At 43.2% G+C, this 72,089-nt stretch overlaps 2 protein-coding genes across 2 annotated transcripts; both read right to left on the bottom strand.

Annotated features, from left to right (window-relative positions):
* Positions 1-25,733: 25,733 nt before the first annotated feature.
* LOC308460918 (metabotropic glutamate receptor 5-like) lies at positions 25,734-38,704 on the bottom strand (the record flags this gene model as incomplete). Its single annotated transcript, XM_080977452.1, has 5 exons — positions 25,734-25,840; positions 33,586-33,712; positions 34,735-34,962; positions 37,331-37,622; positions 38,517-38,704. 5 exons carry the CDS (start codon positions 38,702-38,704, stop codon positions 25,734-25,736), a joined length of 942 nt encoding a protein of 313 aa, XP_080833578.1.
* Positions 38,705-44,560: 5,856 nt separating this feature from the next.
* On the bottom strand, positions 44,561-54,654 carry LOC308460917 (vomeronasal type-2 receptor 26-like; the record flags this gene model as incomplete). Its single annotated transcript, XM_080977451.1, has 7 exons — positions 44,561-45,462; positions 48,166-48,292; positions 49,317-49,544; positions 50,509-51,030; positions 51,891-52,182; positions 53,318-53,433; positions 54,532-54,654. The coding sequence occupies 7 exons, from the start codon at positions 54,652-54,654 to the stop codon at positions 44,561-44,563; spliced, it is 2,310 nt and encodes a 769-aa protein (XP_080833577.1).
* Between the last annotated feature and the right edge of the window lie 17,435 nt (positions 54,655-72,089).

The raw sequence follows: 72,089 nt of genomic DNA, 5'->3' as shown, positions 1-72,089 counted from the left end.
CCTACTTTAAAGAATGCACTTCAAATTTTAGCTGACTACCAGCCAATGCACTAGTTAAAGAGACTTGTGTCTACTTTTAGATTTACAATCTAAATGATTTCTGAGGCATTTCTGTGTTTTAAGAACAGTATCTGAATGCTTGACTGATCTATACAGTGAAAGGGGGAAACTGACAGAGTTTGAAATGACATGGCCCTGCCTTCCCTTAGTCCCTGCACTTGGGTGTATCTAGCTCAGTGGGGCTTTATATTATTTCACTCACTTGCTTGTTTATTTCCCTCCCCCCATCATGCCTCTGGGAGGAAATAATGACTGTAAGTTTGATAATTATAGAAGAGATAATAACTGCTGCAGAGTTTTGGGGCTTGACATTGCATCAGTAGTTACCGGGTTGCGCTTAGAGGCCCCCCAAGCCCTTCCCCTGCAAATAACTTCACACAAACACATAATTTTAGTTTAAGTTATTAGGCAATAATGTAGGCCACAACTTTATTGATTACAGCAAAAGTGTGCGGTATTGGCTTAGGCATTGGGAACAGACTGCAACTGACTCCTGCCTCTCTGGCTGGTAGTCTGAAAGGGTAAACACCAAACGAGGGAGCAACATCGATGATGACCGACTGAAGTTCCTGTGGTCCTGGCATGGCCCTAGCCCCTCAAGCGGACTTCAGACAAGATCCAGGACCCCCAGATTCCTTTACCAGAATACCCTATTTCTGAAGGGGCAGGTGATGGCCGCACCTCCCCTCCCCACACATTGCTGATCCAATGCCTAACCGCCAAACCTTACAAAGTTGTGATGATTGCTAAAGAGGTAGGCGAAAACCAAGTGGCTACAGCCAATCTGCTAAGTGGAAAAATTCCTACCCAGCCCCTGTTCCAAAACAGGCGACCTAATCCAAAGCAAGGCCAAAGAGCACAACCTAAAATTAGGGAGGGTGTTCGGCAGCGCGAAGCAAGTGCCCCCAATTACATCGCGCTACTGCTTTTATACGCCCCAGGAATCATGCCATACATCCAGATTGGCCCAAACAGCCAGGCGTGATCCCAGGGCCCAACTGTTAAGGCTTGGACCATGCCCAACAAGAACTCACCCTGTGGGGGTGCCTTAGGAGCCCGAGCGCAACCAGGACCCATGTTAAGGAGGATCCCATTTACTGTATCAACGGCTGACATAACCATGTTTGTGAAATGTCAACATAACTTTCTGCTGCTCCACAGTGAGACTACCCACTGTGGTCACCACAGTGGTGGTGAACTCTGAATGATAAACTTAGACAGAAAGCACCCTTGCTTAGAACAGAAATGGCAATATTATGATGGGCATTCTCATACCCCAAATCCCATGTCCAGTCCAAAATCCCTCTCTACTTTACTGCTTGGATTGTTGCATGCTGACGTGACAGGAAGTGCATTTGTTTGTCCAAGTCCTTGTTCAGTTGACTGGTTACCACAACCAATGTACAAAATAGGATGTTCTTGCAGACTAGGTATTGCTTTAAAGTTAATGGGGAAAGCTGGTTGGTCAAAATAAACTAATATAAGCATTAGCACCCCAATCCCCTAAATATTTAGCTAGGTAAAGGTAAAGTGACCCCTGACCATTTGGTCCAGTCGTGACCAACTCTGGGGTTGCGGCGCTCATCTCGCTTTATTGGCCGAGGAAGCCGGTGTACAGTTTCCGGGTCATGTGGCCAGCATGACTTAAGCCACTTCTGGCGAACCAGAGCAGCGCATGGAAACGCCGTTTACCTTCCCGCCAGAGCGGTACCTATTTATCTACTTGCACTTTGACATGCTTTCGAACTGCTAGGCTGGCAGGAGCAGGGACCAAGCAATGGGAGCTCACCCCGTTGCGGGGATTCGAACCGCCAACTTTCTGATCGGCAAGTCCTAGGCTCTGTGGTTTAACCCACAGCGCCACCCGTGTCCCATTTAGCTAGAGCACATTAAATGCCCACAATGTCCTTGTTCATTTTTCCCCTGCTGAGATTATGCCACATTCTCCACAATGACCTGGAACTAGAATTATTTGTGAGATTGTGAGCAATGATTTTGCTTTGCGAAAGGAGAGAGAGAGGAGGGGAGGAGGAAAATATTAGAAGGAAATTCTGCAAAGTTAAATTATTTTCTGAGGGAGAAAAAAGGGGGCTTCTGAGAAATTTTGGCTCAGTGCCACTCAGTGGTCTGTACTCTTCACCTAGATTATGTTACAAAATTATAAACTAGACTGGTTTTGTGTAAATTAACCTATCAGACAAGTATTTTAATATCCTGCATTGCAGGGTGGAAATGCTGCACAGCTACTCTTGCTGCTCCAACTGGGTGGCTATGAGCTCCAGGTTGTATAAAGTAACTCCTGAATTTGTGTGTGAAGACCCCCTAACCACCCCCAAAATAAATCACAACAGACACAGAATATTTGTTTAGGTTTGGGGCATTAATTTGGCCACAACTTTATTGATTACAGTATGTGAATGGTTGCTTAGGCATTGGTTCGGACTACCTGAACCTGCACTCAGGCAGGAGCAGGACTGACAACTGGACACCACAAGAGCTCAGTAAGGGAAAACATACTGGAGGAGCACAGAGGTGGAGTTGCATCTCTTAGTTCACCCCAGATGCTCCCAGGGACTCTGGCATGGCCCTACCCCTGATAGGGGAACGGACAGAGTAAATTGAGCCCCTGGATTCCTTTAAAGGAATTCCCTAGCAGCAGCAATGGAGGGGCAGGCACAGCCAACCACATCCCCTCTTCCAAACAATGAACCAATGCCTAACCACCAACCTTACAAAGTTGTGACTATTTGCTACACGGTAGGCAAAAACCAAATGGCACCAGTCAATCAGCCAAGTGGCAAAATTCCCACCGGGCCCCCAGTCCAAAAGCAGACGACCCCTAGACAGGCATAGCAAGGTCAAAAACACTGCCCTAATTATAGGGAGGGAGGGCAGGGGATCCGCTGCACAATTCAAAAGAGAAAGCTCCGTGCATCGTGCAGCACCTTAAATAGTCCCTAAGACTCCAGTCAAAGCCCAAACAGCCAAATTTTCTACCTCAGCAACAGAGGTGCAGCCAATGGGGTGCAGTCGCCATCCAATCGGGCCCGCCCCAGCAACGAGGAGGCAGTTTAGGTGATCTGACCGCAACACGTGACTCTCCATGATGGAAGACACAATATGTAAACCAAGTATTTGCAACCAACTATAAATAAGCTTTCCTCTAACCTACATGTGAGGTAAAGCACATTTCCCCACAGTCAGATTGTCCTTTTAGATGCAGGCTGCTTTTGAACTTTTCAATTTTCAAATTTTTTTATTTTTGCTTCAGCACTTGTTGCTGTCTCATTCATTTATTCATAGGTTGTTGTTTGTTTTGTTTGTTTTACTCAGGCATTTAATTTCTGATTAGTTGGGTCAAGGTCAAGGTTTTCCCTTTTTGGAAATAGGCATGATATAATGGTTGCTGTAATATTGTTTTATTGTTTGATTATGTAAGCCATTCTGTGCACCTGACAGTTAAGGGGTGGGGGATATAGCAAACACACCATTTGGAAGGGATAAAGTTGGAATCACTTATGAAATATAATCAAAGCACATTTCAGGGAGGAGGGAGAAACAGTGGCTTACAGTGGGGGGAGGGTCTCTTGAGGTCAACATCAGGAAAGGATAATAAAAGATACAATCCAACCAAGGAGGATTTCACCTGCCTGGTGCCATGTATGTGGGACAGGATCATTTGCAATACATTTAAAACTATGGAATTTGCACACCATATGAGGGAACAGCACCAGCAGCACAAGCACCAGAATAAAAATCCTCCTCCTCATTGCAAAGCTTTACAGTTACCCTCATAGGACAGAATCATAACTCAAAATAGCCGTAACAGATTGCAGAACTGGATCCAAACTAACAAAATGAATTTTAATAGGGAGGTTCTGCACTTAGGCAGGAAGAACTAGATGCACAAATATAAGATGGAGGAAACCTGGCTTACTAGCAGTACATTGGAAAAGGATCTAGGGGTCTTGGTGGACAAGCTTAACATGAGTTAACATGTCAGGAGTCCAGGTCTCAGCCTGATAACACTGTAAGTGTAGCTAATTAAAAAGGAGGATTTATTGCAAAAACAAACAGATAGCTCGGGACAGCTCTAACAAAGCCTCTGGCACCATGATTCAAGATGACCCTTCTGAAGACTGCTTCTGGCTTGACCAGAAACAACTGAACTTTCACTTCTTACATCTTTTGTTTTGCTTCCTATCTTGCAACCCTCCCATTCGCCGAGACCTTGGACTGAGAGGGTCAGCTCCCGCCTCTTCCCCATTCTCTGAGAGGCTGTCTCTTAACTCTTTCCTGCACGTTTGTGCTTCCGGCGAACTTTGACTGTGTTCTAGCCTGCCCTCCATTCCTGTCTTATCAGCTTGCACGTCAAGGTCGGGAGGAGCCAGAATATGCAGCTGCCAGATTTCTTCTGTCTGACTAACATAAAAGCAGCCTCTCTGTTTCTGGCTGTTTTCTGCAGTTAACTGCAAACTTTCGCTAGGAGCTGGCTCATTCCTGACAAACAGTATGATGCAGCAGCAAAGAAAGACCTAATTCTATTCTAGGCTGCATCAACAAATGTATAGGGTCCATATCAAGGGAAGTAATAGTACCACTCTATTCTGCCTTGGTCTGATCACACCTGGAATACTGTATCCAATTCTGGACACCACAATTGAAGAAGGATGTTGACAAGGTGGAGCGTGTACAGAGTAGGGCAATCAAGGTGATCAAGGGTTTGGAAACCAAGCCTTAGGAGAAACAGTTGAATGGATTGTGTATGTTTAGCCATAATATGTTTAATATCCTTAAGGTATATAATTGCCATCTTCAAATATCTCAAGGGCTGTCACATGGAAGATGGAGCAAGCTTGTTTTCTGTTGCTCTGGAGGGTAGGACTCAAACCAATGGATTCAAGTAACAAGAAAGGAGATTCCGCGACTAAACATCGGGGGGGGGGATTCTGCCAGTCAGAGCTGTTAGACAGTGAAAGGGACTCCCTCAGGAAGTAGTTGTCTCATCTTCCTTGAAGGTTTTAAAGCAGAGGTTGGATGGCCATCTGTCATGTGTGTTTTAGCTGAGATTCCTGCAATGCAGGGGTTGGGACTGGATGACTCTTCCAACTGTACTATCACATATTCTATATTATTTAATTGAAATAAATCGAGCAGAGCAATACAATAAAAATAATAGGTATACAAGTACAAATACATAAAAGAAATATATCAGAAAGAGATCAAAATTAGATAAGTTGAGTACTTAAGAGCGTTAGGAAGACCCAATTTCATGTTGTACCATGGAGAGTGAAACCTGTGTCTATATTTCTTGTGTTTTGTACATGATAAAATCCCACCAAACCGCACAGAGTTTTTCACAATCTTCATAGCCTTTGGCAACATATTATTGAGGGGTGAATTTTTCAGCTAGTGCTAAACTACACATATTTCCATACTGGAGCAGGCTGCAAGTACTGCAAGGTTTTCCATATTTTGACAACTGAAGTTCTGGCAGTAAGCAACATCTATCCACTATAATGATTTCAATAGTTAGATTGTTACTTATTTCTCTTTTTTAGCTGCTCTTTTGAGTTGAGTTCAGGCTTGAAGACAATGACATAACATTTTGGGGAGAAGATACAACCCAAGATCCCTGCACTGGAGGCCAAGATGGAGGAAATCTCTACAGCCACGATGTATTTCCCTTTGCTGCTTAAGTAGGATGGAACAAAAGAAAGCCACACACTGCAAAACACCAACATGCTGAAAGTGATAAATTTGGCTTCATTAAAAGTGTCCGGCAGCTTCCGAGCAAAGAAGGCCACAACGAAGCTGACAAGAGCCAGCAACCCCATGTAACCAAGAACAAAGTAGAACATGTTGGCTGAACCTTCATTGCATTCCACAATGATTTCTTTAGGCAGAGAGTGCATGTTCAGATCTGGGAAAGGAGGATCAGTACAGAGCCATACTATACAAATACTTGCCTGAACAGAAGCACAACCAAGAACAATAGAGGTTGAAAATCTTGTCCCCACCCATTTCCTCATCTTGGATCCTGGTTTGGTGGCCATGAAAGCCAGAACCACAGTGAGGGTTTTAGCCAAAACAGAAGAAACAGCCACTGAGAAGATAATACCAAAGGCAGTTTGTCGTAGATTGCAGGTCAGTAACTGGGGGCGCCCAATGAATAGCAAGGAGCAGAGGAAGCAGAGCAGGAGGGAGATGAGCAGGGTGTAGGTGAGATTCCGGTTGTTGGCTTTGACAATGGGAGTGTTTTGATGTTTGATGAAGATTCCAAACACCAAAGCCGTAGTTGCAGAAAAAGCCAGAGCCAAAAGAGCCAAACTGATGCCTAAAGGTGCTTCATAAGATAGGAAGTTTTCTTTCTTGCTGATGCACTGGTTTCTCTCTTGGTTAGGATACCGATCTTTTTGGCACTGGAAGCAATCATCCATATCTTGCAGTATAAAGAAATCAAGATTACAGTTATAGTATTTTCAGTCTCACTGAGATACAAATTTTTATGGTCTAGGTTCAGGAAACTGTACTATAATTCAGTCTAATTTACAGTATACACAATAACAATGTTATCTTTTTCATGAAATTGTTAGAGTGTTAACATGTTTTGTCTTTAAGGTAAGCTATTTTTGGAGGATTCTTTCCAGTGGATAATTAAATGAGAATTAAATCTAAATAATAAGCTCCATAAATATTTGTTTGTGTTTACACATGCATAGAATTGAAAGTTGGTGTGCTTAGAGGAAAAAAGTCCCCATTCTAGCAATAAGAACTTTCAAGCTATCTGGATGAACAAATTTTCATTAAGCATTAATGTTTCACAGCTTACCAGTAGAAATGGTTGTAAAATAGGAAGTTTCATTTACCAATTTTCACAGCATTTCCTATCCCAGAAAGGAAGCGTAGTATCAACTGAAGGTGCTAATATAACCTAGTTAACACACCTAGGAATATGGTCAAAAAAATACTCTTGATTTGACAATTATTGAATTTTGGTGATCAAGTAAGTTGCTGTCCATGCAATCCATGAAATTTTCAGGTGTGAAGGTAAGCAGAAGATATGCTGGTTAGCAATTTATAATATTGTTTATGATAATACACTTGTACAATGGTACCTCGGTTTAAGAACAGCCCTGATTACGAACTATTCGGTTTACGAACTCCGCTAAACTGGAAGTAGTGTCCCGGTTTGCAAACTTTAGCTCGGTCTAAGAAGGGAAGCCAAATGGTGGAAGGGCACCGGCAGCGGGTGGCCTCATTAGGGAAAGCGCTCCTTGGATTAAGAACGGCTTCAGTTTAAGAACGGATTGTATTGTATTTGCATGGTAAATATAGTTCACAATGAAAAAATTGTATTGGGTAAAGAAGGAGGCAGTTAGTAATTGACTGTTGGTTGGTTATTCTGTTATTGCATCTTTTACTGAGAACGCAGGAATGTGGCGATTTCAGGGAGACACTGTCTGTAGGAGTTTTAAAGGACAGGAAAGCTATGGATTATTAGTTTATGCTCTACTATGAAGGAGTTTTTTGGGGGGGGAGAGAGAAAACCATCTTTTGGGTTCAAGGGACAGAATCACATTGCATTTATTAATATATATACAGTATATACAGTATATATACAGTATATATATGAATAATACTTGTTGTTCAACTGTTGACAACCTGACAAGTAAAGATTTATCTTCAAGTCTTTTGTAAGCCGTCTATTCTATCACAAATAGCTAAAAAACAAACAGGCTCTCAGTATATTTGATATACTATAGCATACAGTTCCCTACCTGTCTGGTTTGAAATCTTCCCTTCTGGACATGGAGTACAATCATAGCAGCAAAATGGTTCCCCCTCTTTCCTTTGTCTGCTGTAACCTGGATTGCAGTGGTCATTGCACAAGGCAAGGGGCACCACCTGCCCATAAAACAGAAGGTATTGCATGTATTCTATTCTCTTTGTGTTTGTTCTTTGCCTTTTCATCAACAGGCTGCTGCACTGAAATAAGGCACCCAAAGGGTTGTTTTTTTTTGTAATTAATTAGCACCACTAACTTTACAATGGTTGTGACAATTACCAATATTTGTGGATATTCAACCCAATAAAGATAATACAATCATAGAGTTTTAGGAGACTCTGAGGATCATGTATCCCAACCCCCCGCAATGCAGGAATATATAGCTGTCCTATAAAGGGATCAAACTTGTGACCTTGGCATTATCAGCACCTTGCTCTAAGTGGGATCATCTTAATAGATGGTCCTGGTTGTGGGCATGCCCTCAACCCAGTCCCTTCACCCTGGCGTGGGTGAAGCCATTACCCTCACGCCAGGGTGGCACCACGATTACCCAGGGCTATTGCCCAATCAATTTGAGTAAGGTGGTCATTGGGGGGAGTATAAAAGCAGCAGAGCAACATGTGGCAAGCACCTGCTTCGTGCTGCCGAACACACGCCCACCCTCCCTTTAATTTAGGTGTCGTCTGGCCTTGCTGTGTACTTCAGTTGGTTGCCCGTCTTGGGTAGGAATTTTTCCATTTGGCAAATTGGCACTGGCCACTTGGTTTCCCCCTACCTCTTAGCAATCGTCACAACTTTGTAAGGTTTGGAGGTTAGGCATTGGCTTATTGTTGAGTGGGGGAGGGGAGGCCGGCCATCGCCTGGCCCTCCATTGTCCAAGGGTATTCAGTTAAAGGAATCTGGGGTCTGGATCCTGCCCGAAGTCCACTTCAGTGGCTAGGGCCATGCCAGGCCTCTGGGAACACGGGGGGAGATGCAGGCGAGTTCCCCCAAAGCAGCTCCCCTTTGGATGGTTTACGAAAACGTCTTGCGTTTTTTGCAAGTTTGTTTCCTTTTTCTTAACAACTTAATACAGTTGCGACTTGACTTCGAGGAGCAACTCATAGAACACGGTGTGGTAGCCTTTTTTGAGGTTTTTGGCGATTTTTGAAGCTTTTCCAAAACTTTTCCGACACCGTGCTTCGCAAGACGAAAAATTCGCTAGACGAAAAAACTCGCGGAACAAATTAATTTCGTCTTGCGAGGCACCACTGTAAATGGTTCAGGGAAAGAAAATGTGCAAGGCAATGGACCTACTGATATGCGTTTCCCTTTTATAATATGTTTTTAAAGATGAGAAGTGGCAACTAGGTTCCTTTAAAGAAATGAATCACAGAAATGAAACTAAAGATTCCTACGAAGCACAATTTTGCATTGCATGAAGACTGTGCTTGTTGCATGTGAATGTTCTTATTCTAAAACATTTATATAATTATTGGATTTTTAATTCACATTACGCATTAAGAAAAAGAACTTATGAAGCATGGCAAAAACAAAAATTAATGCAGCTAAAAGGAACTCCTTCCATAGGGTGTAAATGATTATCAAACAAATCTGGTGAATGTCTACCTATAGACCTCAGAAGCTGCAATAGGGTCCTACCTGGTTAAAACTCAGGTGCCATGTAATGATCTTCTCATCAATGGAGAAATCACTGCCCAGTGGTGCTTGGGGATCCATCTTCCCAACTTTCACTCTTAAGAAGGACTTATTTGGGAAAGTCACCCAGTTGATAATATCAAATCCACCTTCTAGCTCACGTTTCTCATTAAAAAAGACTGTGTCCCCCGCACTGTTGTTAAACAAGATATTCCTCAGGAAAGGTTGAAGCTTCAGTGGAGGAAAGAGAATGGTTAATTTTGTAGAAATAGAGCACATAGCACAAAGCTTCTGTTTTCTCATGCTGGGATCAATTCACAGTATTTGTTGAAACTCCCCTTGAGTTTTAAGGGGAGACATGCCTGTCTAGATTCCATTTTTGTAACTAAAAAGCATTTTTTTGCATAGAAGTAGCTGCCTTCATTAAATGTAAGTAAACCTTTTTAGTTTTTTCAATTTTGTGTGGTTTATTCTGAGCAACATGTAGAAATTGAGGAAAGATCAGCAGAACACAAATAAACAGGGATAAATTGTGAAATTTCCTAATTCCTAGCTTCCAGGACGGTGCAAATTGCATAAGTGGTTTTACTCTGCTAAAAAAAGGGCTTCACAGCCTGTTTGGCCTCATATTTCTCCACACATATTGGACAGGAGGTTTAAACTTTAATTTTAAGTTCAACATTTCCATTCAACTTTTTTCAGCACCTGCTCAAAACTTTCAAACATTGCATTATTAGCAAGATATTTGACTTTAGTCTGTTAGCACTTTTAAGTTAATTGTGTTATTTTATACCAGATCTCATTGAAATTTGAACCATCTATTGATAGCATCAGAAATATATAACAAATATCCTTAGCTTTCCTGGGACTACATCTCCCAGCATGCTCTGAGGTTGCTCAGACTTCCGCGACGCTGGCCAATCTGAAGCCTTAGCAACCTCAGGCCATTGGTCGGTTTGAGGTGAGCCGGCGGTCAATAGCAACCCTTCCTAAGGCTCGCTGTTCCAATTGGGGCGAGGCGCAGGGCAGGGCACCTTGTTGATGTCTAGTTCCGATAAGGGAGGAGTAGAAGCAAAGGGGTGGGAAGAAGTGGGAGCAGAGAGCCTGTGAGGAGTGAGGATGATGAAGATGAGGAGGAGGACTCCTTTGTGCTGCTTGCTGGTGGCATATGAGTGCATGGTCATGGACACCTCGGGGTAGGGGCCCCTCCTGGCTGGGTGGCTGTGGCCCCTCTGCACTAGCTGAGACCCAGCGCCGGCAGGGTGCCCCCTAACCAGCCCAGCCCGCACTGTCTGAACTTGGTGAGGGGAGGTTTCTCAGTCGCTCTGTCCCCGAGGGAAGAAGGAAGGAGGGGAGGGGAGGCGTGTGTGTGTGCCCGTGCACAGTCTGGCCCACCACAAGTTCTGAGGGACAGTGAACTGGCCCCCAGCACAGGAAAAGTTTGCTGACCCATGCCTTATAATAATAAATACATACAACTTTCCAAAGAGCCAAATGAAAAAGCAACATTCTCTGTGGATGTGGAATGTGCTCTCCAAGATTTAGTTTTATGCTTGGGCTATTCATTAAAAAAAAATCAAAAAATCTGCATTCCATGCTAGACATTACCTGGAAATGCGGCTTTTGAGGTCTCAGATAGTTAGCAAGCACCATCTCTCCCTGTTTGGTTCTGGGTGCCAACACGGCTTGCAAAGCATGTGCCACAGCATAGACGGCATTGTAGATGCTGCAGCTTTGGCTGGTCATTTGCATTTCAAAAAAAGCCCCAGGAAGGCTCTCCAGCTTCTCCTCACCAGTGCAGGATTCCCCCTCCATCTCCACATCTAGAAACTGGCAACCAAATGCCTGTTGCCAGAAGAACCTGATAAAGCCATCGGCCTCAGAGTGGGGATTTAGATTCAGGAGGAAACGGTGGAACCCCTTCACCTCACTGGAATGAATGGCAAAGGAAAAGGCACCATGGAAGTTTTGTATATCCAGATCTTTGTGGTATACTTCCAATGACAAATCCCAGTCAGCGGTCATAACCCACACTTTGTTTATGGGACTCGCACTCAACATTATGCCTATTAGTAGCAGCCATTGCAAACTTGTCTTGGTGTTTTTGTCTGCATTGACAACAAATACATTGACTTTTGTTTTGCCTAGGGACTTGGCCATTCTCCGATATTCCGCCATCATCCCCAAATCACTAAGATCCTTGTGGATTACAAATCTCTCAGTGACAGCTATACAGATGCCATTCCGGGAAAGCTGGTGTGTCAACTTTTTCACAAACGTTTCTCCTTTATCGTCAGCTGTGACAAATATCCCAACCCACTTCCACTGGAAATAGAGAAGAAGCTGAACAATGCCAGTGTATTGATGTTCTTCACTGGGGGCCATTTGGTATAACGAAGAAATATGGTCTTTTTCACTCACCGCTGGAGTAAATGAAGAATAGGTGATCTAGCAAAGAACAGAGGGATTTTTAATCACCAGATATGATATTTATGTGTCTTTAAGTAATCAAACACATTTTTAATACATCATGCTTCAGCAGAGGGAGATATTGGGACCAGAACCATTCCATTAACGCAGATGAGAGGTCAGTTTTATTTAGGTAATCCTCATCTACTTTAGGTTTTCCATTTAAGTTGGCAATCTCAATAACTTTCTGAGTTTAAGGATTAGTTTTTGAATTTGCTTTTTCTCATCCTTGCTCCTCATTTTCCTACTTTTGCCATGTCTTATAGGCAGTAGTGGCTGTTGGGGTGGATCCTTTGTATTCTGAGCTTAATATATATTTCTTAATAAATTTATTTACTAATAAACATTAATATTTTATACTACGTTCGAATTTCCTTTAATACCAATACCCACCCAACTTTAACATCCCTCCCCATAAACCTTCCCTATCTCCAAACCACATTGACAGTGATGCAACCTAAGGGTTTTGTCATGGCAAGTGAGGGGGAACTGGTCTGGCTTTGCCACTGAGGATACTCTGGTGGATCCCAACCTGCTGTCATAAAGATTAAAATTTTGGTTTCTTCATACCATACACCTTCAGTGGCCTGCTAAGGGAGTGGATCTTAATTTCTTCTAGTCATGGCATACTGAAAGTTGAAAGAACAGGGTAGTTTTGTTTTTATAAATAAAACAAGAAATAGGCAAGAAATATTTGTTTTAGCCTTCCAAAAAACATTCTCCTTTCCTTCTTCCCCTCCCAATGCCCTGGGAATACACGCTAAGGCTAAATTATATACGACAGTTGTGGAGTCTTCATTCCAGCCACACTCTTCCTACCTGTAGAATCTTATAAAGCTCCAAGATGGAGGCCATGTGGCTTGAAGTTTCAGAGTCAAGGCCCCCAATGGCAGCTACCAGGTTCTTCTCAACACCACACTTGTAATTGGGGATGGTTTTCCTATGATGAGAGATGAGGTTCAAAGTATTCTGATAAGTCATCTTTGCATGAAAGTAGCTGTCATAGATCTGGAATCCCAAAGTGATGTTGGATAAAATGTTGGGGTTCTCGTTGACCTCATTCACAGCAAAGACTAAGGAAAGGACATGCTGGTAGTTCTTTGGCAATGCGCTGAAACAATACAGAGATTATGCATGTGGTGGGTTTTCCTGCTTCTGTCTTGCTTCTGCTGGACAGACCTCAGGGATATAGCTATTAAGCACAGTAGCTAGGTTCTCTCTCCACCATTGGAGGCACTATGCCTTTGAATTCCAGTTTCTGGAAATAGGAGCTGAGAAGACTGATGTGATGTTCAGGACTTGTTTGTGGGTTTCTCATGGCCACCCGTTGACTACTGTGAGTGTAGGGCTATATAGGCCTTTGGCCAGACCCAGCAGGGTCTTTCTTACATTTGCTAATTCTTATGACCTCTTTGTGGAGAACAGAATGAAATGTTAGACACAACTGCTGAAGGGCAGAGTAGGAAGAAAGTGCAGAAGAGAAAAATATAGCTGCATATCAAATGTGAATTTCAAAGGATGTCAATGTTTTGGTTTTCCTTTCAGGAAATCTGAATTAGGTGTGCTTTTCAATGTAAATTGAGCTAATGTTCTCCCCTATTCCTGCTTATGGACAGTCCAGGCGATGGTCCCATGTCATTGACTCTAGCTCAATCTACTGATGGTCTGCCTGTCCTCTCTACTACAAATCCTACTAGCCACCTGCCAACACTGAGGAGCCTGCTTTTTGATCATACTATCACACTTATTATCTAATTTTTATTATTTACGTACATAACCATGAGCCCCCCTCAAAAGAATAAAAATAATGTCCTTACAGATATTCATCATCAGCTGCTTCCTTTGGCTTCCCCTCGAACTCTATTGAAGTGAAGATAGGTTCAAAGAATTGTGAAGTGATGCCACCAATAAGAAAGTGCCCTGGCTGATAATACTGGTGTGGGGCGTGGAGGGGGTCTGTCACACAATGCAAAGCAGAACATGCCAAAAATAGAGGGAACACCATGAGTAGGACCCAGAAGGGTAAACTTAGCATTATTGAGATGAGGAGCTTCTCCTCTTAACCATAAATCACCTGCTTAAGTCTACAAATGCTTATCCTCACCCAATGTCAGCATAGCAGCTCTAGTCTCTGTGTATAAATGGTAGAATAGGTGTCATTGGCAATGGGGTGGTCTTTTTAACATTCTGCTGTTTCTCTGTGGCATATGGGCTTCAAAATACCATATGGATACTGCTAGAGAAAGAATGAACTGCTGTGTGTTAGGATAATAACATGGTACACTGTTCCAGGGGGATTGCTAGGTCTGTGGCACCATGTTGCAGCAGAAACACTGAACAAAATATGTTTTGCCCCCTTGAGAAGATATTATCTGTTGCACTGAAGATCAGGCAGAGCACCTGGTTTCAGGAAGATATGAATGAAAATTATAGTGGATTAGCCAGGCCATGGGAGAAAATGGAAAGGCTGGTGTTCCATTATGCTCCAGAGAAGGGAATGTTCCACAGTATAGAAAATGCCTTGCATGAAAAAGTGGTCAGGTCCAGCATCTTGACTAGCAAAGGAAGGAAGAAATAGTTCACTGAGAACTTGGCCAGTGTTAACATGTGGTTGCTTCTCTGTTTTGCAAGCATGACATCTATTAGCATTGAGTACTTTGTTGCTCATTGTCTGGTTGCCAGAAAAGGCCCTCTGTCTGTTGTCTGATGCTGTAAGCAGAACCAGGAACAGTGAATGAAGTAATCAACTTTATTGCTCAGTAATCAAGGAGTCACCACACAGCACACCTATCAGATAAGCACGTCAGTTGCAGAAGCTAAAATTCTGTCCTCTCTCCCCCTGATTTATATCACCCCCTTGCATTTTTTTCACTGTGTCTCATCTTTCTTAATCATTCTAGCCTTTTCCCGTCCCTTCTATCCTGCCCTGGGAGTGGAGCAGGGGAAGGAGCTGAATCAGGACTGTATTGCAGAGCAGGAGACACAAACCCTGCTCCTTCTCTATCAGCACCTGCTGCTACCTCAAGCCTCTCCCCTTCACCCTCACTCTCCGCTAGTGATTCCTCCCTATTCCACCAGTCTGAACCTGGTTCAAAGTCCCCTTCACCCTCAGGTGCCGCCTGGCTGCCACTACTCTTCCTCATCCAGCCAGACCATGACACTCGCTGCGTGCAGTCTCAGGACTTACCTCAGAGCATGGCCAGGTTCAGGACAAGGCCTCTTTCTTGCCTACATGAGGGATTAAGTTTCCAGATCAAAGTGATATGTGGGGGCAGCAGGTATAAAGGCGATGTTTATTAAAACACCGAAGGAAAAACCAGCTCTGGGCTGCGTATCTTAAATAAAATGAAAATGTGGTGCAGCGGAGAATGGGCAGTCCCAGAGCACCTCAGAGTAAAGTGTGTGGCATGATAGAGGCAATAGCACATCCCCTCTTTAAGAGAACCTTTTTGGACCCAGAAGCTATGACCCAGAAGCTACGAGCCATAAACTATGACCCAGTGACAGGGGTGCTAAGTGGGGCTGGGGGCTTCCCCTGAAAATTTTCAAGGAAGGGGCAGGGCTCCCTTAACATTTAATAGCAGCCATTGTGGCGCAGGCGTAAGGGCATGCTCACGTCACTCCACTTTGCCATCGCAATTGAGGGGGCACGGGTCACATGATGTCAACATTCTGTGACCCGTGCGTAAGCCATGGGGCATCTGCATGACATGTCAACACACCCCACAGTGTGTGCAAGTGACATCAGAACACTCCACGGCATGTGTGCATGGTCTGCTGACATCACACTGCCCAGGCAACCCCGATATTTGAGATGGTGGTGGGTGTCCAGCTCCAGGTATGCTTAGAGAAGACTGAATGTCTGGATCAATTTCAGTTTGGTTTCAGGCCTGGTCATGGCAAATATACTGACTTGCTTGCCCTGGCTGGTGATATTTTCGGGAGAGAGAAGGAAGGAGTGCAACCCACCACATTGTTCTTGGTTGTCTGTTTGTTCTGCAAATGTGCTCAGGCTAGTCTTTAAAACCCTAAACAACTGAGAGTGCATCTCCTTCTCTACAGACTCTCTTCAATTTTATCATCTCCTAAGAATCACCTTCTTGGTAGTTTCACTGACCTCAGACATATCAGAGTAGGTTGGTCTGGGAAAAAGCGTTGTCTCTTGTGGCCCTTGGAATTCCCAGTGGGGGCAGTGTGGCACCATAGCTACACAGCTTGACCTTTGACATTTGAGATATGTCTTTTCCCTCACTATTTTGGGATTTCTAACAACCTAGATTATTCCAGGATCCCACCATCCACAAGAAAAGAACACTCATTTGAGAATCATAACCCTGATCAGGTTGACCTCCTTATACATGCCCCAGGTAAATAAAGAAGGAAGGTGTGAGTACATCTCCCATTGCTGGAATTGCATTCTGCTGCTTCCATATATTTTCAAATGGACACACAGCAGCGTAATGCAGAAGCAATGAGTAGTAAGTGGAATTCCTTGGGCAATTCCGCATGTTCCAATGAATAAACATCTGCTACTAAAATGAAACCAAATTATTTTATTTTATTTTTTAAATCACTTTTAAAGGGCAAACTATATCCAGAGACCAAAATTGTGTCTACACTATATAAGGGAAAAAATATTCCATCCCCATTGATTCTGGAATAAAATATGATGTACATGCAGCCTAAGGCATCATTCTTTAGACAAAAGTGTAGAATATTCTGAGGAACACAAAAGCATTCATAAATCTGCCGTCACTGACAGAAACAAAACATCATACCTTCAGGCTATAATGGGACACACTGGAAACATTTGGTATTCCTACATAAATGGAAGCAACACCTGTTCCAGTCAACTGTGGAATTGGGTTTAGTCTGATAGATTGTTACTTATTTCTCTTTTTTAGCTGCTCTTTTGAGTTGAGCTCAGGCTTGAAGACAATGATATAACATTTTGGGGAGAAGATACAACCCAAGATTCCAGCACTGGAGGCCAAGATGGAGAAGATCTCCACAGCCACTATGTACTTCCCTTTGGTGCTTAAGTAGGTTGGAACAAAAGAAAGCCACACACTGCAAAACACCAACATGCTGAAAGTGATAAATTTGGCTTCATTAAAAGTGTCTGGCAGCTTCCGAGCAAAGAAAGCCACAACAAAGCTGACAAGAGCCAGCAATCCCATGTAACCAAGAACATAGTAGAACATGTTGGCTGAGCCTTCATTGCATTCCACTATGACTTCTTCAGGCAGAGAGTGCATGTCCAGATCTGGGAAAGGAGGGTCAGTACAGAGCCATACTATACAAATACCTGCCTGGATAGAAGCACAACCAAGAACAATAGAGATGGAAAATCTTTTCCCCACCCATTTCCTCATCTTGGATCCTGGTTTGGTGGCCATGAAAGCCAGAACCACAGTGAGGGTTTTAGCCAAAACAGAAGAAACAGCCACTGAGAAGATGATACCAAAGGCAGTTTGTCGTAGATTGCAGGTCAGTAACTGGGGGCGCCCAATGAATAGCAAGGAGCACAGGAAGCAGAGCAGGAGGGAGATGAGCAGGGTGTAGGTGAGATTCCGGTTGTTGGCTTTGACAATGGGAGTATTTTGATGTTTGATGAAGATTCCAAACACCAAAGCTGTAGTTGCAGAAAAAGCCAGAGCCAAAAGAGCCAAACTGATGCCTAAAGGTGCTTCATAAGATAGGAAGTTTTCCTTCTTGCTGATGCACTGGTTTCTCTCTTGGTTAGGATACCGATCTTCTTGGCACTGGAAGCAATCATCCATATCTTGCAGTATAAAGAAATCAGGATTACAGTTATAGCATTCTGAGTCTCACTGAGATACAAATATTTATGCTTTAGGATCAGGAAACTTTGAATTTTACTGCACTATAATTCAGTATAATTTACAGCATACACAATAGAGAAAAATATCTTTTTCAGGAAATTCTTAGAGTGTTAATATGTTTTGTCTTTAAGTTAAGCTATTTTTCGGTGGATACTTTCCAGTGGATAATTAAATCAGAAATAAATCTAAATAATAATTCTCAAAGAATTTTTGTTTACAAACACATACAATTGAAAATTTGGTTTATTTAGAGGGATAAAGTCCCTATGCTAGCACTAAGAACTTTCAAGCTATTTGGATTGAGAAATATTAGTTAAGCTTTAATGTTTCACAGCTTACCAGTAGAAATGGTTGTAAAACAGGAAGTTTCATTTACCAATATTCACAGCATTTCCTATCCCAGAAGGGAGGTTTAAAAGCAATGGAAGACTAACAGTGCTAATATAACCTAGTCAACACACCTTGAAATATGATAAAAAAAATACACTTGAATTGACAATTCTAGAGTTTTGGTGATTAAGTAAGTTGCTGTCCATGCAATCCATGCCTTTTACAGGTGTGGAGGTAAGCAGAAAGTATGTTGGTTGGCTGTTTATTATATTGTTTATGATAAAACACTTGTATCTCTAACACACTATTTTTATGGAAGACATTCTGAAATATATGGAATTACGTATTTTTAAAACAGCTAATGCCACTAGTTGGTGCCAATCATTACAGACCCAATTACGATACCCCAAACCAATGAGAGGTTGTTCTTTTTAATGAGGGTGTTTGTCAGCTTCTTCCTGCACAGCAACAACAACAGAACATTTCCCTTTCCGTGATCTCCATCTCTTCCTCTTGATATACCAATTTCCATCACAGATCTTACAAATGTTTGTATTTGTATTGTGTTTGCACTGTAAATTTATTTCACAAAGAATAAATGGTATAGAGGAAAGAAGGAGGAAGTTGGTGGTTGGCTGATTATTCTGTTAGTTGCATCTTTGACTGAGAACGTGGGAATGTGGTCAAGCAGACACTGTCTGGAGGAGTTTCAGAGGACAGGCAAGCTATGGATTATTAGCTCATGCTCTGCTATGAAGCAGCTTTGAAAACTAAAAAGGACTAAACTATCTCTCCGGTTCAAGGGACAGAAACACATTTCATTCATTAATATATATTTACCTGTCAAGTAAAGTTTTATCTTTAAGTCTGGTGTAAGGCATCTATTTTTTCTTAAATAGCTAACAACAAACCCTCTCTTGGGCTCAAGAGACAGAAACACAGTATAGATATCAATATCAATATCATTATATATGAATGAATAATACTTGTTCAACTGTCGCCAACCTGACAAATAATGATTCATCTTCATTTCTTGTGTAAGGCATCTATTCTACCACAATTAGCTAAAATTGGGACCATACAGTCCCTACAAGAATAAGAATAAGAATAAGAAGATGTTATTTATACCCCGCTCATCTGGCTGGGTTTCCCTAACCACTTTGGGCGGCTTTCAACAGAAGATTAAGAGAAATTGAACTATGCAAAATTGGCTAAACTGACATACAAACTGCGATATAAGGACAACTGTGACTTTAAAGAAGAATGGGAACTTTTTACAAATTACTTAAGAAGACAACAAAATGAATTGGAATCCTTGGAAGGTTTTGAATAAACATACACAAATTTATTCCGTGCACTGCGCTGGTTCGCCAGCTGGCGAACATGACCCAGAAGCTGTACGCCGGCTCCCTCGGCCAATAAAGCGAGATGAGCGCCGCAACCCCAGAGTCGGCCACGACTGGACCTAATGGTCAGGGGTCCCTTTACCTTTTTAACATGGTAGATAGATAATATAATGATTTATACAATTTTATAATATGCAGAGAATAACATGTGTTGAGAAATCAGAGAGAGGAGCTGAGAGAAGTGTTGGTGGGGCAGGGAGGGTTTGATGGGGTGGGGGAAAAGGGGAAAAATAATGAATATGATATGTTTTGATATTTTGTTATGTTGAAATTGTTAATAAAAAACTTTTAAAAAATACATTGAAACATCAGTCATTAAAAACTTCCCGAAACAGGGCTTCCTTCAGATGTCTTCTAAATGTCACATAGTTGTTTATTTCTTTGACATCTGATGGGAGGGCGTTCCACTACTGAGATCACCCTCTGCCTGCTTTCCTGTAACTTCGCTTCTCACAGTGAGGGAACCACCAGAAGACCCTCGGAGCTGGACCTCGGTGTCCAGGTTGAACAAAGGGGGTGGAGACGCTCCTTCAGCTATACTGGGCCGAGGCCATTTAGGGCTTTAAAGGTCAGCACCAACACTTTGAATTGTGCTTGTGTACCTGTCTGGTTTGAAATCTTCCCTTCTGGACATGGAGTACAATCATAGCAGCAAAATGGTTCCCCCTCTTTCCTTTGTCTGCTGCAACCTGGATGGCAGTGGTCATTACACAAGGCAAGGGGCACCACCTATCCATAAAGAAGAAGAAGAAGAAGAAGAAGAAGAAGAAGAAGAAGAAGAAGAAGAAGGGGAGGAGGAGGAGGAGGAGGAGGAGGAGGAGGAGGAGGAGTAGTTTGGATTTGATATCCCACTTTATCACTACCCGAAGGAGTCTCAAAGCGGCTAACATTCTCCTTTCCCTTCCTCCCCACAACAAACACTCTGTGAGGTGAGTGGGGCTGAGAGACTTCAAAGAAGTGTGACTAGCCCAAGGTCACCCAGCAGCAGCATGTGGAGGAGCCGAGACGCAAACCCAGTTGACCAGATTACGAGTCCACCGCTCTTAACCACTACACCACACACACTACGCCACAGAAGGTATTGCATGTATTTGATTATGTTTTTGTTTGTTCTTTGCCTTTTCATCAACAGGCTGCTGCATTGAAATAATGCACTCGGAGGGTTTTTATTATTATTAATTAGTACCACTATCTTTACAATGGTTGTTTCAATCACCAATATTTGTGCATATTCAAACCAATAATATATATATATAGAATCAAAGAATTGCAGCATTGGAGGCGACTCTGGGGATCATGTATTCCAACCCCCCGCAATGCAGGAATATACAGTTGTCCTATAAAGGGATCAAACCTGTGACCTTGGCATTACCAGCACCATGCTCTAACCAACTGAGCCACTCAGGTACTAAACGGTTCAGGCAAATAAAATGTGCAAGCCAATGGACCTACTGATATATATTTCCTTTTAAAATACATTTATACAGATGAGAAATGGCAACTTGGTTCCTTTTAAAAAATGAATCACAGAATAAAAATTAAAGTTTCCTAGGAAGCACAAGTTTGCATTGCATGCTGTCTGTGGTTGTCGCATCTGGATGTTTTCATTCCAAAACATTTATTGAATGATTGAGTTTTAGCTCTCATTCCACATTAAGAAAAATGACATCTCAAACATGGCAACAGCAGAAATACAGTGGGTAGGCAGAGTTGTATGGGAACCAAGGGAATGATATTAATTTACAATTCCCTGACTCCTAAAAAGTTCTTCCACGGAATTCCTACAAAGGCTCTAACCCTTTGCTGCTAGCCACACTACACCAACTACCTTCCACTGGTCAACAGAGCTTGGTTCAACTAGAGAGTCTAGGTATTTCGACCAGTGAATGAGGGCAGAGTTTTAAAACCTGGAAACCAAGATCACTACAGTGACATGTAAACAACCCATCCCTAACATACAAGGAATCAATGCAGCTAAAAGGAACTCATTCAGCAGGGTGTACATGATTATGAAACAAATCTGGTGAATGTCTATAGACCTCAGAAGCTGCAGTTGGGTCCTACCTGGTTAAAACTCTGGTGCCATGTGATGATCTTTTCATCAATGGAGAAATCACTGCCCAGTGGAGCTTGAGGATCCATTTCCCCAACTTTCACTCTTAAGAAGGACTTATTTGGGAAAGTCACCCAGTTGATAATATCAAATCCACCTTCTAGCTCACATTTCTCATTAAAAAAGACAGTGTCCCCCACACTGTTGTTAAACAAGATATTCCTCAGGAAAGGTTGAAGCTACAGAGGTTGAAAGAGAACGGTAAATTAGGTAAAAATAGAGAAGACACTACAAAGCTTCTGTTTTCTCATGCTGGGATCAATTCAGACCATTTGTTGAAGTTCCCCTTGAGTTTTAAGGGGAGACATACCTGCCCAGATTCCATTTTAGAAACTAATTTTGTATTTCATAATTAAGAAGCATTTTTTACCTAGAGGTAGTAGCTGCCTTATTGAATGTAAGTAAACCTTTTTAGTTTTTCAAATTTGCCTGGTTTATTCTTAGCAACAAGTAGAAACTGAGGAAAGATCAGCAGAACACAAATAAACATGGATAAAATGTGTAATTTCCGAATTGTGTGTTTTTTAGCACTTTTGAACTTAATTGTGGTATTTTCTATCAGATCTAATTGAAATTTGAACCATGTATTGATAGCATCAGAAATATATAAAAATTGACATAGTTTCTGAAAAGATGACTTTTTATTAGCAATAAAACCCTTTTTAGTTTCACAAATATGTGCAGTTTATTCTTAGCAACATATAGAAACAGGGGAAAGATCAGCAGTTCATGAATAAACAGGCACAAAATGTGTAATTTCCTAATTTCCAGTTTCCAGTAAACGGCAAAAGTGTATAATTGGTTTTACTCTGGTAAAAAAGGGGCTTCTCAGTCTGTATGGCCTCATATTTCCCCACACATGTTGGATAGGAGGTTTTAATTTTAATTTACAAATTTAATCCTCAATACATATCCATACAAACTAAGTTCAACATTTCCATTCAACTCTTTTCAGCACCTGCTAAAAACAATCAAGCACTGCAGTATTGGCAGGACAGTTGACTTAAATATGCCAGTATGCTTCCATAGAATTTAATATAACAAATACTCTTGAACTGTTCATTGAATTTCACCAAACCAATGCAAGTGTGTGTTCTTTGACAAACCATATTAGACATTACCTGGAAATGTGGCTTTTGAGGTCTCAGATAGTTACCAAGCACCATCTCTCCCTGTTTGGTTCTGGGTGCCAACATGGCATGCAAAGCATGTGCCACAGCATAGACGGCATTGTAGATGCTGTAGCTTTGGCTGGTCATTTGCATTTCAAAAAAAGCCCCAGGAAGGCTCTCCAGCTTCTCCTCACCATTGCAGGATTCCTCCTCCGTCTCCACATCTAGAAATTGGCAACCAAATGCCTGTTGCCAGAAGAACCTGATAAAGCCATCGGCCTCAGAGTGGGGATTTAGGTTCAGGAGGAAACGGTGGAACCCCTTGACCTCACTGGAATGAATGGCAAAGGATAAGGCACCATGGAAGTTTAGTACATCCAGATCTTTGTGGTATGGTTCTGAAGAGAAATCCCAGTCGGCGGTCATAACCCACACTTTGTTTATGGGACTCATACTCATCATTCTACCTATCAGTAGCAGCCATTGCAAACCTGTCTTGGTGTTTTTGTCTGCATTGACAACAAATACATTGACGTTTGTTTTGCTTAGGGACTCGACCATATTCTAACATTTCTCTATCAACCCATTATCACCAAAACCACTGTGGTTTACCACTCTCTCAGTGACAGCTACACATATGCCATTCCGGGAAAGCTGCTGTGTCAACTTTTTCACAAACGTTTCTCCTTTATCGTCAGCTGTGACAAATATCCCAACCCACTTCCACTGGAAATAGAGAAGAAGCTGAACAATGCCAGTGTATTGATGTGCTTCACTGGGGGCCATTTGGTACAACGAAGAAATATGGTCTTTTTCACTCACCGCTGGAGTAAATGAAGAATAGGTGATCTAGCAAAGAACAGAGGGTTTTTAAATCACCAGGTAGGATATCTGTGTGTCTTTAGGTTTTTTATTCAAGCTGAGTTCAATAACTTTCTGAATTTAAGGATTATTTTTTTAATTTGCTTTTCCGCATCCCTGCTCCTCATTTTCCTACTTCTGCCATGTCTTATAGGCAGTAGTGGCTGGTGGAGTGGGTCGGGGGAACTTATTTGGCCTCTTGGTCTCTGTGATGTACAGGGAGGGCAAAAAGGAAGGGAGAGAAGTTGGAACAGTGCAAATGCATTATGGTGAGTGCTGGATCGGATACATTAGAGGAATTTTCATCACACCACTGAGCTGCTCCTCCCGGCGCCACACACAGGAAAACCGGGTGGCAGCACTGCCATTGAACCGCGAGCTTTACTTTCGGGGTCAGCAGAGGATTTTAGGAGGGGGACTGGGGCCTGAAGGGGGTGCGCAAAACAGGCCACAGCCTTGGCAAGCTTTCACAGCTCCACTCACTTGAAATTTCAGCGTTCATTACATAGGAAAACGGCCAGGTAAACAGATATGTTCATGGAGGAGGGTCAAGATATTAACTGATATGCATCATAATCAGCTGGCAATTACTGACATGATTTTCTACAGATAACTAATTCATTACTGCAAATGGTTGAATTCTTTGTCACAGCATTTTCCTTGAGGCAGAGGCAGTGTATAGCATAATCAGCTGGTGATTACTGACATGATTTTCTACAGATAACTATGTTATATATAAAAAAGCAAGACTTATTTGTTTTAGCCCGCCCAAAACATTCTCCTTTCCTTCTCCCCCTCCCAATGCCCTGGGAATATACACTAAGGCTAAATCATATACAAGAGTTGTGGAGTCTTTATTCCAGCCACACTCTTCCTACCTGTAGAATCTTATAAAGCTCCAAGATGGAGGCCATGTGGCTTGACGTTTCAGAGTCAAGGCCCCCAATGGCAGCTACCAGCTTCTTCTCAACACCACACTTGTAGTTGAGGATGGTTTTCCTATGATGAGAGATGAGGTTGAAAGTATTCTGAAAAGTCATCTTTGCTTCACAGTAGCTGTCATAGATCTGGAACCCCAAAGTGATGTTGGATAAAATGTTGGGATTCTCGTTGACCTCATTCACAGCAAAGACTAAGGAAAGGACATGCTGGTAGTTCTTCGGCAGTATGCTGAAACAAGAGAGGGATTATGCATGTGGTGGGTCTTCCTGCTTCTGCTGGACAGACCTCATTTTTTGAAAGTGAATAAACACACAAAGGCATTATCCCACAAGATTTTAATTTAAGGACATGCAATGAAACTGAATGTTGAAAGATCCAGGGGAGACAAAAGAAAGTAAACACTTAGGTGAACTATGAAATTTATTCCCACAAGAGTCAGTGATGGCCAACAACTTATATGGCTTTAAATGAAGATTTGACATTTCTAATGAGGGATATAGCTATTAAGCACAGTGGCTATGTTCTCTCCCTGCCATTGGAGGCACCATGCCTTTGAAGCACAGTTTCAGGGAATACGAGCTGAGAAGACTGCTGTAATGCTCAGGACTTGCTTGTGGGTTTCTCATGGCCATCCGGTTAACTACTGTGAGATCACAGTGTAGGGCTATATAGGCCTTTGGCCAGACCCAGCAGGGCCTTTCTTACATTTGCTGGTTCTTATGATCTCTTTGTGGAGAACAGGATGAAATGTATGACACAACTGAAGGGCAGAGTAACTGAAGGGCAGAGTAGGAAGAAAGTGCAGAAGAGAAAAATATGGCTGCAGATGAAATATGAATTTCAAAGGATGTCAGTGTTTTGGTTTTAAAAACATTTCAGGAAATCTGAATTAGTTAAGTGTGCCTTTCAATGTAAATTGAGCTAATGTTCTCCCCTATTCCTACTTATGGACAGTCCAGGCGATGGTCCCATTTCATTGACTCTAGCTCAATCTACTGATGGTCTGCCTGTCCCCTCTACTACAAATCCAACTACCCACCTGCCACCACTGAGGAGACTGCTTTTTGATCATACTAGCACATTTATTATCTAATTTTTATTATGCACGTACATAACCAGAAGCTTTTATCCCCAAAAGAAGAAAAATCATGTTCTTACACATATTCATCAGCAGGTGTTTCCTTTGGCTTTTCCTTGAAGTCTATTGAAGTGAAGACAGGTGAGAAGAACTGTGAAGTGATTCCACCAATAACAAAGTGCCCCGGCTGATAATACTGGTGTTGGACGTGGAAGAGGTCAATGACACAATGCAAAGCAGAACGTATAAAAAATAGAGGGAACAGCATGAGTAGGGTCCAGAAAGGTAAACCTAACATCTTGAGATGTGGAGGTTCTCCTCTTAAAAATAAAGCACCTGTTTCAGTCTAAAATACTTATCATCACCCAATGTCACCACCTTCTGTCCTGTTGCCCTCCATCAGCTCTAATTTATGTTTATAAATAAAGGGTAGAATAGCTGTCATTGGCACTGGGGTGGTTTTTTATAAGCATTCTGCTGTTTCTCTGTGGCATATGGGCTTCAAAATACCATATGGATACTGCTTGAGAAAGAATAAATTGCTGTGTGTTAAGATGATAACATGGTTCACAGCCCCAGGGGGTTGCTAGGTCTGTGGTACCATGTGCAGCAGAAGCATTGAACAAAATATGATTAGCCGCCTTGCAAATATATTATCTGTTTCATTGCAGATTGGGCAGAGCACCTGGTTTCAGGAAGATCTGAATGGGTGTGAAAATAATAGTGGATTAGGCAGGCCATGGGAGAAAATGGAAAGGCTGGTGTTCCATTATGCTCCAGAGAAGGGAATGTTCCACTGTATAGAAAATGCCTTGCATGAAAAAGTAGTCAGGTCCAGAATCTTGACTAACAAAGGAAGGAAGTAATAGTTCACTGAGAACTTGGCCAATGTTAACATGTGGTTTTTTGCAAGTATGATGTCCATTCGCATTGAGCACTTCCTTGCTTACTTTCAGGCTGCCAGAAAAGGCGCTCTTTGTGTTGTCCGATACTGTAAACAGACCCAGGCACACTGATTGCAGTAATAATCTTTATTGCTCAATAATCAAGGAGTCAGCACATGGCACATCTATCAGATAAACATGTCAGTTGCAGAAGCTAAAGTTCTGTCCCCTCACCCCCTTATTTATACCTCTGTCCTTGAATTTTTTTCACTGTGACTCAGCTTTCTTAATCTTTCTAGCCTTTTCCCGTCCCTTCTTATCTTGCGCTGGGAGTGGAGCAGGGGAAGGAGCTGAATCAGGACTGTATTGCAGAGCAGGAGACATAGCCCTCACTCCTTCTCTATCAGCATCTGTGGCTACCTCAAGCTGCTCCCCTTCACCCTCACTCTCCGCTGGTGATTCCTCCCTGTCCCACCAGTCTGAACCTGGTTCAAAGTCCCCTTCACCCTCAGGTGCCTCCTGGCTGCCACTACTCTTCCTCATCCAGCCAGACCATGACACTCGCTGCGTGCAGTCTCAGGACTTACCTCAGAGCATGGCCAGGTTCAGGACAAGGCCTCTTTCTTGCCTACATGAGGGATTAAGTTTTCAGATCAAAGTGATATGTGGGGGCAGCAGGTATAAAGGGGATGTTTATTAAAACACCCAAGGAAAACCCAGATCAGAGCTGCATATCTTAAATAAAATGAAAATGTGGTGCAGGGGAGTGTGGGCAGTGCCAGAGCAACTCAGAGTAAAGTTTGTGACATGTTAGAGGCAATGGCACAGCCCCTCTTTAAGAGAACCTTTTTGGACCCAGAAGCCATGACCCAGAAGCTATGAGGCATAAGCTATGACCCAGAGACAGGAGTACCAAATGGGGGTTGGGGGCATTTCAAGGATGGGGCAGGGCTCTCTCAACATTTAATAGCAGCCATTGTGGTGTAGGCCAAAGGGGAAGCTCGCGTCACCCCACTTTGCCATCGCAATTGAGGGGGCACGGGCAGCATGATGTCAGCATGCTGTGACTCGTGCGGAAGCCATGGGGCGTCTGCATGACGTCAACACACCCCACAGTGTGTGCTAGTAACGTCAGAACACCCCACGGCATGTGTACATGGCCTGCTGACATCACACTGCCCAGCCAACCTTGATCTCAGGGGCAAGGCACAGTTCATGCCCAGTGACAAATAACCCCTTTGGGGCAAGATACTTGAGATGGTGGTGGGTGTCCAGCTCCAGGTACACTTAGAGGAGATTGAATGTCTGGATCAATTTCAGTTTGGTTTCAGGCCTGGTAAAGGCAACTATACTGACTTGCTTGCCCTGGCTGATGATATTTTCGGGAGAGAGAAGGAAGGAGTGCAACCCACCACATTGTTCTTGGTTGTCTGTTTGTTCTGCAAATGTGCTCAGGCTAGTCTTTAAAACCCTAAACAACTGAGAGTACATCTCCTCTACAGACTCTCTTCAATTTTATCATCTCCTAAAAATCACCCTCTTGGTAGTTTCACTGCTCTCAGACATATCAGGGTAGGGTGGTCTGGGAAAAAGCATTCTCTGTTGCGGTCCACAAAGGGGGCAGTGTGGCACCATAGCTACACAGCTTGACCTTGACCTTTGGCATTTGAGATACCGTATTTTTCGCTCTATAACACGCACCAGACCATAACACGCACGTAGTTTTTAGAGGAGGAAAACAAGAAAAAAAATATTCTAAATGAAACAGTGGGTGTATGATTTTTGTGGTTCATGCTGTGGCCGCAGACATGTGATCTGACAGTGAGTTTGGAGTAGCCCAATGCAAAAATCCTGAGGATCCATGTGGATCCATGCTTTGTAACCACGTTTTTGCACCATTGCAGCCCCAGGCAACAGTGGGTGCGTGATTTTTTTGGTACAGACTGTAGCCATGGACATGTAATGTGATCTGATGGTGAATTTGGGGTGACCCAATGCAAAAATCCTGAGGATCCATGTGGATCCGTGCTTTGTCACCACGTTTTAAATGGGGAGGGAAGGAAAGCAAAAGCCCCCACCCCACCCACCCACCCAAGCCAGACAGGATATACGAAGTATGATTTCTTTTTTATTTACGGTATTTCTTTTTTGGCCACCTCTGTCACTGCAACCTTTGCTCTGTGCTTGCACACTTTTGGGCAATAGGGCATGTAACACACTTTTTTTCATCTGCCAAGATGTAGAAAATCAATTTTAATGTCCCTATATAAAATGCCTAGTGAAGCAGAAGGGTATTACATCAGCCACTGTATTAAGGCTAAACGTCTGAAGAACAGCTCTCTATGGGGGGGGGGGGGGAGACTAAATTCCATTTTCAATCAATTGTTATTGTGGCAGCAATTATCAGTGTATAGCGCACAATGAGGAAAAGAACTTTAAAAAATATATATAAAAAACATTCTCACGTTATACTTCTTCAAAGAAGAGTATTAGGCTTTTAATGAAGGGGAGAGGAGAGATGCTGTAATCCTCCTGGCTCAGGAGATTCTGATTTACCAGCCGCGTGTAGAAAGTATAGATTAAGATATTTGATATACAGCATATAAATCCAGAGATTTCCATGTCTCACTCTGCAATCCAGCCTGCTGTTACTTACGAGCAGGGAAGCAGGGTTTCTCTTCCAAACAAGCATACTGTCTCCCTCCAGCAGTACATTGCTTGGAGAAGCTATAATTTGGAGGGGGCCTGGGGGCAGGGCTCTCTGCTTTTGGAAAAGAAATGAGAAACCTACCATTGTAAAGCAAAAGTTCCCCCCCCACCCACCCAAGCCAGCCCTCTCTCTGTCTCTCTCTCCCACCTGCATGCTTTTGCTTTTCGGCTGCCTGCGAGTCCCTAGAGCACGGAGAGGAGGAAGTGGTGGGCTGGAGCCTGCACGCAGTGTGACTAGGAAAGAATTAGAAGGGAGGACTCGATCCTTTCCTTAACCCTCTGCTTGCCAGGAGGGCAGGGGATTCCCTGCTCTTTGTTGAGTTTGAGCAAACGCAGCAACAGAAGCCGGTGGGCAGTAAGACCCTGAGGCAGAATGCAGGAAAGCTTCCGCCTTCCCCCTTCCCTCCGCCCGCCCGATCTTATTTTTGCTTGATTTTTGCCTATTTTGCCCCTGCGCTCCGGCAAGTGAGCTCCAGGGACCACACATTCGCTCAATAACACGCACAGACATTTCACCTTACTTTTTAGGAGAAAAAATCTGCGTGTTATAGAGCGAAATTTACGGTATGTCTTTTCCCACACTATTTGTGGAATTGATATCAACCTAGATTAGTCCAGGATCCCACCATCCACAAGAAAAGAACACACATTTGAAAACCATAACCCTGATCAGGTTGACCTCCTTATACATGTGAATAAAGAAGCAAGGTGTGAGTATATCTCCCATTGTTGGAATCGCTTTCTCCTGCTTCCATATATTTTCAAATGGACAGACAACAGAGTAATGCAGAAGCAATGAGTAGTAAGTGTTTATTTTCAGAACTAAACCAGCTGTTTTATTACTAATATCTGCTTAAGAGTTGAGAATGTACTGTCATGCACTGCAGCTTCCTTGGGCCGCATGTTCCAAAGAATAACCATCTGCTACTAAAATGAAACCAAATTATTTTATTTTTTAAATCACCTTTAAAGGGCAAACTATATCCAGAGATCAAAATTGTGTCTACACTATATAGGAAAAAAGAATTCCATCCCCATTGATTCTGGAATAAAATATGATGTACATGCAGCCTAAGGTATCATTCTTTAGACAAAAGTGTAGAATATTCTGAGGAACACAAAAGCATTTATAAATCTGCCGTCACTGACAGAAGCAAAACATCATACCTTCAGGCTATAATGGGACACATTGGAAACATTTGGTATTCCTACATAAATGGAAGCAACGCCTGTTCCAGTCAACTGTGCTTACTTTGGAATTGGGTTTAGTCTGATAGATTGTTACTTATTTCTCTTTTTTAGCTGCTCTTTTGAGTTGAGCTCAGGCTTGAAGACAATGATATAACATTTTGGGGAGAAGATACAACCCAAGATTCCAGCACTGGAGGCCAAGATGGAGAAGATCTCCACAGCCACTACGTACTTCCCTTTGGTGCTTAAGTAGGATGGAACAAAAGAAAGCCACACACTGCAAAACACCAGCATGCTGAAAGTAATAAATTTGGCTTCATTAAAAGTGTCCGGCAGCTTCCGAGCAAAGAAAGCCACAATGAAGCTGACAAGAGCCAGCAATCCCACGTAACCAAGAACATAGTAGAACATGTTGGCTGAACCTTCATTGCATTCCACTATGACTTCTTCAGGCAGAGAGTGCATGTTCAGATCTGGGAAAGGAGGGTCAGTACAGAGCCATACTATACAAATACTTGCCTGGACAGAAGCACAACCAAGAACAATAGAGGTTGAAAATCTTGTCCCCACCCATTTCCTCATCTTGGATCCTGGTTTGGTGGCCATGAAAGCCAGAACCACAGTAAGGGTTTTAGCCAAAACAGAAGAAACAGCCACTGAGAAGATGATACCAAAGGCAGTTTGTCGTAGATTGCAGGTCAGTAACTGGGGGCGCCCAATGAATAGCAAGGAGCAGAGGAAGCAGAGCAGGAGGGAGATGAGCAGGGTGTAAGTGAGATTCCGGTTGTTGGCTTTGACAATGGGAGTGTTTTGATGTTTGATGAAGATTCCAAACACCAAAGCTGTAGTTGCAGAAAAAGCCAGAGCCAAAAGAGCCAAACTGATGCCTAAAGGTGCTTCATAAGATAAGAAATTTTCTTTCTTGGTGATGCACTGGTTTCTCTCTTGGTTAGGATACCAATCTTCTTGGCACTGGAAGCAGTCATTCATATCTTGAAGCATAAAGAAATCAGGATTACAGTTCTAGCATTTCCAGTCTCACTGAGATACAAATATTTATGCTTCAGGATCAGGAAACTTTGAATTTTACTGCACTATAATTCAATATAATTTACAGCATACACGATAGAGAAAAATAACTTTTTCAGGAAATTCTTAGAGCGTTAATATGTTTTGTCTTTAAGTTAAGTTATTTTTCGGTGGATACTTTCCAGTGGATAATTAAATCGGAAATAAATCTAAATAATAATTCTCAGAGAATTTTTCTTTACTAACTCATACAAATTTTTGGTGTGTTTAGAGGGATAAACTCCCTCTGCTAGCACTAAGAACTTTCAAGCTATTTGGATTGAGAAATATTAATTAAGCTTTAATGTTTCACAGCTTTCCAGTAGAAATGGTTGTAAAATAGGAAGTTTCCTTTACCAATATTCACAGCATTTCCTATCCCAGAAGGGAGACTCAACATCAATGGAAGACTAACAGTGCTAATATAACCTAGTTAACACACCTAGGAATATGGTCTAAAATACTCTTGAATTGACAATTCTAGAGTTTTGGTGATTAAGTAAGTTGCTATCCATGCAATTCATGCATTTTACAGGTGTGGAGGTAAGCAGAAACTATGTTGGCTGGCTGTTTATGATATTGTTTGTCAGCTTCTTCCGGGACAGCAACAACAACAGAACATTACCCTTTCCGTGATCTCCATCTCTTCCTCTTGATATAGCAATTTCCATCACTGATGTTACAAATGTTAGTATTTTTATTGTATTTGCATTGTAAATATATTTCACAAAGAATAAATGGTATTGAGGAAAGAAGGAAGAAATTTTTAGTTGGCGGCTGGCTGATTATTCTGTTAATTGCATGTTTGACTGAGAACGTGGGAGTGTGGTGACTTCAAGCAAACACTGTCTGGAGGAGTTTCAGAGGACAGGCAAGCTATGGATTATTAGCTCACGCTCTCCTATGAAGCAGCTTTAAAAACAAAAAAGGACTAAACCATCTCTTGGGTTCAAGGGACAGAAACACATTGCATTCATTAATATATATTTACCTGTCAAGTAAAGTTTTATCTTCAAGTCTGGTGTAAGGCGTCTATTTTTTCTCAGATAGCTAACAACAAACCCTCTCTTGGGTTCAAGGGACAGAAACACAGTATAGCTATCAATATCAATATCAATATCAATATATATGAATGAATAATACTTGTTGTTCAACTGTTGCCAACCTGACAAGTAATGATGCATCTTCATGTCTCGTGTAAGGCATCTATCCTACCACAAATAGCTAAAAAAGTTGATATACTGTACCATACAGTCCCTACAAGAATAGGAATAAGAATAAGAAGATTGTATTTATACTGCACTCATCTGGCTGGGTTTCCCCAACCACTTTGGGCGGCTTTCAACAGAAGATTAAGAGAAATTGATGAACTATGCAAAATTGGTGGCTTTCAACAGAAGATTAAGAGAAATTGATGAACTATGCAAAATTGCAAAAACTTTGAGATAAGGACTACTGTGACTTTAAAGAAGAATGGGAACTTTTTTCAAATTACTTAAGAAGACAACAAAATGAATTGGAATCCTTGGCAGGTTTTAAATAAACATACACAAATTTATTGATTGATAACATGGTAGATAGATAATATTAGGATTTATACAATTTTATAATATGCAGAGAATAACATGTGTTGAGAAATCAGAGAGAGGAGCTGAGTAAAAGTCTTGGAGGGGAAGGGAGGGTGTGATGGGGGTAGGGGAAAAGGGAAAAATAATGAATATGATATGTTTTGATATTTTGTTATGTTGAAATTGTTAATAAAAAACTTTTTTTAAAAAATACATTAAAACATCAGTCATTAAAAACTTCCCGAAACAGGGCTTCCTTCAGATGTCTTCTAAATGTCACATAGTTGTTTATTTCTTTGACATCTGATGAGAGGGTGTTCCACTACTGAGATCGCCCTCTGCCTGGTTTCCTGTAACTTCGCTTCTCACAGTGAGGGAACCACCAGAAGACCCTCAGAGCTGGACCTCAGTCTCCAAGTTGAACAAAGGGGGTGGAGACGCTCCTTCAGCTGTACTGGGCCAAGGCCGTTTAGGGCTTTAAAGGTCAGCACCAACACCTTGAATTGTGCTTGGTAACGTACCTGTCTGGTTTGAAATCTTCCCTTCTGGACATGGAGTACAATCATAGCAGCAAAATGGTTCCCCCTCTTTCCTTTGTCTGCTGCAACCTGGATGGCAGTGGTCATTACACAAGGCAAGGGGCACCACCTGCCCATAAAACAGAAGGTATTGCATGTATTTGATTATATTTTTGTTTGTTCTTTTCCTTTTCATCAACAGGCTGCTGCATTGAAATAATGCACTCGGAGGGTTTTTATTATTATTATTATTAATTTGCACCACTATCTTTATAATGGTTGTTTCAATCACCAATATCTGTGCATATTCAAACCAATAAAAATATATATAGAATCAAAGAATTGCAGCATTGGAGGTGACTCTGGGGATCATGTATTCCAACCCCCCGCAATGCAGGAATATACAGCTGTCCTATAAAGGGATCAAACCTGTGGCCTTGGCATTACCAGCACCATGCTCTAACCAACTGAGCCACTCAGGTACTAAACGGTTCAGGCAAATAAAATGTGCAAGCCAATGGACCTACTGATATATGTTTCCTTTTAAAATACATTTATACAGATGAGAAATGGCAACTTGGTTCCTTAAATAAAAAAGAATCACAGAATAAAAATTAAAGTTTCCTACGAAGCAAAATTTGCATTGCATGCTTTCTGTGGTTGTCGCATCTGGATGTTCTCATTCCAAAACATTTATTTAATGACTGAGTTTTAGCTCTCATTCCACATTAAGAAAAATGACATCTCAAACATGGCAACAGCAGAAATACAGTGGGTAGGCAGAGTTGTATGGGAACCAAGGGAATGATATTAATTTACAATTCCCTGATTCCTAAAAAGTTCTTCCACGGAATTCCTACAAAGGCTCTAACCCTTTGCTGCTAGGCACACCACACCAACTACCTTCCACTGGTCAACAGAGCTTGGTTCAACTAGAGAGTCTAGGTATTTCGACCAGTGAATGAGTTCAGAGTTGCAGGGTTTTAAACCCTGGAAACCAAGATCTCTACAGTGACATGTAAACAACCCATCCCTAACCATACAAAGAATGAATGCAGCTAAAAGGAACTCATTCAGCAGGGTGTACATGATTATGAAACAAATCTGGTGAATGTCGACCTATAGACCTCAGAAGCTGCAATTGGGTCCCACCTGGTTAAAACTCTGGTGCCATGTAATGATCTTCTCATCAATAGAGAAATCACTGCCCAGTGGAGCTTGAGGATCCATCTTCCCAACTTTCACTCTTAAGAAGGACTTATTTGGGAAAGTCACCCAGTTGATAATATCAAATCCACCTTCTAGCTCACATTTCTCATTAAAAAAGACAGTGTCCCCCGCACTGTTGTTAAGCAAGATATTCCTCAGGAAAGGTTGAAGCTACAGAGGAAGAAAGAGAACGGTAAATTGGGTAAAAATAGAGAACACACTACAAAGCTTCAGTTTTCTCATGCTTGGATCAATTCATACTATTTGTTGAAGCTCCCCTTGAGTTTTCAGGGGAGACATACCTGCCCAGATTCCATTTTAGAAACTAATTTTGTATTTTGTAATTAAGAAGCATTTTTTACCTAGAGGTAGTAGCTGCCTTCATTCAATGTAAGTAAACATTTTTACTTTTACAAATTTGCCTGCTTCATTCTGAGCAACAGGTAGAAACTGAGGAAAGATCAGCAGAACACAAATAAACAGAGATAAAATATGTAACTTGGTAATTCCTAGCTTCACAGCCTCCTTGCCATCTTTTTTCTCCCACACATGTTGGATAGGAGGTTTAAATTTTAATTTACAGATTTAATCCTCAATCCATATCCATCCACCTAAGCTCAACATTTCCATTCAACTCTTTTTAGCTCTTTTCAACTGCTAAAAACATTCAAGCATTGCAGTATTGGCAAACCATTTGACTTAAATTTGCCAGCATGCTTACATAGAATTTAATACAACAAAAGCTTTTGATCTCCTTATTGAATTTCACCAAACCAATGCAAGTTTGTATTCCTTGACAAACTATGTTAGCCATTACCTGGAAAAATTGATTTTGAGGTCTCAGATAGTTACCAAGCACCGTCTTTCCCTGTTTCGTTCTGGGTGCCAACATGGCATGCAAAGCATGTGCCACAGCATAGACGGCATTGTAGATGCTGTAGCTTTGGCTGGTCATTTGCATTTCAAAAAAAGCCCCAGGAAGGCTCTCCAGCTTCTCCTCACCAGTGCAGAATTCCTCCTCCGTTTCCACATCTAGAAACTGGCAACCAAATGCCTGTTGCCAGAACAACCTGATAAAGCCATCGGCCTCAGAGTGGGGATTTAGGTTCAGGAGGAAACGGTGGAACCCCTTCACCTCACTGGAATGAATGGCAAAGGATAAGGCACCATGGAAGTTTAGTACATCCAGATCTTTGTGATATGGTTCCCATGAGAAATCCCAGTCGGCGGTCATAACCCACACTTTGTTTATGGGACTCATACTCATCATTCTACCTATCAGTAGCAGCCATTGCAAACCTGTCATGGTGTTTTTGTCTGCGTTGACAACAAATACATTGACGTTTGTTTTGCTTAGGGACTCCGCCATATTCTGACTTTTCTCTATCAACCCAGTATTATCAAAACCCCTGTGGGTTACGATTCTCTCAGTGACAGCTATACAGATGCCATTCTGGGAAAGCTGGCATGTCAACTTTTTCACAAACGTTTCTCCTTTATCATCAGCTGTGACAAATATCCCAACCCACTTCCACTGGAAATAGAGAAGAAGCTGAACAATGCCAGTGTATTGATGTTCTTCACTGGGGGCCATTTGGTACAAGGAAGAAATATGGTCTTTTTCACTCTCCGCTGGAGTAAATGAAGAATAGGTGATCTAGCAAAGAACAGACGGATTTTTAATCACCAGGTAGGATATCTGTGTGTCCTTAGGTTTCTTATTCTTGCTGAATTCAATAACTTTCTGAATTTAAGGATTACTTTTTGAATTTGCTTTTGCGCATCCCTGCTCCTCATTTTCCTACCTTTGCCATGTTTTATAGGCAGTAGTGGCTGGTGGAGTGGGTCAGGGGAACTTATTTGGCCTCTTGGGACAAGAGTCTTTGTGATTTACAGGGAGGGCAAAAAGGAAGGGAGAGAGGTTTGAACAGTGCAAATGCATTGTGGTGAGTGCTGGATTGTATACATTAGGTGCATTTTCATCACACCAACCAAACTCTTCACCCCTACACCTTTCCCTCTGATTATGCCACACCAAAAATGGTGTTGGGAGACCGAGGCATAGGAAGAAATTTCCCGGTATGGAAAATTTCTTGTCACCCCCCCCCATTGATTTTTTTTTGCCTGCAAAAATGGTTTTATGTTATTTCATATTTTCTTACAAAGGAAAACGGCCAGGTAAACAGATATTTTTGTGGAGGAGGGTCAAGATATTAACTGATATGCATCATGATCAGCTGGCAATTACTGACATGATTTTCTACAGATAACTAATTCATTACTGCAAATGGTTGAATTCTTTCTCACATCATTTTCCTTGAGGCAGGGGCAGTGTTTAGCACAATCAGCTGGTGATTACTGACATGATTTTCTACAGATAACTATGTTATTTTTTTTTTTTAAAGGAAGACTTATTTGTTTTAGCCCGCCAAAAACATTCTCCTTTCCTTCTCCCCCTCCCAATGCCCTGGGAATATACACTAAGGCTAAATCATATACAAGAGTTGTGGAGTCTTCATTCCAGCCACACTCTTCCTACCTGTAGAATCTTATAAAGCTCCAAGATGGAGGCCATGTGGCTTGACGTTTCAGAGTCAAGGCCCCCAATGGCAGCTACCAGCTTCTTCTCAACACCACACTTGTAGTTGGGGATGGTTTTCCTATGATGAGAGATGAGGTTGAAAGTATTCCGAAAAGTCATCTTTGCTTCACAGTAGCTGTCATAGATCTGGAACCCCAAAGTGATGTTGGATAAAATGTTGGGGTTCTCGTTGACCTCATTCACAGCAAAGACTAAGGAAAGGACATGCTGGTAATTCTTTGGCACTGTGCTGAAACAATACAGAGATTATGCATGTGGTGGGTCTTCCTGCTTCTGCTGGACAGACCTCATGTTTTGAAAGTGAATAAACACACAAAGGCATTATCCCACAAGATTCAAATTTGGGGACATGCAATGAAACTGAATTTTGAAAGATCCAAGGGAGACAAAAAAAGGAAACACTTAGGTAAACTATGAATTTATTCACACAAGAGTTAGTGATGGCCAACAATTTATGTGGCTTTAAATGAAGATTTGACTTTTGTAATGAGGGATATAGCTATTAAGCACAGTGGCTATGTTCTCTCCCCACCATTGGAGGCACCATGCCTTTGAAGCACAGTTTCGGAGAATAGGAGCTGAGAAGACTGCTGTAATGCTCAGGACTTGCTTGTGGGTTTCTCATGGCCATCTGGTTGGCCACTGTGAGATTACAGTGTAGGGCTATATGGGCCCTTGGCTGGAGTTAGCAGGGCCTTTCTTACATTTGCTAGTTCTAAGGAAGTATGAAATGTATGACACAACTGCTGAAGAGCAGAGTAGGAAAAAAGAAGGGAAAAATATGGCTGCAGATGAAATATGAATTTCAAAGGATGTCAGTGTTTTGGTTTAAAAAACATTTCAGGAAATCTGAATTAGTTAGGTGTGCCTTTCAATGTAAATTGAGCTAATGTTCTCCCCTATTCCTACTTACGGACAGTCCAGGTGATGGTCCCATTTCATTGACTCTAGCTCAGTCTACTGATGGTCTGCCTGTCCTCTCTACTACAAATCCTACTAGCCACCTGCCAGCACTGAGGAGACTGCTTTTTGACCATACTATCACGTTTATTATCAAATTTTTATTATGTACGTACATAACCAGAAGCTTTTATCCCCAAAGGAATAAAAATGATGTTCTTACACATATTCATCAGCAGGTGTTTCCTTTGGCTTTTCCTTGAAGTCTATTGAAGTGAAGACAGGTGAGAAGAACTGTGAAGTGATTCCACCAATAACAAAGTGCCCCGGCTGATAATACTGGTGTTGGACGTGGAAGAGGTCAATGACACAATGCAAAGCAGAACGTATAAAAAATAGAGGGAACAGCATGAGTAGGGTCCAGAAAGGTAAACCTAACATCTTGAGATGTGGAGGTTCTCCTCTTAAAAATAAAGCACCTGTTTCAGTCTAAAATGTGGAATTGATTTATTGGTTTGGCGTGACCCCCGCTAATTGATTTACGATCCACAATTAGCTCTTTATGCCCGGCGCGCTTCCTCCGAGCTGCGCCACTCAGCTCCGTCTCCAGTAGCTCTCCAGTCACGCCTCAGCAGAGTTGAACACAGCAGCGAAAACTGTCACGTAGCTTCACTTAGCTTCAGACAAACACACACAGAGACCAGGTTTGTCCATTTCAGTTCTTTATTCCGACATTCCCCAGGAATCTCCTGGGCTCACCGCAGCCATGACTAAACTGCGACCTCTTCCCTCAGAGAACCAGAGGGGAACAGAAACGTAACTCCTCCCAGCTCCTCCCAGCTTCGAAAGCTGACGTCAGAATGCTGAGGCATCATGGGAACAACTTAACCAGTTAAGTTCCAAACCCAACACCCCCTCTTGCCGAACCATTCTGACAAGACCTTTTTGAGTTCAACACCTTCCCCTTTGCCTTATGCCACTTCCCGGCATCTTTCCCAGGCACCTGTTGAACCCCTTCAACATTCCCAGAATCACACTGTGCGACACTTTTCCACGCACTTGTGACCTGATACCCTACTGACCCATTTGGGCCAGCAGTTGTGTCTTCTCTGTCAGATCCTTCCCCCTCTGACTTGACACCCTGTTTGTGAGCTTTCTCCATTACGCTAACCGGAGATGAAGCCTCACACCTGGACACTCCTTTCACAACCTTTGGAGATGCCCAGACCTGCCCTGAACCCTGATCTTGGACCTGGTCCCCATCACCGGGCTCTGAACCCTGATCTTGGACCTGGTCCCCATCACCGGGATCAGCCTCTGGCTCCCTTTCCTCCTCAGAATCAGACAGACATTCTGAGAGAAAATCAGAACTATCCCTGAGTCTTGAACACCCATCCTGTTCACAGAACTCAGCCTGCTTACTGACCAGCAGCTTGGTTTGATCACCCTCTGGGTATGCAAACTTCCACCCATTGGTTGCAGGATCATATCCACAGAAGATCATTTCCTGAACCTTTGGACCACCTGCCTCAAAGAGCTCAAAGGGCTCTTTGGCTACCCTCCCAAACCCGGGAAAACCATGTACCTGTGCACCCTTGCATGCCCTGCACCCTAGGGACCTCCCACATTTCCGGAGTTTGTACCCTTTTGTGCACCTGTGCAGCTTTTGCACATGACTGGGAACCTTAGCACACTGCGCCTGTGCTTTTCCAGCATTCCCACCACCCTCCAGAGGTGACTCCAGAACAAAGAGATTGTTCTGCCCCCTTTTCACGTTGGCCACTTGTTTCCCCCCTCTGAAAATGGAACAGGTGTCATTTTCAAAGCAAATTTTGCATCCCTGCTTCATTAGAGCTGATACAGATAACAAACAACAATTCAGTCCCGGCACAACGTAGACCTCTAGCTCCTCCTGTAAAGGAGAAAAAAACATGTTAGCCACAGCAGAAACCGACTTTCTCATTCCGTCTGCTAACATCACAGTTGTGTCCTGTTGAAACAGCCCTGCAGTTCCGCATTTCGCCAGCAGGCTCGCTTAGCAGGTGCTGACCAACAGCAGTATTCAAAACTCAGCGTGTCACCGTGTCCTGGCTGGAGTTGTTCTTCACAGTTGCCATAGAAGCAGTGATAAGAAAACAACCCTCCCCAGCGTCTGAACCACGTCCTTCCCTTGCGTTCCCACGCTGGCCTCCTCTCCGAGACTGATTCCCATGGGAACTCAGCTGGTTGACCTTGGGACCTTCCTGCCCAGCTGTCTCCGCTCTCCATGGGCAGCAACGACGAACTCCAGTGGAAAAACACTGCCCGGGGCTCCTCCCAGCTGGCCTCCTTCTCCTTCTTCCGGAAAAGCACTCCTTGCCAGCTCCGCCCCCTCTGGCCTGGCTCCCACTGCGGCTTTCTGGGAACCTGCTTTGTTGACATTCCACTCCAGCACGCACAGTGGAAAAGCCTTTACACTTGCCTTTGGAATCCTTCGCCCCCCCGATCTGCTCACTAGCACTCCTTGAGGCTAAAACATCAGGAACAGGGGCACCAGCCATCTTTAGGCTTTTCTCAATACTTCTCCAGGGCTCTGGCCTCCTGCTGAAGCTTCACAGCACATCCCAGGCAGCCCTTGCTGACTTTACGCCCTTGCCCAACTTCGTAGAGTGAGCTGTTGAAACGCAATGTCCTCCAAGACCTGGCTGTCTGCCATCGTCTTCCGTTCTCCCAAGGGGCCCCAAGCTGTACTCACAGATCACAAGCTCCTCCGGCACCCATCCGTGGAGAAACGATTTTTCAGCTGCTCTCTTAGCTCCGCAGCTACTCCTTTGCCTCCTAGCAACAGGCAAAAACTCCTGCCAGCGTCTCTGCTTCAGACCGCAGACTTCAAACGCATTCCGGCACTTCTAGTGACAGTTTTACAATCGGTGATTAAGGGTCCATAACCTGTGGAATTGATTTATTGGTTTGGCGTGACCCCCGCTAATTGATTTACGATCCACAATTAGCTCTTTATGCCCGGCGCGCTTCCTCCGAGCTGCGCCACTCAGCTCCGTCTCCAGTAGCTCTCCAGTCACGCCTCAGCAGAGTTGAACACAGCAGCGAAAACTGTCACGTAGCTTCACTTAGCTTCAGACAAACACACACAGAGACCAGGTTTGTCCATTTCAGTTCTTTATTCCGACATTCCCCAGGAATCTCCTGGGCTCACCGCAGCCATGACTAAACTGCGACCTCTTCCCTCAGAGAACCAGAGGGGAACAGAAACGTAACTCCTCCCAGCTCCTCCCAGCTTCGAAAGCTGACGTCAGAATGCTGAGGCATCATGGGAACAACTTAACCAGTTAAGTTCCAAACCCAACTTATCATCACCCAATGTCACCACCTTCTGTCCTGTTGCCCTCCATCAGCTCTAATTTATGTTTATAAATAAATGGTAGAATAGCTGTCATTGGCACTGGGGTGGTTTTTTATAAGCATTCTGCTGTTTCTCTGTGGCATATGGGCTTCAAAATACCATATGGATACTGCTTGAGAAAGAATAAATTGCTGTGTGTTAAGATAATAACATGGTTCACAGCCCCAGGGGGTTGCTAGGTCTGTGGTACCATGTGCAGCAGAAGCATTGAACAAAATATAATTAGCCGCCTTGCAAATATCTTATCTGTTTCATTGCAGATTGGGCAGAGCACCTGGTTTCAGGAAGATCTGAATGGGTGTGAAAATAATGGTGGATTAGGCAGGCCATGGGAGAAAATGGAAAGGCTGGTGTTCCATTATGCTCCAGAGAAGGGAATGTTCCAAAGTATAGAAAATGCCTTGCATGAAAAAGTGGTCAGGTCCAGAATCTTGACTAACAAAGGAAGGAAGTAATAGTTCACTGAGAACTTGGCCAATGTTAACATGTGGTTTTGTGGTTTTTTGCAAGTATGATGTCCATTCGCATTGAGCACTTCCTTGCTTACTTTCAGGCTGCCAGAAAAGGCGCTCTTTGTGCTGTCTGATACTGTAAACAGACCCAGGCACACTGATTGCAGTAATAATCTTTATTGCTCAATAATCAAGGAGTCAGCACATGGCACATCTATCAGATAACCATGTCAGTTGCAGAAGCTAAAGTTCTGTCCTCACTCCCCCTGATTTATATCACCCCCTTGCATTTTTTTCACTGTGTCTCATCTTTCTTAATCATTCTAGCCTTTTCCCGTCCCTTCTATCCTGCGCTGGGAGTGGAGAAGGGGAAGGAGCTGAATCAGGACTGTATTGCAGAGCAGGAGACATAGCCCTCGCTCCTTCTCTATCAGCACCTGCTGCTACCTCAAGCCTCTCCCCTTCACCCTCACTCTCCGCTAGTGATTCCTCCCTATTCCACCAGTCTGAACCTGGTTCAAAGTCCCCTTCACCCTCAGGTGCTGCCTGGCTGCCACTACTCTTCCTCATCCAGCCAGACCATGACACTCGCTGCGTGCAGTCTCAGGACTTACCTCAGAGCATGGCCAGGTTCAGGACAAGGCCTCTTTCTTTCCTACATGAGGGATTAAGTTTCCAGATCAAAGTGATATGTGGGGGCAGCAGGTATAAAGGAGATGTATATTAAAACACCCAAGGAAAACCCAGATCAGAGTTGCGTATCTTAAATAAAATGAAAATGTGGTGCAGGGGAGAATGGGCAGTCCCAGAGCACCTCAGAGTAAAGTGTGTGGCATGATAGAGGCAATGGCACATCCCCTCTTTAAGAGAACCTTTTTGGACCCAGAAGCCATGACCCAGAAGCTATGAGGCATAAGCTATGACCCAGAGACAGGAGTACCAAATGGGGGTTGGGGGCATTTCAAGGATGGGGCAGGGCTCTCTCAACATTTAATAGCAGCCATTGTGGTGTAGGCCAAAGGGGAAGCTCGCGTCACCCCACTTTGCCATCGCAATTGAGGGGGCACGGGCAGCATGATGTCAGCATGCTGTGACTTGTGCGGAAGCCATGGGGCGTCTGCATGACGTCAACACACCCCACAGTGTGTGCTAGTAACGTCAGAACACCCCACGGCATGTGTACATGGCCTGCTGACATCACACTGCCCAGCCAACCTTGATCTCAGGGGCAAGGCACAGTTCATGCCCAGTGACAAATAACCCCTTTGGGGCAAGATACTTGAGATGGTGGTGGGTGTCCAGCTCCAGGTACACTTAGAGGAGATTGAATGTCTGGATCAATTTCAGTTTGGTTTCAGGCCTGGTAAAGGCAACTATACTGACTTGCTTGCCCTGGCTGATGATATTTTCGGGAGAGAGAAGGAAGGAGTGCAACCCACCACATTGTTCTTGGTTGTCTGTTTGTTCTGCAAATGTGCTCAGGCTAGTCTTTAAAACCCTAAACAACTGAGAGTACATCTCCTCTACAGACTCTCTTCAATTTTATCATCTCCTAAAAATCACCCTCTTGGTAGTTTCACTGCTCTCAGACATATCAGGGTAGGGTGGTCTGGGAAAAAGCATTCTCTGTTGCGGTCCACAAAGGGGGCAGTGTGGCACCATAGCTACACAGCTTGACCTTGACCTTTGGCATTTGAGATATGTCTTTTCCCACACTATTTGTGGAATTGATATCAACCTAGATTAGTCCAGGATCCCACCATCCACAAGAAAAGAACACACATTTGAAAACCATAACCCTGATCAGGTTGACCTCCTTATACATGTGAATAAAGAAGCAAGGTGTGAGTATATCTCCCATTGTTGGAATCGCTTTCTCCTGCTTCCATATATTTTCAAATGGACAGACAACAGAGTAATGCAGAAGCAATGAGTAGTAAGTGTTTATTTTCAGAACTAAACCAGCTGTTTTATTACTAATATCTGCTTAAGAGTTGAGAATGTACTGTCATGCACTGCAGCTTCCTTGGGCCGCATGTTCCAAAGAATAACCATCTGCTACTAAAATGAAACCAAATTATTTTATTTTTTAAATCACCTTTAAAGGGCAAACTATATCCAGAGATCAAAATTGTGTCTACACTATATAGGAAAAAAGAATTCCATCCCCATTGATTCTGGAATAAAATATGATGTACATGCAGCCTAAGGTATCATTCTTTAGACAAAAGTGTAGAATATTCTGAGGAACACAAAAGCATTTATAAATCTGCCGTCACTGACAGAAGCAAAACATCATACCTTCAGGCTATAATGGGACACATTGGAAACATTTGGTATTCCTACATAAATGGAAGCAACGCCTGTTCCAGTCAACTGTGCTTACTTTGGAATTGGGTTTAGTCTGATAGATTGTTACTTATTTCTCTTTTTTAGCTGCTCTTTTGAGTTGAGCTCAGGCTTGAAGACAATGATATAACATTTTGGGGAGAAGATACAACCCAAGATTCCAGCACTGGAGGCCAAGATGGAGAAGATCTCCACAGCCACTACGTACTTCCCTTTGGTGCTTAAGTAGGATGGAACAAAAGAAAGCCACACACTGCAAAACACCAGCATGCTGAAAGTAATAAATTTGGCTTCATTAAAAGTGTCCGGCAGCTTCCGAGCAAAGAAAGCCACAATGAAGCTGACAAGAGCCAGCAATCCCATGTAACCAAGAACATAGTAGAACATGTTGGCTGAACCTTCATTGCATTCCACTATGACTTCTTCAGGCAGAGAGTGCATGTCCAGATCTGGAAAAGGAGGGTCAGTACAGAGCCATACTATACAAATACTTGCCTGGATAGAAGCACAACCAAGAACAATAGAGATGGAAAATCTTTTCCCCACCCATTTCCTCATGTTGGATCCTGGTTTGGTGGCCATGAAAGCCAGAACCACAGTGAGGGTTTTAGCCAAAACAGAAGAAACAGCCACTGAGAAGATGATACCAAAGGCAGTTTGTCGTAGATTGCAGGTCAGTAACTGGGGGCGCCCAATGAATAGCAAGGAGCAGAGGAAGCAGAGCAGGAGGGAGATGAGCAGGGTGTAGGTGAGATTCCGGTTGTTGGCTTTGACAATGGGAGTGTTTTGATGTTTGATGAAGATTCCAAACACCAAGGCTGTAGTTGCAGAAAAAGCCAGAGCCAAAAGAGCCAAACTGATGCCCAAAGGTGCTTCATAAGATAGGAAGTTTTCTTTCTTGCTGATGCACTGGTTTCTCTCTTGGTTAGGATACCGATCTTCTTGGCACTGGAAGCAGTCATCCATATCTTGAAGCATAAAGAAATCAGGATTACAGTTATAGCATTCTGAGTATCACTGAGATACAAATATTTATGCTTCAGGATCAGGAAACTATGAATTTTACTGCACTATAATTCAGTATAATTTACAGCATACACAATAGAGAAAAATATCTTTTTCAGGAAATTTTTAGAGTGTTAATATGTTTTGTCTTTAAGTTAAGCTATTTTTCGGTGGATACTTTCCAGTGGATAATTAAATCAGAAATAAATCTAAATAATAATTCTCAAAGAATTTTTGTTTACAAACACATACAATTGAAAATTTGGTTTATTTAGAGGGATAAAGGCCCTATGCTAGCACTAAGAACTTTCAAGCTATTTGGATTGAGAAATATTAATTAAGCCTTAATGTTTCACAGCTTACCAGTATGAATGGTTGTAAAATAGGAAGTTTCATTTACCAATATTCACAGCATTTCCTATCCCAGAAGGGAGGTTTAAAAGCAATGGAAGACTAACAGTGCTAATATAACCTAGTTAACACACCTAGGAATACGGTCAAAAAAACACTCTTGATTTGACAATTATTGAATTTTGGTGATCAAGTAAGTTGCTGTCCATGCAATCCATGCCTTTTGCAGGTGTGGAGGTAAGCAGAAACTATGTTGCTTGGCTGTTTATTATATTGTTTATGATAAAGCACTTGTATCTCTAACACACTATTTTTATGGAAGACATTCTGAAATATATGGAATTATGTATTTTTAAAACAGCTAATGCCACTAGTTGGTGCCAATCATTACAGAGCCAATTACGATACACCAAACCAATGAGAGGTTGTTCTTTTTAATGAGGGTGTTTGTCAGCTTCTTCCTGCACAGCAACAGCAGCAGAACATTACCCTTTCCGTGATCTCCATCTCTTCCTCTTGATATAGCAATTTCCATCACAGATGTTACAAATGTTTGTATTTGTATTGTGTTTGCATTGTAAATTTATTTCACAAAGAATAAATGGTATAGAGGAAAGAAGGAGGAAGTTGGTAGTTGGTGGTTGGCTGATTATTCTGTTAGTTGCATCTTTGACTGAGAACGTGGGAGTGTGGTCAAGCAGACACTGTCTGGAGGAGTTTCAGAGAACAGGCAAGCTATGGATTATTAGCTCATGCTCTGCTATGAAGCAGCTTTAAAACTAAAAAGGACTAAACCATCTCTTGGGTTCAATGGACAGAAACACATTTCATTCATTAATATATATTTACCTGTCAAGTAAAGTTTTATCTTCAAGTCTGGTGTAAGGCATCTATTTTTTCTCAAATAGCTAACAACAAACCCTCTCTTGGGCTCAAGGGACAGAAACACAGTATAGCTATCAATATCAATATCCTTATATATGAATGAATAATACTTGTTGTTCAACTGTTGCCAACCTGACAAGTAATGATTCATCTTCATGTCTTGTGTAAGGCATTTATTCTACCACAAATAGCTTAAAAAGTTGATATACTGTACCATACAGTCCCTACAAGAATAAGAATAAGAATAAGAATAAGAATAAGAATAAGAATAAGAATAAGAATAAGAATAAGAATAAGAATAAGAATAAGAATATGTTATTTATACCGCGCTCATCTGGCTGGGTTTCCCCAACCACTTTGGGCGGCTTTCAACAGAAGATTAAGAGAAATTGATGAACTATGCAAAATTGGCTAAACTGACATACAAACTGCGAGATAAGGACAACTGTGACTGTAAAGAAGAATGGGAACTTTTTACTAATTACTTAAGAAGACAGCAAAATGAATTGGAATCCTTGGAAGGTTTTGAATAAACATACACACATTTATTGATTGATAACATGGTGGATAGAGGGACACGGGTAGCGCTGTGGGTTAAACCACAGAGCCTAGGACTTGCCGATAAGAAGGTTGGTGGTTTGAATCCCCGTGATGGGGTGAGCTCCCGTTGCTCAGTCCCAGCTCCTGCCCACCTAGGAAAGCACGTCAAAGTGCAAGTAGATAAATAGGAACCGCTCTGGCTGGAAGGTAAATGATGTTTCCGTGCACTGCTCTGGTTCGCCAGAAGCGGCTAAGTCATGCTGGCCACATGACCCGGAAGCTATACGCCGGCTCCCTTGGCCAATAAAGCGAGATGAGTGCCGCAACCCCAGAGTCGGCCATGACTGGACCTAATGGTCAGGGGTCCCTTTACCTTTTTAACATGGTAGATAGATAATATAAGGATTAATACAATTTTATAGTATGCAGAGAATAACATGTGTTGAGAAATCAGAGAGAGGAGCTGAGAGAAGTCTTGGTGGGGCAGGGAGGGTTTGATGGGGGTGGGGGAAAGGGGAAAAATAATGAATATGATATGTTTTGATACTTTGTTATGTTGAAATTGTTAATAGAAAACTTTTTTAAAAAAATACATTAAAGCATCAGTCATTAAAAACAGGGCTTCCTTCAGATGTCTTTCAAATGTCACTTAGTTGTTTATTTCTTTGACATCTGATGGGAGGGCGTTCCACTACTGAGATCGCCCTCTGCCTGGTTTCCTGTAACTTCGCTTCTCACAGTGAGGGAACCACCAGAAGACCCTTGGAGCTGGACCTCAGTGTCCAGGTTGAACAAAGGGGGTGGAGACGTTCCTTCAGCTATACTGGGCCAAGCGCGTTTAGGGCTTTAAAGGTCAGCACCAACACTTTGAATTGTGCTTGGAAATGTACCTGTCTGGTTTGAAATCTTCCCTTCTGGACATGGAGTACAATCATAGCAGCAAAATGGTTCCCCCTCTTTCCTTTTTCTGCTGCAACCTGGATGGCAGTGGTCATTACACAAGGCAAGGGGCACCACCTATCCATAAACAGAAGGTATTGCATGTATTTGATTATATTTTTGTTTGTTCTTTGCCTTTTCATCAACAGGGTATTCCACTGAAATAATGCACTCGGAGGGTATTTATTATTATTATTAATTAGCACCACTATCTTTACAATGGTTGTTTCAATCACCAATATTTGTGCATATTCAAACCAATAAATATATATATATATAGAATCAAAGAAGTGAAGCATTGGAGGCAACTCTGGGGATCATGTATTTCAATCCCCCACAATGCAGGAATATACAGCTGTCCTATCAAGGGATCAAACCTGTGGCCTTGGCATTACCAGCACCATGCTCTAACCTACTAAGCCACTCAGCCAGTAAATGGTTCAGGCAAAGAAAATGTGCAAGCCAATGGACCTACTGATATATGTTTCATTTTAAAATGTGTTTATACAGATAAGAAACTGCAACTTGGTTCCTTTAAAAAAAATGAATCACAGAATAAAAATTAATGTTTCCTACGAAGCACAACATTGCATTGCATGCTTTCTGTGCTTGTCGCATGTGGATGTTCTCATTCCAAAACATTTATTGAATGATTGAGTTTTAGCTCTCACTCCACACTAAGAAAAATAACATCTCAAGCATGGCAACAGCAGAAATACAGTGGGTAGGCAGAGGTGTATGGGAACCAAGGGAATGATATTAATTTACAATTCCCTGACTCCTAAAAAGTTCTTCCACAGAATTCCTACAAAGGCTCTAACCCTTTGCTGCTAGGCACACCACACCAACTACCTTCCACTGGTCAACAGAGCTTGGTTCAGCTAGATAGTCTAGGTATTTCGACCAGTGAATGAGTGCAGAGTTGCAGGGTTTTAAACCCTGGAAACCAAGATCTCTACAGTGACATGTAAACAACCCATTCCTAAACAATACAAAGAATCAATGCAGCTAAAAGTAACTCATTCAGCAGGCTGTACATGATTATGAAACAAATCTGGTGAATGTCGACCTATAGACCTCAGAAGCTGCAGTTGGGTCCCACCTGGTTAAAACTCTGGTGCCATGTAATGATCTTCTCATCAATAGAGAAATCACTGCCCAGTGGAGCTTGAGGATCCATCTTCCCAACTTTCACTCTTAAGAAGGACTTATTTGGGAAAGTCACCCAGTTGATAATATCAAATCCACCTTCTAGCTCACATTTCTCATTAAAAAAGACAGTGTCCCCCGCACTGTTGTTAAACAATATATTCCTCAGGAAAGGTTGGAGCTACAGAGGAAGAAAGAGAATGGTACATTGGGTAAAAATAGAGAAGACACTACAAAGCTTCTGTTTTCTCATGCTGGGATCAATTCATACTATTTGTTGAAGCTCCCCTTGAGTTTTAAGGGGAGACATACCTGCCCAGATTCCATTTTAGAAACTAATTTTGTATTTCGTAATTAAGAAGCATTTTTTACCTAGAGGTAGTAGCTGCCTTCATTCAATGTAAGTAAAAAAATTTACTTTTACAAATTTGCCTGCTTTATTCTGAGCAACAGGTAGAAACTGAGGAAAGATCAGCAGAACACAAATAAACAGAGCTAAAATATGTAACTTGATAATTCCTAGCTTCACAGCCTCCTTGCCATCTTTTTTCTCCCACACATGTTGGATAGAAGGTTTAAATTTTAATTTACAGATTTAATCCTCAATCCATATCCATCCACCTAAGCTCAACATTTCCATTCAACTCTTTTTAGCTCTTTTCAACTGCTAAAAACATTCAAGCATTGCAGTATTGGCAAGCCATTTGACTTAAATTTGCCAGCATGCTTACATAGAATTTAATACAACAAAAGCTTTTGATCTGCTTATTGAATTTCACCAAACCAATGCAAGTGTGTATTCCTTGACAAACTATGTTAGACATTACCTGGAAATATTGATTTTGAGGTCTCCGATAGTTACCAAGCACCATCTCTCCCTGTTTGGTTCTGGGTGCCAACATGGCATGCAAAGCATGTGCCACAGCATAGACGGCATTGTAGATGCTGTAGCTTTGGCTGGTCATTTGCATTTCAAAAAAAGCCCCAGGAAGGCTCTCCAGCTTCTCCTCACCAGTGCAGAATTCCTCCTCCGTTTCCACATCTAGAAACTGGCAACCAAATGCCTGTTGCCAGAACAACCTGATAAAGCCATCGGCCTCAGAGTGGGGATTTAGGTTCAGGAGGAAACGGTGGAACCCCTTCACCTCACTGGAATGAATGGCAAAGGATAAGGCACCATGGAAGTTTAGTACATCCAGATCTTTGTGATATGGTTCCCATGAGAAATCCCAGTCGGCGGTCATAACCCACACTTTGTTTATGGGACTCATACTCATCATTATACCTATCAGTAGCAGCCATTGCAAACCTGTCATGGTGTTTTTGTCTGCGTTGACAACAAATACATTGACGTTTGTTTTGCTTAGGGACTCCACCGTATTCTGACTTTTCTCTATCAACCCAGTATTATCAAAACCCCTGTGGGTTACGATTCTTTCAGTGACAGCTATACAGATGCCATTCTGGGAAAGCTGGCGTGTCAACTTTTTCACAAACGTTTCTCCTTTATCATCAGCTGTGACAAATATCCCAACCCACTTCCACTGGAAATAGAGAAGAAGTTGAACAATGCCAGTGTATTGATGTGCTTCACTGGGGGCCATTTGGTACAAGGAAGAAATATGGTCTTTTTCACTCACCGCTGGAGTAAATGAAGAATAGGTGATCTAGCAAAGAACAGAGGGTTTTTAAATCACCAGGTAGGATATCTGTGTGTCCTTAGGTTTCTTATTCTTGCTGAATTCAATAACTTTCTGAATTTAAGGATTACTTTTTGAATTTGCTTTTGCGCATCCCTGCTCCTCATTTTCCTACTTTTACCATGTTTTATAGGCAGTAGTGGCTGGTGGAGTGGGTCAGGGGAACTTATTTGGCATCTTGTACATTGAGGGCAAAAAGGAAGGGAGAGAGGTTTGAACAGTGCAAATGCATTGTGGTGAGTGCTGGATTGTATACATTAGGTGCATTTTCATCAAACCAACCAAACTCTTCACCCCTACACCTTTCCCTCTGATTACGCCACACCAAAAATGGTGTTGGGAGACAGAGGCGTAGGAAGAAATTTCCCGGTGTGGAAAATTTCTTGTCACCCCGCCCCACATTGATTTTTTTTGGCCTGCAAAAATGGTTTTATGTTATTTCATATTTTCTTACAAAGGAAAACGGCCAGGTAAACAGATATTTTTGTGGAGGAGGGTCAAGATATTAATTGATATGCATCATGATCAGCTGGCAATTACTGACATGATTTTCTACAGATGACTAATTCATTACTGCAAATGGTTGAATTCTTTCTCACATCATTTTCCTTGAGGCAGGGGCAGTGTTTAGCACAATCAGCTGGTGATTACTGACATGATTTTCTACAGATAACTATGTTATTAAAAAAAAAGTAAGACTTTTTTGTTTTAGCCTGCCAAAAACATTTTCCTGTCCTTCTCTCCCTCCCAATGCCCTGGGAATATACACTAAGGCTAACTCATATACAAGAGTTGTGGAGTCTTCATTCCAGCCACACTCTTCCTACCTGTAGAATCTTATAAAGCTCCAAGATGGAGGCCATGTGGCTTGACGTTTCAGAGTCAAGGCCCCCAATGGCAGCTACCAAGTTCTTCTCAACACCACACTTGTAGTTGGGGATGGTTTTCCTATGATGAGAGATGAGGTTCAAAGTATTCCGAAAAGTCATCTTTGCTTCACAGTAGCTGTCATAGATCTGGAACCCCAAAGTGATGTTGGATAAAATGTTGGGGTTCTCGTTGACCTCATTCACAGCAAAGACTAAGGAAAGGACATGCTGGTAGTTCTTTGGCACTGTGCTGAAACAATACAGAGATTATGCATGTGGTGGGTCTTCCTGCTTCTGCTGGACAGACCTCATTTTTTGAAAGTGAATAAACACACAAAGGCTTTATCCCACAAGATTCAAATTTGAGGACATGCAATGAAACTGAATTTTGAAAGATCCAAGGGAGACAAAAGAAAGTAAACACTTAGGTAAACTATGAAATTTACTCCCACAATGGTTAGTGATGGCCAACAACTTATGTGGCTTTAAATGAAGATTTGACTTTTGTAATGAGGGATATAGCTATTAAGCACAGTGGTTATGTTCTCTCCCCACCATTGGAGGCAACATGCATTTGAATCCCAGTTTCTGGGAATAGGAGCTGAGAAGACTGCTGTAATGCTCAGCACTTGCTTGTAGATTTCTCATGGCATCTGGTTGGCCACTGTGAGATCACAGTGTGGGGCTATATGGGCCCTTGGCCGAAGTTAGCAGGGACTTTCTTACATTTGCTAGATCTAATGAAGTATGAAATGTATGACACAACTGCTGAAGAGCAGAGTAGGAAAAAAGAAGGGAAAAATATGGCTGCAAATGAAATATGAATTTCAAAGGATGTCAGTGTTTTGGTTTAAAAAACATTTCAGGAAATCTGAATTTGTTAGGTGTGCCTTTCAATGTAAATTGAGCTAGTCAATTAGATAAAATTAAGGGTGAGGATTTGCTGAACTAATATTTGAAATTGGAATGCAGAAAGGGGAGGTATGAGGAGGTCGGTGAAGTAAGTTTTAAGAAAATAAGGATTTGAAATTATACTTGTATCTTTTTTTTTCTCTTTTTTGTCTGTGTTTGTTTGTATTACTGTGTCTGTTTATATAATTTGTGAAATTTCAATAAATATTTTATTAAAAAAAATCAATGTAAATTGAGCTAGTGTTCTCCCCTATTCCTACTTACGGAGAGTCCAGGCGATGGTCCCATTTCATTGACTCTAGCTCAGTCTACTGATGGTCTACCTGTCCTCTCTACCACAAGTCCTACTAGCCACCTGCCACCACTGATGAGACTTCTTTTTGACCATACTATCACGTTTATTATCAAATTTTTATTATGTACGTACATAACCAGAAGCTTTTATCCCCAAAGGAATAAAATCATTTTCTTACACTAATTCATCAGCAGGTGTTTCCTTTGGCTTTTCCTTGAAGTCTATTGAAGTGAAGACTGGTAAGAAGAACTGTGAAGTGATTCCACCAGTAACAAAGTGCCCCGGCTGATAATACTGGTGTTGGACGTGGAAGAGATCAATGACACAATGCAAAGCAGAATGTATAAAAAATAGAGGGAACAGCATGAGTAGGGTCCAGAAGGGTAAACTTAACATCTTGAGATGTGGTGGTTCTCCCCTTAAAAATAAAGTACCTGTTTCAGTCTAAAATACTTATCATCACCCAGTGTCATCACCTTCTGTCCTGTTGCCCTCCAGCAGCTCTAATCTATTTTTATAAATAAATGGTAGAATAGCTGTCATTGGCACTGGGGTGGTTTTTTATAAGCATTCTGCTGTTTCTCTGTGGCATATGGGCTTCAAAATACCATATTGCTACTGCCTGAGAAAGAATGAATTGCTTTGTTTTAAGATAATAACATGGTACACCGCCCCAGCGGGGTTGCTTGGTCTGTGGCACCATGTGCAGCAGAAGCATTGAACAAAATATGTTTTTCCCCCTTGAAAATATCTTATCTGTTTCATTGCAGATTGGGCAGAGCACCTGGTTTCAGGAAGATCTGGATGGGTGTGAAAATAATAGTGGATTAGCCAGGCCTTGGGGGAAAATGGAAAGGCTGGTGTTCCATTATGCTCCAGAGAAGGGAATGTCCCAAAGTATAGAAAATGCCTTGCATGAAAAAGTGGTCAGGTCCAGCATCTTGACTAACAAAGGAAGGAAGAAATAGTTCACTGAGAACTTGGCCAATGTTAACATGTGGTTTTGTGGTTTTTTGCAAGGATGATGTCCATTCACATTGAGCACTTCCTTGCTTACTTTCAGGCTGCCAGAAAAGGCCCTCTGTCTGTTTTCTGATACTGTAAACAGAACCAGGCACACTGATTGCTCAATAATCAAGGAGTCAGCACATGGCACATCTGCCATATAACCTTGTCAGTTGCAGAAGCCAAAGTTCTGCCCTCTCTCCCCCTTATTTATACCTCTGTCCTTGCATTTTTTTCACTGTGACTCAGCTTTCTTAATCATTCTAGCCTTTTCCCATCCCTCCTTTCCTGCGCTGGGAGTGGAGAAGGGGAAGGAGCTGAATCAGGACTGTATTGCAGAGCAGGAGACACAACCCCTGCTCCTTCTCTTTCAGCACCTGCTGCTACCTCAAGCCTCTCCCCCTTCACCCTCACTCTCTGCTGGTGATTCCTCTTTGTCCCATCAGTCTGACCTGGTTCAAAGTCCCCTTCGCCCTCAGGTGCCTCCTGGCTGCCACCACTCTTCCTCATCCAGCCAGTCCCTGACGCTCACTGTGTGCACTATCAGGACTTACCTCAGAGGATGCCTGGGTTCAGGATAAGGCCTATTTCTTGCCTACATGGGGGATTAAGTTTTCAGATCAAAGTGATATGTGGGGGCAGCAGGTATAAAGGCGATGTTTATTAAAACACCGAAGGAAAACCCAGCTCTGGGCTGCGTATCTTAAATAAAATGAAAATGTGGTGCAGGGGAGAATGGGCAGTCCCAGAGCACCTCAGAGTAAAGTGTGTGGCATGATAGAGGCAATGGCACACCCACTCTTTAAGAGAACCTTTTTGGACCCAGAAGCTATGACCCAGAAGGTATGACCCAGTGACAGGGGTGCTAAGTGGGGGGTGGGGGGGCTAACCCTGAAAATTTTCAAGGAAGGAGCAGGGCTCCCTCAACATTTCATGGCAGCCATTGTGGCGCAAGCCAAAGGGCATGCTAGCGTCACCTCACTTTGCCATTGTAATTGAGGGGGCGCAGGCATGTCAGCATGCCATGACCCGTGTGGAAGCCATGGGGCGTCTGCATGACATGTCAACACACCCCACAGTGTGTGTAAGTGACATTATGACACCCCACGGCATGTACACATGGCCTGCTGACATCACACTTCCCAGGCAACCCCGATCACAGGGGTAAGGCAGCATGAATGCCCATTGACAAATAACCCTTTTGAGGGCAAGATCTTGAGATGGTGGTGAAAGTCCTTTTCAATCAAGGGGCAGGGCCACCTCAATATAAGCACACCCTTTGACAGGGATAAAAGACACAATACAACCAAGAAAGATTTCACCTGGCTGGTGCCATGCATGCAGGACATAAACAGGATCATTTGCAATACACTTCAAATTAGGGAATTTGTTCACCATATGAGAGAACATCACTACCCCCACCAGCATTGCAAAGCTTGACATTTGCTTTCACAAGACAGAATCAGAACTCAAAATAACCATAACACACTGGAGAACAGGGCCCAAGTTACAAAATGAATTTCAATAAGGACAAACATAAGGTTCTGTATTTAGGCAGGAAGAACCAGATTCCCAAATATAAGATGGAGGAAACCTGGCTTACTAGCAGTACATGGCGAAAGGATCTATGGGTCTTGGTGGACCACAAGTTTAACATGAGTCAACAGTATGATGCAGCAGCAAAGACCTAATTCTATTCTAGGCTGCATCAGCAGATGTATAGTGCCCAGATCAAGGGAAGTAATAGTACCACTCTATTCTGCCTTGGTAAGATTAAACCTGGAATACTGCATCCAATTCTGGATACCACACTTGAAGAAGGATGTTGACAAGGTGGCGCTTGTACAGAGTAGGGCGCTCAAGATGATCAAGGGTCTGGAAACCAAACCTTAGGAGGAACAGTTGAATGGGCTGTGTATGTTTAGCCATCATACGTTTAATAACTTTATAGTATGTTTATATAATTGACATCTTCAAATATCTAAAGGGCTGGCACTTGGAAGATGGAGCAAGCTTCTTTTCTGTTGCTCTGGAGGGTAGGACCCAAACCAATGGATTCAAGTTACAAGAAAGGAGATTCCGCGACTAAACATCAGGAAGAACTTTCTGTCTGTATGAGCTGTTAGACAGTGGAAGGGACTCCCTCAGGCAGTAGTGGGCTTTTCTTCATTGGAGGTTTTAAAGCAGAGGTTGGAAGGCCATCTGTCATGGGTGCTTTAGCTGAGATTCCTGCATTCCGGGATTGGGGCTGGATGACCTTCAGGGACTCTTCCTACTCTACTATCACATAAAGGTAAAGGTAATGGACCCCTGACCATTAGGTCTAGTCGTGGCCGACTCTGGGGTTGCGGCACTCATCTCGCTTTATTGGCCGAGGGAGCCAGCGTACAGCTTCTGGGTCATGTGACCAGCATGACTAAGCTGCTTCTGGAGAAATAGAGCAGCACACGGAAACGCCGCTTACCTTCCCGCCAGAGCGGTACCTATTTATCTACTTGACCTTGATGTGCTTTCCAACTGCTAGGTGGGCAGGAGCAGAGACCGAACAACGGGAGCTCACCCTGTCGTGGGGATTCAAACCGCTGACCTTCTGATCGGCAAGTCCTAAGCTCTGTGGTTTAACCCACAGCGCCACCCACGTCCCTTCTACTATCACATGTTCTATATTAATTAATCAAAGTAAATCAAGCAGAACAATACAATAAAAATATTAGGTGTAGAAGTACAAATATAAATAAATGAAACCGATATATCTGAAAAAGGTTTAAATTAGATAAGTAGAGTACTTATGAACATTACGAAGACCAAATTTCATGTTGCACCATGGAAAGGGATTCATTTGTGTCTATATTTGTTGTGTTCTGTACGTGATAAAATCCCAGCAAACTGCACAGAATTTTTCATTATTATTCACTTTCTTTTTGAAACACATTTTATTATGAGCAAATTTTTCAACTAGTGCTAAACAACACATATTTTTATGCTGGAGCAGGTTGCAAGTACTGTAAGGTTTTCCATATTTTGACAACTGCAGTTCTGACAGTAAGCAACATCTATATCAAGAGAACCTGAAAGCTGAAGCCTTCCCAAACACACAAACCTTAAAACATTTAAAACGTTATCCACTATAATGATTTTAATAGTTAGATTGTTACTTATTTCTCTTTTTTAGCTGCTCTTTTGAGTTGAGTTTAGGCTTGAAGACAATGATATAACATTTTGGGGAGAAGATACAACCCAAGATTCCAGCACTGGAGGCCAAGATGGAGAAGATCTCCACAGCCACTATGTACTTCCCTTTGGTGCTTAAGTAGGTTGGAACAAAAGAAAGCCACACACTGCAAAACACCAACATGCTGAAAGTGATAAATTTTGCTTCATTAAAAGTGTCCGGAAGCTTCCGAGCAAAGAAAGCCACAACGAAGCTGACAAGAGCCAGCAATCCCATGTAACCAAGAACAGAGTAGAACATGTTGGCTGAGCCTTCATTGCATTCCACTATGACTTCTTCAGGCAGAGAGTGCATGTCCAGATCTGGGAAAGGAGGGTCAGTACAGAGCCATACTATACAAATACTTGCCTGGACAGAAGCACAACCAAGAACAACAGAGGTTGAAAATCTTGTCCCCACCCATTTCCTCATGTTGGATCCTGGTTTGGTGGCCATGAAAGCCAGAACCACCGTGAGGGTTTTAGCCAAAACAGAAGAAACAGCCACTGAGAAGATGATACCAAAGGCAGTTTGTCGTAGATTGCAGGTCAGTAACTGGGGGCGTCCAATGAATAGCAAGGAGCAGAGGAAGCAGAGCAGGAGGGAGATGAGCAGGGTGTAGGTGAGATTCCGGTTGTTGGCTTTGACAATGGGAGTGTTTTGATGCTGGATGAAGATTCCAAACACCAAAGCTGTAGTTGCAGAAAAAGCCAGAGCCAAAAGAGCCAAACTGATGCCTAAAGGTGCTTCATAAGATAGGAAGTTTTCTTTCTTGCTGATGCACTGGTTTCTCTTTTGGTTAGGATACCGATCTTCTTGGCACTGGAAGCAGTCATCCATATCTTGAAGCATAAAGAAATCAGGATTACAGTTCTAGCATTCTGAGTCTCACTGAGATACAAATATTTATGCTTCAGGATCAGGAAACTTTGAATTTTACTGCACTATAATTCAATATAATTTACAGCATACACAATAGAGAAAATATCTTTTTCAGGAAATTGTTAGAGTGTTAACATGTTTTGTCTTTAAGGTAAGCTATTTTTGGAAGATTGTTTCCAGTGGATAATTAAATCAGAAATAAATCTAAATAATAAATCTCAGAGAAAGTTTGTTTACAAACTCATACCAAATTTTGGCGTGTTTAGAGGGATAAAGTCCCTATGCTAGCAGTAAGAACTTTCAAGCTATTTGGATTGAGAAATATTAATTAAGCTTTAATGTTTCACAGCTTATCAGTAGAAATGGTTGTAAAATAGGAAGTTTCATTTACCAATATTCACACCATTTCCTATCCCAGAAAGGAGGCTTAAAAGCAATGGAAGACTAACAGTGCTAATATAACCTAGTTAACACACCTAGGAATATACTTTTGAATTGACAATTCTAGAGTTTTGGTGATTAAGTAAGTTGCTGTCCATGCAATCCATGTATTTTACAGGTGTGGAGGTAAGCAGAAACTATGTTGCTTGGCTGTTTATGATATTGTTTGTCAGCTTCTTCTGGGACAGCAACAATAACAGAACATTACCCATTCCGTGATCTCCATCTCTTCCTCTTGATACAGTGGTGCCCCGCAAGACGAACGCCTCGCAAGATGGAAAACCCGCTAGACGAAAGGGTTTTCCGTTTTGGAGGCGCTTCGCAAAACGAATTTCCCTATGGGCTTGCTTCACAAGACGACAGCCCATAGGGAAATCTCAGGGACAGCGGGGAAGCGCAGCGCGTCTTCCCCACTGTCCTCGGACCTCCTCCGAAGCCTGGCGGCGGGGCGGGGACACCTCCTCCCGCCGCCGCCGGGCTTCGGAAGGCTCCTCCAAAGCCGGGCGGCGGGGCGGGAACACCTCCCGCCGCCAGGCTTCGGAAGGTTCCTCCGAAGCCGGGCGGGGGGGAGGGAACACCTCCCCCCGCCGCCCGGCTTCGGAACGGTGCTCCGAAGCCGGGCAGGGGGGAGGGAAGACCTCCCGCCGCCGCCCGGCTTCGGAACAGTGCTCGGAAGCCGGGCGGGGGGGAGGGAACACCTGCCGCCGCCGTCCGGCTTCGGAACGGTGCTCCGAAGCCGGGCGGGGGGAGGGAACACCTCCCCGCGCCGCCTGGCTTCGGAACGGTGCTCCGAAGCCGGGCGGGGGGGAGGGAACACCTGCCGCCGCCGCCCGGCTTCGGAACGGTGCTCCGAAGCCGGGCGGTGGGGAGGGAACACCTCCCCCTGCCGCCCGGCTTCGGAACGGTGCTCCGAAGCCGGGCGGGGGGGAGGGAAGACCTCCCGCCGCCGCCCGGCTTCGGAACGGTGCTCCGAAGCCGGGCGGGGGGGAGGGAACACCTGCCACCGCCGCCCGGCTTCGGAACGGTGCTCCGAAGCCGGGCGGGGGGGAGGGAAGACCTCCCACCGCCGCCCGGCTTCGGAACGGTGCTCCGAAGCCGGGCGGGGGGGGGAGGGAACACCTGCCGCCGCCGCCCGGCTTCGGAACGGTGCTCCGAAGCCGGGCGGTGGGGAGGAAACACCTCCCCCGCCGCCCGGCTTCGGAACGGTGCTCCGAAGCCGGGCGGTGGGGAGGGAACACCTCCCCCCGCCGCCCGGCTTCGGAACGGTGCTCCGAAGCCGGGCGGTGGGGAGGGAACACCTCCCGCCGCCGCCCGGCTTCGGAACGGTGCTCCGAAGCCGGGCGGGGGGGAGGGAACACCTCCCCCCGGCGCCCGGCTTCGGAACGGTGCTCCGAAGCCGGGCGGGGGGGAGGGAACACCTCCCGCCGCCGCCCGGCTTCGGAACGGTGCTCCGAAGCCGGGCGGGGGGGAGGGAAGACCTCCCGCCGCCGCCCGGCTTCGGAACGGTGCTCCGAAGCCGGGCGGGGGGGGAGGGAACACCTTCTGAAGGCGGGCGGGGGGCGAAAGTCTTTGCTCCCCCCTGCCTGCCTGTCCCGGAGGGCTTTTGAAGGCAGGGGGGGAGCAAAGACTTTCGCCCCCCGCCCGCCTTCAGAAGAGGTCCAGGACCTCTTCTGAAGGCTGGCGGGGGGCGAAAGTCTTTGTCCCCCCTGCCTGCCTTCCCAGGGGCTTTTAAATCGCCCCGGACAGCGGAGAAGTCCTCCGCTGTCCCGGGGCGATTTTAAAATGCCGCCCGCCAGCATTTTAAGATCGCCCGGACAGCGGAGAAGTCCTCCGCTGTCCCGGGGTTTTTTAAAATGCTGGGGGTGGGAAGAAAAGCCCTTGCCCCCCCCCCAGCCTTCAGAAGAGGTCCGGGGACAGACTGTCCCCGGACCTGGTCTGAAGGCGGTTTCCCTAGGAACGCATTAATTGATTTTCAATGCATTCCTATGGGAAACCGTGCATCGCAAGACGAAAAACTCGCAAGACGAAGAGACTTGCGGAACGAATTAATTTCGTCTTGCGAGGCACCACTGTATAGCAATTTCCATCACAGATGTTACAAATGTTAGTATTTGTATTGTATTTGCATTGTAAATATATTTAACAAAGAATAAATGGTATTGAGGAAAGAAGGAGGAAGTTGGTAGCTGGCGGATGGCTTATTATTCTGTTAGTTGCATGTTTGACTGAGAACATGGGAGTGTGGTGACTTCAAGCAGACACTTTCTGGAGGAGTTTCAGAGGACAGGCAAGCTATGGATTATTAGCTTATGCTCTGCTATGAAGCAGCTTTAAAAACAAAAAAGGACTAAACCATCTCTTGGGTTCAAGGGACAGAAATACATTGCGTTCATTAATATATATTTACCTGACATGTTTTATCTGGTGCAAGGCGTCTATTTTTTCTCAAATAGCTAACAACAAACCCTCTCTTGGGCTCAAGGGACAAAAACACATTATAGATATCAATATCAATATCAATATCAATATCAATATCAATATCAATATCAATATCTATGAATGAATAATACTTGTTGTTCAACTGTGGCCAACCTGACAAGTAATGATTCATCTTCATGTCTTGTGTAAGGCATCTATTCTACCACAAATAGCTAAAAAAGTTGATATACTGTACCATACAGTCCCTACAAGAATAAGAATAAGAATATGTTATTTATACCACACTCATCTGGCTCGGTTTCCCCAACCACTTTGGGTGGCTTTCAACAGAAGATTAAGAGAAATTGATGAACCATGCAGAATTGACTAAACTGACATACAAACTGTGAGATAAGTACTACTGTGACTTTAAAGAAGAATGGGAACTTTTTACAAATTACTTAAGAAGACAACAAAATGAATTGGAATCCTTGGCAGGTTTTGAATAAACATACACAAATTTATTGATTGATAACATGGTAGATAGATAATATAAGGATTTATACAATTTTATAATATGCAGAGAATAACATGTGTTGAGAAATCAGAGAGAGGAGCTGAGGGTAGTCTCGGAGGGGAAGGGAGATGTAATGGTTCTAGGGGTTGCTCGAGCGTAAGCCGGTGCAAACACCTGGCTGGGTTGCCTGAGTGAACCTTTTCTGTTTGGACAGCCACTCACCCGTGGCTGTCTCAATTGCTGGCAGAATCCGTCAGTGGGTGTTTCTTAAACTTCTTCCAGCAAAAAAGCTCTTTGACTCCTAGTCTCCTCCTACTCTCTCTGCGCGAAAGCCTTCTGCGCAAGGAGGGCGTAGGCAGCGGAGGACCTCTACTCTCCCCGCTGGTCCCCGGCAAGGAGTCATGGGACCGCCTCGCCGCTTCCCCCATCTGCCCCCCCTTCTTCACTGGTGCTACGCTGATTCTCTTCCCCAGAAGATGGGCTGCCTCTCCCAATCCCGGGACGCTCTCCGGAATCCCTCTGGATTTTGCTCTCTCCCTCCGGCACTGATGGCAGTTCCCTGACAGGAGGGTTTGATGGGGTGGGGGGGAAAGGGAAAAAATAATGAATATGATATGTTTTGATATTTTGTTATGTTGAAATTGTTAATAGAAAACTTTTTTTAAAAAAATACATTAAAACTTCAGTCATTAAAAACTTCCCGAAACAGGGCTTCCTTCAGATGTCTTCTAAATGTCACATAGTTGTTTATTTCTTTGACATCTGATGGAAGGGCGTTCCACTACTGAGATCGCCCTCTGCCGGTTTTCCTGTAACTTCGCTTCTCACAGTGAGGGAACCACCAGAAGACCCTCGGAGCTGGACCTCAGTGTCCAGGTTGAACAAAGGGGGTGGGGACGCTCCTTCAGCTATACTGGGCCGAGGCCGTTTAGGGCTTTAAAGGTCAGCACCAACACTTTGAATTGTGCTCAGAAATGTACCTGTCTGGTTTGAAATCTTCCCTTCTGGACATGGAGCACAATCATAGCAGCAAAATGGTTCCCCCTCTTTCCTTTGTCTGCTGCAACCTGGATGGCAGTAGTCATTACACAAGGCAAGGGGCACCACCTATCCATAAACAGAAGGTATTGCATGTTTTTGATTATATTTTTGTTTGTTCTTTGCCTTTTCATTAACAGGGTGTTGCATTGAAATAATGCACTCGGAGGGTATTTTTTATTATTATTATTATTATTAATTAGCACCACTATCTTTACAATGGTTGTTTCAATCACCAATATTTGTGCATATTCAAACCAATAAATATATATATATAGAATCAAAGAAGTGAAGCATTGGAGGCAACTCTGGGGATCATGTATTCCAATCCCCCACAATGCAGGAATATACAGCTGTCCTATCAAGGGATCAAACCTGTGGCCTTGGCATTACCAGCACCATGCTCTAACCAACTGAGCCACTCAGGTACTAAACGGTTCAGGCAAATAAAATGTGCAAGCCAATGGACCTACTGATATATGTTTCCTTTTAAAATACGTTTATACAGATGAGAAATGGCAACTTGGTTCCTTAAAAAAAATGGACCACAGAATAAAAAGTTAGCTACAAAACACAAGTTTGCATTGCATGCTTTCTGTGGTTGTCGCATGTGGATGTTCTCATTCCAAAACATTTATTGAATGATTGAGTTTTAGCTCTCATTCCACGTTAAGAAAAATGACATCTCAAACATGGCAACAGCAGAAATACAGTGGTTAGGCAGAGTTGTATGGGAACCAAGGGAATGATATCTAAAAAGTTCTTCCACAGAATTCCTACAAAGGCTCTAACCCTTTGCTGCTAAGCACACCACACTGACTACCTTCCACTGGTCAACAGAGCTTAGTTCAACTAGATAGTCTAGGTATTTCGACCAGTGAATGTGGGCAGAGTTGCAGGGTTTTAAACCCTGGAAACCAAGATCTCTACAGTGACATGTAAACAACCCATCCCTAACATACAAGGAACCAATGCAGCAAAAAGGAACTCATTCAGCAGGGTGTACATGATTATGAAACAAATCTGGTGCATGTCTACCTATAGACTTCAGAAGCTGCAGTTGGGTCCTACCTGGTTAAAACTCTGGTGCCATGTAATGATCTTTTCATCAATGGAGAAATCACTGCCCAGTGGTGCTTGGGGATCCATTTCCCCAACTTTCACTCTTGAGAAGGACTTATTTGGGAAAGTCACCCAGTTGATAATATCAAATCCACCTTCTAGCTCACGTTTCTCATTAAAAAAAACAGTGTCCCCAGCACTGTTGTTAAACAAGATATTTCTCAGGAAAGGTTGAAGCTACATAGGAGGAAAGAGTTACAGATAGGTAGCCGTGTTGGTCTGCCATAGTCAAAATAAAAAAATTCCTTCCAGTAGCACCTTAAAGACCAACTAAGTTAGTTCTTGGTATGAGCTTTCGTGTGCATGAGGAGGAAAGAGAATGGTTAATTGGGTAGAAATAGAGCACATAGCACAAAGCTTCTATTTTCTCATGCTGGGATAAATTCACAGTATTTGTTGAAACTCCCCTTGAGTTTTAAGGGGAGACATGCCTGTCTTAATGGATCACTGCCTTGCAGTGGCGAAGGGGCTTGAATAACTCAGAGAAGCTATGAGCTATGCCGTGCAGGGCCACCCAAGATGGACAGGTCATAGTGGAGGGTTTTGACCAAACGTGATCCACCTGGAGGAGGAACTGGCAAGCCACTCCAGTATCCCTGCCAAGAAAACTCCATGGACAAAGGCAACAGGAATATAAAAGTTATGACGCTGGAAGATGAGCCCCTGAGGTCAGAAGGCGTCCAACATGGTACTGAGGAAGAGCAGAGTACAAGTAGAAGTAGATTCAGAGCTGATGAAGTGGCTGGGCCAAAGCCGAAAGGACGCTCAGTTGCAGATATGCCTGGAAGCAAAAGGAAAGTCCAATGCTGTAAAGAAAAATATTGCATAGGAACCTGGAATGTAAGAACCATGAAACTTGATAAGTTGGATGTGGTCAAAAATGAGATGGCAAGAATAAATTTTGCATCCTGGGCATCAGTGAACTAAAATGGATGGGAATGGTCGAATTCAGTTCGAATGACCATCATATCTACTACTGTGGGCAAGAATCCCGTAAAAGAAATAGAGTGGCCCTCATAGTCAACAAAAGAGTGGCAAAAGCTGTACTGGGATGCAATCTCAAAAATGATAGAATGATCTCGATACGAATCCAAGGCAGACCTTTTAACATCACAGTAATCCAAGTTTATGCACCAACCACCGGTGCAGAAGAAACTGAAATTGACCAATTCTATGAAGACTTACAACACCTTATGGAAATGACACCAAAGAAGGATGTTCTTCTCATTATAGGGGATTGGAATGCTAAGGTAGGAAATCAAGAGATAAAAGGAACAACTGGCAATGAAGCAGGGCAAAGGCTAATAGAGTTCTGCCAAGAGAACAAGCTGGTCATCACAAACACATTTTTCCAACAACACAAGAGACGACTCTACACATGGACATCACCAAATGGGCAGCATCAAAATCGGATTGATTATATTCTCTGCAGCCAAAGATAGAGAAGCTCTATACAGTCAGCAAAAACAAGACCTGGAGCTGACTGTGGCTCAGATCATCAGCTTCTTATAGCAAAAATCAAGCTTAAACTGAAGAAAGTAGGAAAAACCACTGGGCCGGTAAGATACAATCTAAGTCAAATCCCTAATGAATACACAGCGGAAGTGAGGAACAGGTTTAAGGATGTAGATTTGGTGGACAGAGTTCCTGAAGAACTATGGATGGAGGCTTCTAACATTATACAGGAGGCAGCAACTAAAACCATCCCAATGAAAAGGAAATGCAAGAAAGCAAAGTGGCTGTCCAACGAGGCCTTACAAATAGCGGGGGAGAGAAGGCAAGCAAAATGCTAGGGAGATAGTGAAAGATACAGGAAATAGAATGCAAATTCCCAAAAAATAACAAGGAGAGAGAAGGCGGCCTGCTTAAATGAGCAATGCAAAGAAATAGAGGAAAACAATAGAATGAGAAAAACCAGAGATCTGTTCAAGAAAATTGGAGATATGAAAGGAACATTTCATACAAAGATTACCATAATAAAAGACAAAAGTGGAAAGGACCTAACAGAAGCAGAAGACATCAAGAGGTGGCAAGAATACACAGAGGAATTATACCAGAAAGATATGGATGTCTTGTACACCCCAGGTAGTGTGGTTGCTGACCTTGAGCCTGCTGTTAAGGTGCTACACTCAATATGCCAGCAAATTTGGAAAACTCAGCAGTGGCCAGAGGATTGGAGAAAATCAGTCTACATCCCAAACCCAAAGAAGGGAAGTGCCAAAGAATGCTCCAACTACCGCACAATTGCACTCATTTCACACGCTAGCAAGGTTATGCTTAAAATTCTACAAGGCAGACTTAAGCAGTATGTGGACCGAGAAATCCCAGAAGTGCAAGCTGGATTTCGAAGGGGCAGAGGAACCAGAGACCAAATTGCAAACATGCGCTGGATTATGGAGAAAGCTAGAGAGTTCCAGAAAGACATCTACTTCTGCTTCATTGACTATGCAAAGGCCTTTGACTGTGTCGACCACAGCAAACTATGGCAAGTTCTTAAAGAAATGGGAGTGCCTGATCACCTCATCTGTCTCCTGAGAAATCTCTATGTGGGACAAGAAGCTACAGTTAGAACTGGATATGGAACAACTGATTGGTTCAAAATTGGGAAAGGAGTACGGCAAGGCTGTATATTGTATCCCTGCTTATTTAACTTATATGCAGAATTCATCATGCGAAAGGCTGGGCTGGATGAATCCCAAGCTGGAATTAAGATCGCCGGAAGAAATATCAACAACCTCAGATATGCAGATGACACAACCTTGATGGCAGAAAGTGAGGAGGAATTAAAGAACCTTTTAATGAGGGTGAAAGAGGAGAGCACAAAATATGGTCTGAAGCTCAACATCAAAAAAACGAAGATCATGGCCACTGGTCCCATCACCTCCTGGCAAATAGAAGGGGAAGAAATGGAGGCAGTGAGATATTTTACTTTCTTGGGCTCCATGATCACTGCAGATGGAGACAGCACTCACAAAATTAAAAGACGCCTGCTCCTTGGGAGAAAAGCAATGGCAAACCAAGACAGCATCTTAAAAAGCAGAGACATCACCTTGCCAACAAAGGTCCGTATAGTTAAAGCCATGGTTTTCCCAGTAGTGATGTATGGATGTGAGAGGTGGACCATAACGAAGGCTGATCGCCGAGGAATTGATGCTTTTGAATTATGGTGCTGGAGGAGACTCTTGAGAGTCCCATGGACTGCAAGAAGATCAAACACATCCATTCTTAAGCAAATTAGCCCTGAGTGCTCACTGGAAGGACAGATCGTGAAGCTGAGACTCCAATACTTTGGCCACCTCATGAGAAGAGAAGACTCCCTGGAAAAGACCCTGATGTTCAGAAAGATTGAGGGCACAAGAAGAAGGGGGCGACAGAGGACGAAATGGTTGGACAGTGTTCTCGAAGCTACAAACATGAGTCTGACCAAACTGCAGGAGGCAGTGGAAGACAGGAGTGCCTGGCGTGCTCTGGTCCATGGGGTCACGAAGAGTCGGACACAACTAGACGACTGAACAACAACAACAACAACAACAACAACAACAACATGCCTGTCTAGATTCCATTTTTGTTACTAAGAAGCATTTTTTGCCTAGAAGAAGTAGCTGCCTTCATTAAATGTAAGTAAACCTTTTTAGTTTTTTCAGTTTTGTGTGGTTTATTCTTAGCAACAGGTAGAAATTGAGGAAAGATCAGCAGAACAAAATAAACAGGGATAAATTGTGAAATTTCCTAATTCCTAGCTTCCAGGACGGTGCAAATTGCATAAGTGGTTTTACTCTGTTAAAAAATGGGGCTTCACAGCCTGTTTGGCCCATATTTCTCCACACATGTTGGACAGGAGGTTTAAACTTTAATTTTAAGTTCAACATTTCCATTCAACTTTTTTCAGCACCTGCTAAAAACTTTCAAACATTGCATTATTAGCAAGACATTTGTCTTTAGTCTGTTAGCACTTTTAAAGTTAATTGTGTTATTTTATACCAGATCTCATTTAAATTTGAACTATCTATTGATAGCATCAGAAATATATAACAAATATCCTTAGTTTCTTAATAAACGACTTTTTATTAGCAATCCATTTCTGCAGCATATAGTCTAGGAACCATATGTTTGATTCTCACCTTCACTAGAAGCTCTTCTGTGCCCTTATAACATGGGTCAGCAAACTAAGGTCCGGGGCTGAATAAGGTCCACCAGGGTCATAAATGTGTCCTGCGGAGCCTGCCACCCACTTGGTCCGTCACCACGCCGTACTGGTTTAGCTCCGGTTTAGTTCTGCAGAGAGGCGCTTTCCTGGGACTACATCTCCCAGCATGCTCTGAGGTTGCTCAGACTTCCGCAACGCTCGCCAATCCGATGCCTTAGCAACCTCAGGCCATTGGCCGGTTTGAGGTGAGCCGGCGGCCAATTGCGACCCTTCCTGAGGCTCGCTGTTTCAATTGGGGCGAGGCGCAGGGCAAGGGACCTTGTTGATGTCTAGCTCTGAGAAGGGAGAAGTAGAAGCAAAGGGGTGGGAAGAAGTGGGAGCAGAGAGCCTGTGAGGAGTGAGGAGAAGGAGGAGGAGGAGAAGTGTGCTGCTTGCTGGTGGCACATGAGTGCATGGTCATGGACACACTGGGGTAGGGGCCCTTCCTGGCTGGGTGGCTGTGGCCCCTCTGCACAAGCTGAGACCCAGCGCCGGCAGGGTGCCCCCTAACCAGCCCAGCCCGCACTGTCTGAACTTGGTGAGTGGAGGTTTCTCAGTCGCTCTGTCCCCTAGGGAAGAAGGGAGGAGGGGAGGGAAGGCCTGTGTGTGTACACGTGCACGGTCTGGCCCACCACAAGTTTTGAGGGACAGTGAACTGGCCCCCAGCACAGGAAAAGTTTGCTGACCCATGCCTTATAATAATAAATACATACAACTTTCCAAAGAGCCAAATGAAAAAGCAACATTCTCTGTGGATGTGGAAGCCTCCGTATGTGCTCTCCAAGATTTAGTTTTATGTTTGGGCTATTCATTTAAAAAAATTATCTGCTTTCCATGCTAGACATTACCTGGAAATGCGGCCTGTGAGGTCTCAGATAGTTACCAAGCACTATTTCTCTATGTTTGGTTCTGAGTGCCAACACGGCATGCAAAGCATGTGCCACAGCATAGACGGCATTGTAGATGCTGTAGCTTTGGCTGGTCATTTGCATTTCAAAAAAACCTCCAGGAAGGCTCTCCAGCTTCTCCTCACCAGTGCAGGATTCCTCCTCCGTTTCCACATCTAGAAACTGGCAACCAAATGCCTGTTGCCAGAAGAACCTGATAAAGCCATCAGCCTCAGAGTGGGGATTTAGGTTGAGGAGGAAATGGTGGAACCCCTTAACCTCACTGGAAGGAATGGCAAAGGAAAAGGCACCATGGAAGTTTTGTATATCCAGATCTTTGTGGAATACATCCAGTGATAAATCCCAGTCAGCGGTCATAACCCACACTTTGTTTATGGGACGTGCACTCAACATGCCTAATAGTAGCAGCCATTGCAAACTTGTCTTGGTGTTCTTGTCTGCGTTGACAACAAATACATTGACATTTGTTTTGCCTAGGGACTCGGCCATTCTCCGATATTTCTCTATCATCCCCAAATCACTAAGATCCCTGTGGGTTAGGAATCTCTCAGTGACAGCTATACAGATGCCATTCTGGGAAAGCTGGCTTGTCAACATTTTCACAAACTTTTCTCCTTTATCGTCAGCTGTGACAAATATCCCAACCCACTTCCACTGGAAATAGAGAAGAAGCTGAACAATGCCAGTGTATTGATGTTCTTCACTGGGGGCCATTTGGTACAAGGAAGAAATATGGTCTTTTTCACTCACCGCTGGTGTAAATGAAGAATAGGTGATCTAGCAAAGAACAGAGGGATTTTTAATCACCAGATAGGATATTTATGTGTCTTTAAGTAATCAATCACATTTTTAGTACATCATGCTTCAGCAGAGGGAGAGATTGGGACCAGAACCATTCCATCAACGCAGATGAGAGGTCAGTTTTATTTAGGTAATCCTCATCTACTTTAGGTTTTCCATTTAAGTTGGCAATCTCAATAACTTTCTGAGTTTAAGGACTGGTTTTTGAATTTGCTTTTCCTCATCCTTGCTCCTCATTTTCCTACTTTTGCCATGTCTTATAGGCAGTAGTGGCTGTTGGGGTGGATCCTTTGTATTCTGAGCTTAATATATATTTCTTAATAAATTTATTTACTAATAAACATTAATCTTTTATACTACTTTCAAATTTCCTTTAATACCAATACCCATCCAACTTTAACATCCCTCCCCATAAACCTTCCCTGTCTCCAAACCACATTGACAGTGATGCAACCTAATGGTTTTGTCATGCCAAGTAAGGGGGGACTGGTCTGGCTTTGCCACTGAGGATCCACTGCTGGATCCCAACCTGCTGTCATAAAGATTAAAATTTTGGTTTCTTCATACCATACACACTCAGTGGCCTGCTAAGGGAGTTGATCTTAATTTCTTCTAGTCATGGCATAAGGTAAAGGAAAAGGTACCCCTGCCCGTACGGGCCAGTCTTGACAGATTCTAGGGTTGTGCGCTCATCTCACTCTATAGGCCGGGAGCCAGCGCTGTCCGCAGACACTTCCGGGTCACGTGGCCAGCGTGACAAAGCTGCTTTGGCGAGCCAGCGCAGCACACACGGAAACGCCGTTTACCTTCCCGCTAGTAAGTGGTCCCTATTTATCTACTTCCACCTGGGGGTGCTTTCAAACTGCTAGGTTGGCAGGCGCTGGGACCGAGCAACGGGAGCACACCCTGCCGCGGGGATTCAAACCGCCGACCATGCGATCGGCAAGTCCTAGGCGCTGAGGTTTTACCCACAGCGCCACCCGCATCCCTGCATACTGGCATACTGAATGCTTAAAGAACAGGGTAGGTTTTGTTTTTATAAATAAATAATAAGTAAGCAAGAAATATTTGTTTTAGCCTGCCAAAAAACATTCTCCTGTCCTTCTCCCCCTCCCAGTGCCCTGGGAATATACACTAAGGCTAAATCATATACAACAGTTGTGGAGTCTTCATTCCAGCCACACTCTTCCTACCTGTAGAACCTTATAAAGCTCCAAGATGGAGGCCATGTGTCTTGAAGTTTCAGACTCAAGGCCCCCAATGGCAGCTACCAGGTTCTTCTCAACACCACACTTGTAGTTGGGGATGGTTTTCCTATGATGAGAGATGAGGTTCAAAGTATTCTGATAAGTCATCTTTGCATCACAGTAGCTGTCATAGATCTGGAACCCCAAAGTGATGTTGGATAAAATGTTGGGGTTCTCGTTGACCTCATTCACTGCAAAGACTAAGGAAAGGACATGCTGGTAGTTCTTTGGCAATGCGCTGAAAAAAAAGAGGGATTATGCATGTGGTGGGGTTTCCTGCTTTTATCTTGCTTCTGGTGGACAGACCTCATGTTTTGAAAGTGGATAAACACACAAAGACATTATCCCACAAGATTCAAATTTGGGGACATGCAATGAAACTGAATTTTTAAATTTCCAGGGGAGACAAAAGAAAGTAAAAAAGAAAGGTAAACTATGAAATTTATTCCCACAAGAGTTAGTGATGGCCAACAACTTATATGGCTTTAAATGACGATTTGACATTTCTAATGAGAGATATAGCTATTAAGCAGAGTGGTTAGGTTCTCTCCCCACCATTGGAGGCATCATGCATTTGAATCCCAGTTTCTGGGAATAGGAGCTGAGAAGACTGCTGTAATGCTCAGGACTTGCTTGTGGGTTTCTCATGGCCATCTGGTTGGCCACTGTGAGATTACAGTGTAGGGCTACAACTCCTTGGCCGGAGTTAGAAGGACCTTTCTTACATTGGCTAGTTCTAATGCAGTCTCTGTGGAGAACAGGATGAAATGTATGACACAACTGCTGAAGGGCAGGGTAGGAAAAAAGTTCAGAAGGAAAATATATGGCTGCAGATGAAATACGAATTTCAAAGGATGTCAGTGCTTTGGTTTAAAAAAACATTTCAGGAAATCTGAGTTAGTTAGGTGTGCCTTTCAATGTAAATTGAGCTAATGTTCTCCCCTATTCCTACATATGAACAGTCCAGGCGATGGTCCCATTTCATTGACTGTAGCTCAATCTACTGATGGTCTGCCTGTCCTTTCTACTACAAATCCAACTAGCCAACACCGAAGAGACTTCTTTTTGACCATACTATCATGTTTATTATCAAATTTTTATTATGTATGTACATAACCAGAAGCTTTTATCCCCAAAAGAATAAAAATCATGTTCTTACACATATTCATCAGTA

The sequence above is a fragment of the Podarcis pityusensis genome (genome assembly GCF_964106645.2).
Source record: "Podarcis pityusensis genome assembly, chromosome: 13".
NCBI lineage: Eukaryota > Metazoa > Chordata > Lepidosauria > Squamata > Lacertidae > Podarcis > Podarcis pityusensis.
This window is presented reverse-complemented; position numbering and strand designations above follow the sequence as displayed.